The 72,089-nt window shown below is 46.9% G+C and overlaps 1 protein-coding gene across 1 annotated transcript; it reads left to right on the forward strand.

Moving 5' to 3' along the window:
- Positions 1 to 27,312: 27,312 nt before the first annotated feature.
- On the forward strand, positions 27,313 to 58,897 carry LOC112872950 (predicted GPI-anchored protein 58). The gene is made up of 3 exons (XM_025935985.1): positions 27,313 to 27,655; positions 35,494 to 36,143; positions 58,823 to 58,897. Exons 1-3 carry the CDS (start codon positions 27,313 to 27,315, stop codon positions 58,895 to 58,897), a joined length of 1,068 nt encoding a protein of 355 aa, XP_025791770.1.
- The last annotated feature ends 13,192 nt before the right edge of the window (positions 58,898 to 72,089 follow it).

The following is a 72,089-nucleotide window of genomic DNA, read 5'->3' on the forward strand; positions in this document are numbered from 1 at the left end:
TCGTCTTGTCCTAGGGGTCCACGACGTCCAGCAGTCCCTACTTTCGTTGGTCGCTCAACCGTTATCACCACAAATCGCCGCAAGAACTACTTCTTCGGCCATTCTCTAACCACTACAATCCCCGACGAACTTTTTCGTCAACCACGGAATCTCGTCATCGTCGAGCTCATCTTATCGTCGCCAATCCTATTCACCCCGGGAATTCACTTCCATTTGTTCTTCTCCACAACCAAGGTTTGCTCTGATTCTTTGAATCTTTCTAATGCCGGCGATTCCTTTGCCGGAATATCATCGTTAACTTCCTGTTATCTATTTTCCCGAACCAGGGACTTGATTGCTATATTTTAGAAAGTTCTAGGGTGTTCTTTATAAAATTTCCAAAACTTTCTGTATTTCAAATCGATGAACTTCTACATTTCATAGATTTTTGTAGGAATTTCATAAAAATGTAAAATCAGTCTTGTTTGAAACCCTAAGTCAAACTCTACAAGTTTTATGTTATGATCTTGAGTGAAAGTCTTTGATTTGTGATCTAGGTTGAATACTAGGAAATGAATGCTTTATTTGGGTCTTTTGTGATATGCATGTGTTGTAGCTGAGTATAGATTATAGGATATATGTTTCAGGTGGAGAAGTGTGATAAGTAGTTAATCCATCACACGAACGCTCATATCCCTGCCATCAAGACATTGTTCTCGTCTTGGTTGCAATCTCCTTAAGGCCTTTTTCGTATAAGGATTCCGGCTAGTCCATGTGTATCTGCTGCTTAACCACTACATCTCGGCAGCTGTGTTTCAGTGTCAGGCTATCAGCCCAGCCACTTAGCATCTATTTTCTTTAAGTCTATGATGTTTCTGCGTAACAGCTGTCAGTCGATACTTCTACCATCGGCTGATTAGCTGATACGATTGTTACCTTTCTAGTATCGGCTACTGCCGATACAATCCTTTTGTTCTGTCCTACATCGACTGCGCAGAGTCGTATCGGAAAGATACCCACGATCTTAGGGTTCTTGCCATCGGCCGAACCAAACCGATTCTAGTCGTTTACCATATCGGTTATGGCCGATCGATCCTTAGTTTTCCCATCTCCATATCCGCACACCTCTATCAGCCGATTTATCGACTGAGAGATCGGCTATATATCTATCGGCCATATACCCTTAACCACACTCCAATCGGCTATACGTCACTCAATTGTTGTGTTGACGTAATCGAGTAGTTACCTAGAATAACACTTAAGCACATCTCAGTTAAGACAACTGTTTTAGGAATCATCCTTCCGCCAGGGTAATCGATGCTTTTATCGATCACCTAGGAAATCGATGCACCTTTCCATCGGCTAAACCTCTGTTGTTTCCAATCGGCTCTGTTGTAACCCTCAACAAGTAGCCGATTCTAATTAGTTATCCTTCCAAAGCTCTATCTAAGTTTAGCTTCAAACCTTTTTGGCTGGTATGCGAATAGTGTGTTATATGAGTGCTGGATTGCAGCTTTGCTGTGAAATGAAATAATTTTGTGTGCACACCTTGATTGTAATGTCGCATTACATGTAGATACGACTATTTCGGCAATGGTACCTACGAGATCTCCCCGGAGTCTATGGCGGAGGTTCCTGAAGACCAAGTGAACGTCACCAAGAAATTAACTGAAGCCCCGAACCAAAGTTCGGAAGATGTTAACATTTCTGACTTCAGTCCCACCAGTAAAGGCAAGCCCCGGACATATCCCACTACTTTATTTACACTGCAATCTATGTCTATCTATATTATATCTTGCATTAAGTCTAGGAATTGAAGTGAAACCCTAGATGCATGAATCCTAGGAATCCAATGTAATGCTCCCGAGTCCTTATCGGATAGATGCTCCTCTAATAGGACCGGTAGAAGTCGAGTGATTTCCTGTCACTCGCGCGATATAAGAGTTGCATGTTTATTTACCTGCAACCACTATAAGGATGACGGACAGGGTCATGTGCTGTATCATGACCTGAAAGTTTACCCTGTCTGTTTTGATATAAGCTTTAAGGCCGAAATGTGTGGTAGTGGTGGCTAAGTTTTTGAAAGTACTAGCCACATGCCGCGAAATATGGTAAGCGGTAAGCCTAGTAACCAATCGGCCCGATAAGTGGACATACTCCCACCACTCGATCTCCATGTTATGTTCACACGCACCGACCTGTGGGAGTACGTTCTGCATGGCAGACAGGAATACGGGTTTTGTAGTCGCGCTACAGACGTATGTCCTGCACATATAGGGTGTGCGTACGGTCTTGCAAGTCGCTTGTGGTGGCCTGTCCACGAGTCGGAATGAAAGGTAAACGGTTGCTTCGGAACGATCATTGGATGTTCCAAGCGTGTGTGTTAGGTTTACCTTGCAAGGTTAAATTCGATTCGAATCGTCCGCCTCTCACGAAGATTGAGATTGCTTATCCCTTTTACCACATTGAGTAAGAAGTGGAACTAATGATGGATAATCTTGATGGATGATAATCACTACCTTGCTTGCTTAGTGTAGGTGCTAATCTAGAATAAGTACTCAATTAGAAGATGAAAGCTAAAACTTGAAAGTAGTTCATACTCTTTGTTGCTTTTCAGCTGAAAATAAACCCAGAGCCTTTACAATGCCTTCATGAGTCTAGCTATGGGCTAAAGTATACCCAATCCCGGGTAAGCCTTGCTGAGTATTAGTATACTCAGCCTTGCTAGTTTTATGTTTTACAGGTAAAGCCTTTGGAGACCTTACTCTTCCCTTGCCTTGGCCCTGTGCTCTCCCAGAAGGTTGGTCCGTGGAATGGAATCCGTCCCCGGCCAGCGCTGATGATATCGAGCGATGTCGTGCCCGGGCTTAGCATGACATCCGTCTTGATGACGTGTTGCAATCATCACGTATGTTTTCCGCTGCCAAAAGTCATAGCTCTAACAGTTTGTAGTGTTTTCTCTAGACTTAAAACTTCGTGCTTCTTTTGGAAAACTCTTATAATGTAATTCCTTATGATGTAAAATATGATGGTAATTGTATCTCTGGTCTCACCTTCGTGTGAGGTAACCTTATTTGATCCTGAGTATCGGTGGTTTATCGGGACGTTACCCGACAGGCCAAGGGATTATACCGTTTGAAGCACGTTGGAGCCCTCTGGAGTGGACTCGCGTACTTGAGCCGGTATAATTCAGGTTGGTTCTGCCACAAATGGATCCGTCAATGCACATGCGTGAAGGTAGCAATCCACCACCTGGTGAACTAGAAAGATGCCATCGAGTTCGCTGGTGGATCTTCGATGCGCTCCCCTACCTGGCGTGCCAGCTGTCGGGTTTTATCCGGTTGCCCACCGAGGGGTATACCCAAGGTGGTAGGTTTTGGGTTAGGATGCACTGAGATCAGGAACTTGAAGGTATCGACAACACAAGATTTAAACAGGTTCAGGCCGCAATATGCGTAATGCCCTACGTCCTGTATGATGGTTTGTATTGCCTTGATGTTGATCTGGTGATCTTGGTTTTGAGGGGGTCTCTGCCCGCCCTTATATATCCGGGGGGATAGGGTTACATGAATCCTAGCCTGATACTAGCTTAGGAATCATACTCAAGTACAACTCGAGTAGTTTCCTTCTGTATCAATTAGTTCTACTCCGCATGCGGGTAGAATATAACATAAATAAGGTACAGGACACGTTCTATCCCCTAGCCCAATATGGACTCCTTGATGTACACAGCCCTGTGACCCCGGGCCTGACAAGCAGGGCATGAAGCGTGTGCAAGACAATCAAACTTGAAGTATGTGATGAGGGAGCACCATTGAGTTTAATTTTGGTGATTAGCAATGAATTTCATTTAAACTCATGGATCAGGGAGATTTGAGGGGTCGAGTGCACAGACCGTCGTGGTAGGTCTAGGCCTTTTGTGTGATGGTTCTTTTAGCCTTGTGCACATGTCTGTGGGTGATCTCGAACATATGTGTGTCAAAACTCTAAGAGATCTCCCTCACACTTGTTCTTGTACCTAGTGCTTTATTCACAACAAAGTGGAAATAAAATAATGGCTCTGCCGGTTTTAAGAACTAGGGAGCCCAAAATTTTATTGGAACTCAAATATTTTTTTGATTTTTTGATTTTGTTTTATTTTATTTTCACCATGAGACTTAATCAAACAATGTTGAATTAAGATTGCATCAACATGAGCAAATGAGGATATACTCACAGTGGCCCCCTAAAGGGTGATATGTACCTCCTTTGTATGTTGTGCAACATGAATCTGATGCCTTGCTTACCTTCCCACTTGAAATCAGCTCAATGATTCACATGTTTAGATTTGAAGATGTTCCTACAGGGGTTAGTCTAAATATATGACCAATATCTATACAAGCATTGACTCTAAGGTTCATTAATCAAACTTGACACCATGTCTAATTTGATCAAAGAAGACTTTTTAACCTAAGCACCATGCTCAATTTAGAAAAGTCTATGAATGAATTCCGGACATACATTCAAACCAGAGCATATGAGCATAGAGAAAGGAAGCATGAAAGCATGATCAAGCTATAATCAAAGGGAGATATAAGCATGTGTATAGGATTGGTGTACCTCGGGCTACCTCCTGGATGGGCTTTGTTTAAAGTCAAAAGCAGGACATACACGAGGGTACTTGCCATGGTGTTTTGTTGATGGAGAATTCAGAACTGTCATCATGGTAACTCTTCTCTTTTTTTCTTTTCTTTTTATGGAGCAAGATGCAAGAACTAACACCATCTCCAAACAAAGATAAGAATTGGCACGAAAGGAACTTACTTGGGGTACTCACATGCCTCCCCCACAATTGAAGTTTGCATTGCTGAGCAACACAACTCAAGTGTTTGGAGTTTAAGCTTCCCTTCATAATCGTTCCATCACCAAAAATTACCATGGTGTTGCAGTTGGTGTAGCTCTCATGTTCTCAGGAGTCACCTATCCTTCGTTCTTTTTAATCTCCACCTGAAATGGCTAGTGACCAAAAATACCTGAAGGAGAGTTTTATCCTAGAGACATGATCTTGCTTTTATTCAAAGGGAAATGATAATCCGGGCTATCTTCCGGCAGTGCTTTGTTTATGGTCACAAGCTCGACCATGGGAACATCCTCTTGCAGCTATCATTGGTGATGTGTTCCCCTTTCACCACCAGTTGTTGATGTATTATTGATGCTTTAGCTGCAAGGTTAGTGCCACAAAGCATCCACGAAATTTGCAATGCTTATGATAAACATATGCATCTACAACTAACCTCATAAAGATTTTACAAGAGAGGACCTTAAGGTGGTTGTAGTCCTCGTGTGTGCACGGGGCACAAAGCATGCCTGACTCTGGAGAGGCATTAAACAAGCATGGTTCTTGTGTTATTTCAAGAATGAAGCTCACATGCTCATCTATGGAATCCTTTCCTTCAGACTCCAAAGTTAGTGCCTCACAAAAGTCCATTGCCCATGGATTCTCCATCTCAAGAGATTAATGGTTGGATCTCGATTGTGGTCGAGAACAGCGTACTCCAGGCCAGCGGGAAGAGGCTCAAACTCAATTGAGGGTGATAATGATTGTTCGTCTTCACAAAGGTGAAGGATTTCTTCTGAGTAGTAACGCTCAGATGGTACGAACGGAGATATATGGATCTTCTTATCGAGCGGGTTTTGCTTGGGAAGAGGCTTCATCATAGGATTTTCTAAACAAGAGGTGGCGGTGGTAGAAGCAGCTTCCCTAAGCTTTCCATCTAGGCTCCCATGAGATGCATTGAGAAGTTTTTCTAGAGGGTAGCCTAGGAGAAGATCAAAATCGATGATATTATAGATGTGGAAATCTAAGCGCACTTTGCAAACCCCCGACATTCAAAGAAGAGCCCCGAGGGACTTCTGAGGTACTTGTTGATCGGGAATATAGGCTTCTTACCCACAAGGGTGTCCTTAAGGTATTCAGATATGATACAAGCCTTGGGAGTAGGGTCATGAAGGGCTTCTATGGCATTTCCCTTCATGTTACAAGGGATAGTTGTGGAAGTTGAGCTAATCCAAATTGCTTTGGAGGTACGCTCCACCTCCTTACACCAATCCACTATGGTTGCATGGTGGAAAACTTCATCGAAGGTCTCATAAGGATACAACGATGCCGTATTCTTCTCATGCCTAAGATGATTTGAGGTGTTTCTAATGTTTCCCGAAGGATCATCCTCGAATCGGGAAGAGAACTCTGAAGGTTGAATTTCTTCTTCCTTTGGTGTTCGTGGTTTAGGAGAGGGCTCAACATTCGAATCTTGGTATATGAAAGGTGAATGCTCGGATTTGGCTGTTTAGAGACTCTCATGCCACGACTCGGATTCCTCTCGGCAGGGTTCGTTATGGTCGGTAGGGAAAGAAGAGTTTTCTAAGAGGTGATCTAGGATCTCTCTTCCTTTTGTCAGAGTTTTGTGTGCAAATAAACCTCCAGCGGTCATGTCGAGGTCTAGGGTAGATTTCATCTCTACACCCGAGCAAAAGATGTCCAATGATGTATGATCAGGTATAGACAAGTCTGGGATACATGCCAAAAGGTGTGAGGATCTTGCCCATGCTACACCAATGGACTTCTTCTCTAGTTGCTCAAAGCTGAGGACATCAATTGGTAGGGAGTCTATGTGTTCTGTAAGGGAGAATGAATAACAACAGTCAACTCGGAGTTCTTCCAAATCACCATTCATACTCCCTATCGTGTGGGTGTACCATTGCTCCACCCTCCCTATGAGCGAGAAAGGAAACAACTTCCATCGCAAGGTTTCCTGTGTCATGCCTGCAATTACCAAGCACAGACACAGTTCCTCGAACTCTTGCAAATGATTGTAGGGATCTTCATTAATTGCCCCAGAGAAGGGTCGATTTCGAACCATGGCTATAAAGCCGGGCCGGAGTTCATAGCTAGATGAGGAAGATGATGGTGGTCCATAGAACTCGCTCCTAGGGGTAGAGAGATGTTGAATGGATAGCTGCTCCATGGATAGCGGGGGTAGAGATAGAATCAAAGAAAATGAAAAAGACACGAGGGCAAACTAGGTCCGAAGAGAATATAGCAACCGTTCCCTGGCAACGGCGCTAGAAAGTTTGTTGGTACATTTTACGAACAAAAATAAATCTGCAAGTGTATAGATACCGTTGTAGCTTTCACCCAAGAGTATTATAGGGTATCATATCCACTAAGGAACATGTGTATATTCTCTAAGGTTCAGGTTCATCCAAGGACACCACACTAGCTAGAGGAAAGGGGTAGGGAGGATTCCTAAGGCTAAGATTCAAAGATAAGATAGAACTGTCCTAATTGTTTACTTTGGGCTACTGGCTTCTTCCGAATAAAACCTGGCTTGTTCCAGCAATACGGCACTGGGATATACCCAAACAGGGAGGGTTACGCTGGATAGACAGGGCTATCACCACCTGCTACCTACCTCATCTAACCATGGGATATACCACAACCAACAGGTAAAATCTGATCTAGACACCACGTCTATACCTCCTTTACTAACTCTAGGCTTAGCTTTAGACTAGAGCATCCACTAAACTAGTGAACTATTGATCCAGTAAACAACTAAGGAACTAGAACTAAAGCACAGAAGAAGTCACAAACACATACTTTGATTGATAAGCATCCGTCGAGATACAAGCTGGAGAGGAGAGCAGACAATCCCGGCACTTCCCCGACTTCCCCTCACTCTCTCCCTATCCTCTAACACCTCTAGGATGAGCCTAAAGCTCATCTTTGGAAGTGAGAGAGCAAGATCAGAGAAGGAAAAGGTGTTGTGTGTCTTAATTCTACCCGCCCTCCTGTCATATTCATACGTGTGTTACAGCAGCTCTCGGCAGGCAGTACAGCAGGTTGCACCTTGAACCGACATTGGGAGCCAATGAGGATATGCCACGTTGAAGCTTTAAGTCAGTGGAGCTTGGCCTGGTTCGGCCCAACCAGGTTGGGCTCCAACTGGCTCCATCTTCGGGCATGAGGCTGGTAGGTGGGCCCTCTAGTCCATGGCAGGTGAGTTGGCGCTGTCCTAAGTCGGTTGCTTGCTCTTGTGGGCCCTTTGATCCATGGTAAGCCGAATGGTGCATTCTGATTGGTCGGAGAGGTATTGCCTTGGATTGAGAGTGTGTTTAGGCTGGCATGTGGGTCCTTCAATCCTCGTGCTTGCTCATGATTGATCGGTGTTTTGTGTCTTGGATTCAAAGGTGTATTTTCCCTCCATTTCTACTCAAATTCCTGCATAGCACTATTTTCCAGGGGACATGTGAAATTGACATTATTTTGAATAAATATGGATGCAAGAAATATTAGTTCTCTCGATTTTCTGATCAAATTGACGGTTAAAATCGGTTTGTAATGACCGTCAACAACACCATGGTCAACAAGATCAAAATCTCCCATGTGAAGGCTATGATCAAGCAGTGGCTTATGAATTTCAAGAAGATAGGTCCTATTGAGTGCACCTCTTTGATTACTCACATCGCTTCGAGTATCGTGGTCTTATATGGGAATTTAATTCCTTTCATTGTGTGACAGTTCATGTACTTGTAAGCTAGGCACATTATTTGTTAGTATGAAGTATGTGCTTGTTAGTGTAAAACTTGTGTGTGTTTAAGTAAAGCTTTTAAAAATTTAAATGCACATAAAAAGGGTATTTTTATAATTATAGAAAAACCTAGGGTTGTTTTTGCAAAATGTTTCTGGATGGGAGGTAATTTCAAAATATGGATGTTTATATAATTTTACAAGAGTACAAGTCTTTTTATGCAAGTAGTTGAATTACAAAAGTAACTTCCAGAATTACTCGGGGCTAAAGTGTAAAAAGGTGCAAGTCATTATGACATGTCTATCCAGTCATTATGACGTGTCTATCCCGTCATCATGACATGTCATAAATGCTTGCATTTAAGTCCTAAATATTATGAAATTACACTCTTTAGGACAAAAGTAATTCAAATCCAACCTTTGTTCAAAATTTAACATGTAAAGATATAAGCTTTGGGTTTTTGAACTTGGGCCCTAAAGCAATGTTGTAGAGTTTGAAAAACTCTCCAACTTTCGTTTTGGGCATTTCTTCATTAGGGTTTTAGATTAATGAGAAATTTTACTTTACCCAGAGGTCCCTGCAATTTTCTAAATTTACGCACAAGTCCTTGGGAAATCCTATTTCTCCTTCCTCTCTGTTTTTTCCTCTCTCTGGCGCTCTTCTTGCTGCACCGGCGGCACCTCTTCCTGGGGGTCCTTTCCCCTGCCTCCCTCCCTCTGCGCGCTTCGGGCCGGCGTGGATCCTGGCGGGGCGCGCTGGCAGCGCTGGAGCGGAGCGCGGGATGAGCGGCGCTGAGCTTGGGCGGAGGCAGCGACGTCCGGGGCCTCCTCCCCCCGAGCGAGTGGCGGCGGCGCCCAGGGGTCTCCTCCCCCGCGTCCTCCTGCGCAGGCGAGCGGCTACGGCACCAGGGGCCTCCTTCCCCAAGCAACCGGCAGCGGCGCGCAGGCGCGCGTGCGCGGGAGGACCTGCGGCGCGGTGGCTCAGGGCGGACCCGCACGGAGGGCAGCGAGGCCACACATGGCGGTGGCCCGATGCCGACAGCCCTCGGTCCTCGCAGAGGCGAAGGGGGCGGTTATAGCGCGGTGAGCTCGGAAGGAGAAGCTGCGCAGCGGCACGAGGCGGTCGGGCGCGCGGAGCCTGGGGTGGGAGGTGGCTGAGCGGCACGGGGTGGCCGGGCACGACGAGCTTGGAGGAACCGCGGTGCAGCCAGGCACGATGAGCTCCCTCCACCCATGCGGAGGTCGGGGCAGGAGCAGCACGGCGCGGGTTCGACGCACAGCGCAGGACCGGCGGCCGGCCTGGCTTGATTCCGCGGGCGCGTGCGCGGGTGAGGCAACAAGCCACACGCAAGCAAGCTGGGGGCCAGTGGTGTGAGAGCAAAACGGGAGCGGCGCACGGGGGCTATGGCCAGGCACGGCGGTCCTGCGGGTGGCTGCGCAGGCATGCCGGCAGTGCACGCACAGGAGCAGTCAGGTTGAAGAGGGTTTCTTCTTGTGCGAGCAGGAGCGTTCTGCCGGCTGTGCTTCTGCAGCACTCGCGCATGAGCAAAGGAGGCTCAGCCCGTGAGTAGGAGGACCCTGTGGTTCGCGGAGGAGTCGGCATAGCGAACCAATCCGGCTCCATCGTCTCCTCCCATGAGTCCACGACATCCAGCAGCTCCTGCCCCTCACCGATCGCTTAAGCAAGACCACAACACCTCGAGGAAGTTCTTGGACACCCTCATCGAGCCTCTTCGACCCCCTGTATGCTGGAACATCGCCGCCATGGCAAAGCTGACCACCGTCACCACGGGTCACCGTGGGGACTACCCCTCCGGCCATTCTCCGCCCACTACAACCCCCTAGCAAGCTTCTTCGTCACCCGTCGAACCTCTTCAGTCCCACCTCGCCGCCCTTCCCGCACCGGAACCTCGCCACCGTCGAGCTTTTCTTGCCGCCGATCCTGTTCACTGCGGGAATTCACTTTCCACCCATTCTCCTCCACAACCAAGGCTACACCAAGGTTCGCCCTGACCCACTGAATCTTCCTAGCGCCAGCGACCCCTTTGTCGGAACATCGTCATCTTCTTTCTATCCTCTGTTTTCCCAGACTAGGGACTTAATTGCTTCAATTTAGAAGGTTCTAGGGTGTTCTCTGTAAAATTTCCAGAGCCTTCTTTATTTCAAATCAGTGAACTTCTACATTCCATAGAAATTTGTAAGAAATTCATAAAAATACAAAACCAGTTTTGTTTGAATCCTTAGGTCAAAATCTACAAGTTTTATGTCGTGATCTTGAGCTGAAGGTCTTTGAATTGTGGTCTAGGTTAAATATTAGGGAATGAGTGCTTTATTTGTACTTTATGTTATATGCCTATGTTGTAGCTGAAAGGTAAATCATAGGATGTATGTCTCAAGTAGAGATGTATGATATTTAGTTAATCCTTTCACACGAGTATTCATGCCTTTGCCCTTGTCTTGATTGCAATCTTGTTAGAGCCCTTTTCTATATAAAGATCCTGGTTATGGCTTGTGTATCGACTGCTTAATCAATACACCTTTGTAGCTAGGTTTCAGCATCGGCTATTAGCTCAGCCGCTAAGCATCCGTTTCAATTGAATCTATGATGTTTTATTGTAACGGCTATCAGCCAATGCAATTCATATGCTTCTACCATCGGCTGGTTAGCTGATACGGTTGTTATCTTTCTAATATCGGCTACTACCGATACAATTCTTTTGTTCTGTCCTACATCGGCTGCACATAGTCGATGTATCGGAGATGCACACACGATCTTAGGATTCTTGCTATCGGCTGATCTAAGCCAATTTTAGTTGTTTTCCATATCGGTCAAATATGGCCGATCAATCCCTAGTTTTCCCACCCTTATCCGCACACTTCTATCAGCCAATTTATCGGCTAGGAAATCGGCTATATACCTATCGGTCACATACCCTCAACCACACTCCAATCGGCTGAACACGCCGAGGCCCACACCGTACGGATCCATAGTTCGACTAGTCTACCAATACACCATCAGCTAGTTACTCGCACTAATCAACTAGCTATGCTAATACATCACTCGACTAGTTCTATCCAATGTGTAAATCGGTAATATGCCGATTCACCGATCGACTAGTACATGTACACAAATCGGCTATGCCGATGCGCACAATTGTCAGCTAGACATCCGATCTAGATGGCATATCGGCTGCATCTGCCGAAACGTATCACACAGCTCAGCAAGTTAGCACAGTAAGAGTCTCTGTTAGGCACGACCAATACAGCTTTAGCCAATCAACAAGCACCAGTAGACCTCCAATCAGCTAGACCTAATGCACATGAATCGGTTAAGGCCAAGACCAATGCACCAACCAATTAGATAGACCAGAAACATGCTGATAATCCAACCGGCAAGATCCTTCCTTATTCTATCCTTGGAGTACTGTATTTTCAACATTCCTCTCTATATCAGCCGATTTAACCTCGAATGAACCCAAATCGGCTAATCTTTTCTACTCATATACAGAGATTGTGTGATAGTTCAAGTTCCTATAAGCTAGACACATAATTGTTAGTGTGAAGTATGTGCTTGTTAGTGTAAAGCTTGTGTATGTTTATGTGAAGCTTTTGAAAATTTAAAGCGCAAGTAAAAGGGGTATTTTTGTAAATATGGAAAAACTAGGGTTATTTTTGCAAAATGTAATTGGATAGGAGGTAACTTCAAAATAAGTGAAGGGTGGTTTTGCAAACATATTTTTCTTACTTTATCCCCTGTAAAAAAAATATATATTTATCCAAAAGTTTCATTTGAAATGTATGTGTTGATTTGTGTAAAAATTTGAGTAAAGTTGTGGAAATAAGGGTATTTATGTAATTTTACAAAAGTAGAAGTCCTTTTATGCAAAATAGGTGATTTACAAAAGTAACTTTCCAAAATTACTAGAGGCCAAAGGGTAATAATGTAAGTAATCATGACTTACTTAGCAACTTGCAAATAGGCACAAGGTTATATGTAATTTACACTAATAAGGACAAAAACTTTATAAAATTCAAATTTAGTCCAAAGTCTTAAAATAAAACTTCATATTTTGAGTTTTGGAGTTAAAACCCTAAAACAAAGATGTAGAGCTTGAAAAGTGGTACAACTTTCATTTTGGTCACATTTTTTTGAGCTCTAGAACAGTGGTTAAATTCTTCTTTACACTTAGGTCCCTATTTTTTTTAAATTTGTGCACAGGTCCTTGGGAAAATTCCCTTTCTCTTCCTCCTTTGGCGCTCCTCTGTTCCTCTGCTCCGCAGCTCGCCGCTGTTTCTGACCGCCCTCGCCACCTCCTACTGCACGTCACCCACGCACGGCCATTAACTCCACCGTGGCCTTATCCTCTCTGAGCGCTGCTTACTTCCCCTCCCTTTCTTCCTCGTCCTGCTCAAGCCAAGCCGAGCAGACCACTTCCACCGTCGCTCCGGCCATCTCGGGCCGCCGCGCCTTGATTCCTTCCGCAGGCAGCTGTGCCGCCCCTCCATCGCCCCCATCCTCCACCTCCCAGTTCCATCGGATTCAGACGACACGCCGTCTCCTTCTAGTCCTTCCGCTTCCCCCGTCTGCGGCGACCTCCGGCTGCCTCCACCCCTGCCGGTCTCCACCGAGCCCTGTGCTTCCACCACTCCTGACTCCTCCTGACTCGCCTCGCCACGCTCGCCTGCATCCAGGTTTCCCAGTGCCACGCGGCCACCCTCCCTTAACTCCCGTCGTTCTGCCTGCTGGCCTGGTTGGGGTGCTGGGTGGATGCGCTGCTCGCCCGCTCCCGCCAGCTGTAGGGGTTGTGCCGCCTGTAACACCCTAAGGTAAAATTTCGAGATTTATAATGAATTTAATTGGGCTCCAGTAATTTTCTAAGGATTTATATTGCCTAGCTTGCATTTATTTATAATTTAATTCACAAGCAATAAAAATTTATTTTAGGTTCAACATGTGTGTGCATTCATGCTGGTGCATAAGTTTTATTTGGTTGAGTGCATAGGGGTTGAATTCAAATTTGAGTTGAATTCAAATAGATTTGAGTTGGTGCGGGAAAAGAAAAGGAAGGAAATAGGAAGGTAGGTCAGTCATTTCTTCTATTCTCAGTCATTCCTTCTATTCCCAGCCATTTCTTCTTTTCTCAGTCATTTCTTCTTTTCTCAGTCATTCCCGTTCTTTTCTCTGTCATTCTTTCTATTCTCAGTCATTCCCCCCAGCTCGACCCCACCTGTCGGTGACCATCTCTTTCTTTTCCTTCTTCTTCCTCGTGCCCGACCTCCTCTGTTCCTCCTCCACCATCCCGGCCGCTCCCTCGCTGCCCGTGGACCCGCTCCGCCCCAGTGCGCACGCTCGAGGCCCACTGACCAGCCTCGCTGGCGCCCTCACCTTCTAGAAGCCGAGCCCCAAAGCCGGGATTGCGCAAATCCGTTGCACGATCCGATTTCACCGCAGAGTCCACGGCACGCACGCCTAGGGCATCCCCGCCGCCTCTTAAGTTACCAGGCCGCCTCCCCTGTGGCTTCCCTAAACCGCGACCGCAACCCTAGCCACGCTAGCTCGCTCTCGCCGTCGAATTTCGCCGTCGAATTTCACCACGATCGCCATTGCCAGTGAGCTCGGCCGCTACCAAAATTGATCGCCGCCGGTGTGTTTCCGTACTCCCTAACTCCCGTGTTACCTTCACAGCACCACCCCGAGTTGATCCACGGTGACCAGAAGCACGGAGACCCCTGCATCGTCTTCCTCCACGAGCGCCGCCGTCCTCGCCGCTCGGCCCTTGCCGCCGACCACCCTGCGCTGTTTCACCGGCCAGTTCGAGCCCTCGGTGAGCAACAGCATGTTCCCCTGGTCCTTTTGCGCTAGATGTCGTGGACCTTAGCCCGTTTCCACCGCGGAAACCGATCTCCGGCGACACCCCCGCCGCCGGCCGCGTTCAATCAGATCGGACCGGTCCGATCCAGATCGGACCTGTCGGACCCCCGCCGTGCAGATCGGACCGTCCGAACTAGTTTGGGTCCGAACTGTTTGATCCAGATCCGACGGCCCAGATTAGAAGATACCTCTTCAGCCGTGGCAGTTTTGTTAAAGAGCCCCTGAGCTTCCTTGTAATCAACCCGCAGTCCACCTCCGTTCAAAGATAATTCCAGTTAAGCCCTGTTTTCACACTGAAGCCCCTGAGCTTTCCAGAAATAGGGTCCACCATCCCTGGAGCGTAGTTCTACATGTTAGGCCCTGTGTCTATAGCTTAATTACGTCTAGGTCCCTAGTTTTTGCCCAGAAACCCCCTGGAAGTTCTGTTTTCTCGTAGAAAAGCCCCTGGACCTTGTTTTAGCTCTAGATTCCGCGTCTTAGCTCCGTTTTAGGTGGTTTTTGAGCTCACGCGATCGTTGTAACGTGTAGAACAGTTCTATCATGGTTTTGTGTGCTGTTTTTATGTAATATTGTACTATTTCTTATCTTTTGTCTTTGTTTGCATGTATGTGTATGTGCTGGACCATGTTTTGGCGTTGCGATCGTGAGTAGACGCTGAGCCTTTGGATGAGTACCAGGAGCCCCTTTCTTCAGAGCCCTTTGAGCAGCAGCAGGAGAACTTTGAGGAAGGCAAGTATAACATGAATACCCTATCACTTTTAAATACAATTTCATACTGCATTTTAATTTTGTATGCCAATAAGGAGTTCCTAGCCACCTTTTATCCTTTATAAAAAATACCTTGGGTTGCATTTTGGTTAGTTGTGCTAGGTGCTGCGCTCTCACACACCTCGGTCCTTTTTAATTAATTTGATTAATGATTATATGCAACTTAATTCTGAGAGTGGCCCTCTGTGCTGTGTGCTTGAGCGGCTCACATCTCCTTAAAATATGTTTTTGTTAGAAACATGGTTTAGGGGGCTAGCACGTTGCTTAGTGCTTGGTTGGCTACTCTCCATAAGGACCGGTTCATAGAGCGACAACCTGGGACAACCGCGCAACCACAAGACTGGAATGGGACGGTCTTGACTTACTAATTAGGTCATTTTAGTTTGGGAGTAACTTACCTGCGGGGCAAGAGGGGTGGTAAGCTTCTATGGCCCTCGCGCTACGAGGCTTGGTCTGTGCTGTGTGTCTTGTACCCCCTCGAGGCTTGCTCCATAGTCGCTGATCCAGAATCCTTAGCGGTTACATCTTACCAACGTGTCCTTTGTAACGGTCTCGTAGTGTGCTTGCTAGTCATCTCACCTAAGAAAGTGTGATGGACAACTAGCGTGGCTCACAACTTGTGGGTAAAGTTGTGCAACCTCTCGAGAGTGTAAAACTGATATATCAGCTGTGCTCACAGTCATGAGCGGCCCAGATCCTCCGTCTGATTAGTGGGTTGTACCTTTGGTGGTTTGGCTTGGTTTCTCAGTAGTTTTATGCTCAAATCCTGATTAATTATTATGTAATTCGGGTCATGGTAATTCATCCACTGGTAGTAATTAGCTTTAGTAAAATTTGCCAAGATTAAAAGCTAATGCAGTTGAGTCAGCTAACCCTAGAGCCTCATAACTCGTGTTATACTTGTTGAGTACAAGTTGTGTACTCACACTTGCCTCTTCCTCTCTTCTATTCTCTTTGGGACATCTTCGACCGCTGCTCAGTGCCAGGCGACGTGGAGAACTACATCAGCGGACTCGACGATTTCTAGGCGTTGTCTCCTAGCCGACGTCCCTATGGCGCCCTGCTCTTCATGTATTTATTTTACGCTTCCGCATTCCTTGAACTGATTCTTGATTCAGTTGTAATAAAGATATTCATTCATAATTTATATGCTTTTATTTCGAGATACGTGTTGTGATATCTTGATTATTCTGTTGTATATATTCGTGACTTGATACTGGCGCATATATGATTGCTCGATTTATGTTCTTATAAATCGGATGTGATAGAATTGGTATCAGAGCCGTGTCGACTGTAGGACGAAGCCTAGATAGAAATGGTCGAGTTTAGGGATTTCCTCTCGCTTGCCTTGATTCCGCAAAACTCAAACATTCATTTCTACTTCTATTCCTTGAGCTCTAAACCTTGAGTTTGCTAATCCTCCCTGCATTTTCCGAGGATTAGTCTGATATGTTCCGTAGACGTTGGCCTGAAACCGTCTAACCCCATAAGTTTAGGCTATTCCGATGAAAGTGCGCTAGAACGATTGTGTTAGTCGAGTAGTTTGATAAACTCGGCTAAGATGTGAATATTGGATGTTTGTGATTGTGCAAATGTTTGATTTGGATTTTTGGTTGATTGCATAGTTTAGGGGTTAAACTTGTTCATGCAAAACGACTTTAATACAAACCTAAATTAAATAATCAAAATTGAGTTAGAATGTTGGGGGGTAAAACCGTACATTCTTTTTTCCCTATTTTATCGTGTCAGAGCTTTGTTTCCGGAGGTTATACAATATCTATCTCTTATAAATTTCGCTCTGCTGCAAACAGATGGTTAACACCAGGAGCACCAGCACCGGTTCTGGCCAGCAAGGGCAGAACAACCAGAGTACCGACTAGCCGCTGCCGATGCCTCCACCTCTGACTCCGGAACAGTTCTTCCAGCTCCAGATGCAGATGATGGCCACTCTGAACAACACTGTTCAGATGCTGCAGCAGATCCATGCTCAGTCGCCACCTCCTCCACCGCAGCAGCCCCGCGACAGGCGCGCGGACTTTTTGAGGGGACACCCGCCGACGTTCTCTCATGCGGCTGATCCACTCCAGGCTGATGACTGGCTTCATTCGGTGGAGCGCCAGTTGGATGTCGCTCAGTGCGACGACAGGGAGCGAGTCCTGTATGCAGCAGGGCAGCTGCGAGGCTCAGCTCTCGATTGGTGGGAGTCCTACCCGGCTCGGGACCGCGATGCCCTCACTTGGGTCCAGTTCCGGGAGCGTTTCAGGAACCACCACATCCCTGCTGGAGTGATGAAAATGAAGCACAAGGAGTTCCTTGCGCTTAAGCAGGTAAATTAGAGTTAAATCTTTCCACAAATTTCTTCTTGAGCTCGAACCCACCCTTGTTACAAGAAATGCGGAGTCATTTCCATTCTCTTGTTCCGGTGATTATTATTTCAGGGAGCTATGACGGTGACCGAGTACCGTGATCGATTCCTCCAGCTCGCTCATTATGCCCCCGCTGAGGTCGCCTATGATGGCGATAAGCAGGAGCGCTCCAGGGAGGGACTCGATGACCACCTGGAGTACGTGCTCATGAACCACCGCTTCGACAACTTCAACCAGCTGGTTGACGCTGCCCTCAACACCGAGCGCAAGCGCCGGGAGATTGAGGACAAAAAGAGGAAGATGGCTCCTACTGCGTCTCGTAGCAACACCCGGCCTTGGTACCAGTACCCGTAGCAGATGCAGCAGCAGCACCAGAGGCAGGTCCAGCAGTACCAGCAGCGCCAGCAGCAGTACCCGCCTCGTCCTCAGCAGCAGCAGCAGGCGGGACCGGGCCAGAGGCTTCTAGCGCCTCCGGCACGCTCTGCTCCACCGGCTCCACCAGCTCCGCGGTAGGGAGTGCTTACTCCTACTGCCGGGCAGCAGGCTCCAGCACTCCCACGAGTGTGCTTCCACTGCGACGAGCCGGGACAGTACGCCAACGTCTGTCCTCGGAAGGCGTAGTCTGGACAGCAGGGGCGTGAAGCTCAGCCCAAGGCGCCAGCTCAGGGCAGGGTGAACCACATGATGGCTGAGTCAGCGGCCGAGGCTCCCAACATGGTTATTGGTACGTTCATGGTCAATACTCACCCTGCTACAGTTCTTTTTGATACTGGTGCTACGCATTTGTTTATTACTCGGTCATTTGCTGAGAAACATCATATACCGGTATCCTGCATGAGGACTCCTATGGTAGTTACCACACCTGGAGGCAAGATCCATACCTGCTCTATCTGTTCCAGGATTAGTTTGATCATAAGGGGGGTAGAGTTTCGCACCGGGCTTATTGTCATCGACTCGGTGGGTATTGATGTGATCTTGGGAATGGAGACCCTTGTTAGATGGGGTGTCAAGATTGATTGTGCTCAGAGGACTGTCCATTTGTCAGCATCGGATGGATAGGAGGTCACAGTCAGTGCTTCGGAGCCTTCTGGAATTCTTTGTCAGATGGAGGCTAGACCCACGAATGGTATTCGCGTGGTGTCTGAATTCCCGGATGTCTTTTCGGATGATTTGCTAGGTATGCCGCCTGATCGCGACATTGAGTTTTCTATTGATCTCTTGCCTAGCACAGCTCCTATTGCTAAGCGGCCCTATCGTATGGCACCCGTTGAGCATGAGGAAGTTAAGAAGACTGTCGACGAGTTGCTAGCCAAGGGTTATATCCGTTGCAGTTTCTCTCCTTGGGCTTTTCCTGTACTGCTTGTAGAGAAGAAGGATGGAGCGAAGAGAATGTGCGTTGATTATCGGGATCTGAATGCAGTCACCATCAAGAACAAGAACCCATTGCCTCGTATTGAGGATCTCTTTGATCAGCTTCAGGGTGCTTGTGTATTCTTGAAGATTGATCTGTGTTCAGGTTATCACTAGCTGAAGATTCGTCCTGAGGATATTCTGAAGACGGCATTCACCTGCAAGTATGGGCTATACGAGTATACGGTCATGTCTTTTGGCTTGACCAATGCTTCGGCTTTCTTCATGCATCTGATGAACAAGGTTTTTATGGATTATCTGGACACCTTTGTGGTGATATTCATTGATGATATCCTGGTATATTCCAAGTTAGAAGCAGAGCATGAGAAACATCTGAGGCTTGTGTTGCAGAGGCTTAGAGAGCACAAGCTGTATGCCAAGCTCAGCAAATGCGAATTCTGGATTGACGAGGTCCCATTCCTCGGTCATGTCATCTCCAAGGGATGTATTGCTGTGGACCCCGGGAAGGTGAAGGACGTGCTTGACTGGGTGGTACCACAGACGGTGAAGGAAGTCCGCTCTTTTCTGGGCTTAGCAGGATATTATCGGAGGTTCATTGAGAATTTCTCCAAAATTGCGAAGCCTTTGACTTCCTTGCTAGAGAAGGGTGTGGATTTCTTGTGGACTAATGAGCGTCAGAATGCCTTCGAGGAGCTGAAGGAGAGGTTGACTACGGCGCCAGTCCTTACTCTGCCAGACCAGAGCAAGAGGTTCACAGTGTATTGTGATGCTTCGAGGGATGGTCTTGGTTGTGTTCTGATGCAGGAAGGCAGAGTGATAGCTTATGCCTCGCGGCAGTTGCGCCGGCACGAGCTGAATTATCCCACTCATGATCTGGAGTTAGCCGCAGTCGTGCATGCTCTGAAGATATAGAGGCATTACTTGTTTGGGCAAAGGTGTGACATTTACACGGATCACAAGAGCCTCAAGTATATTTTCACTCAGAGTGAGCTGAACATGCGGCAGAGAAGATGGCTAGAGTTGGTCAAGGATTATGATCTGGAGATTCACTATCATCCGGGCAAGGCCAATGTTGTAGCAGATGCTCTGAGCAGGAAGAGCTATGTTAACATGGCCGTGGCTTTTCAGATGCCTAAAGAGTTATGCGAGGAATTTGAGCAATTGAGTCTGGGTTTCTTGCATCACACCTCGGGTACATCATTCGAGGTGGAACCCACTCTAGAGGCGGAGATCAGGCAGCATCAGAAAGAAGATAAGAAGCTGCAGGAGATCCGTGAACTGCTCAAGGTTGGCAAGGCAACTCATTTCAGAGAGGATGATCAGGGTATCTTCTGGTACAAGGGTCGGATATGTGTGCCAGATGTAGAGGATCTCAGGAAGCTGATCTTGAGCGAGGCTCATGATACGGCATATTCCATTCATCCAGGCAGCACGAAGATGTATTGTGATCTCAAGGAACGATTCTGGTGGTATGGAATGAAGCGTTCCGTTGCGGAGTACGTGGCTATCTGTGACACATGTCAGCGTGTCAAAGCAGAGCATCAGAGGCCAGCAAGTCTATTGCAGCCATTGAAGATTCCAGAGTGGAAATGGGAGGAGATCACCATGGACTTCATTGTGGGATTGCCTCGTACTTAGAAAGGGTACAACTCCATATGGGTAGTAGTGGATCGGTTGACGAAGGTTGCCCACTTCATTCCGGTGAACACTACTTACTCTGGCGCTAGACTCGCAGAGTTGTACATCTCCAGGATCGTCTGTCTGCATGGTGTTCTGAAGAAGATCATATCTGACCGAGGATCTCAGTTCACTTCACGGTTCTGGGAGCAGTTGCATGATTCGTTGGATACGAAGCTGCGCTTCAGTACCGCTTATCATCCTCAGACAGATGGGCAGACAGAGAGAACCAACCAAGTGTTGGAGGATATGCTTCGAGCCTGCACTATTCAGTATGGTACCAGCTGGGATAAATGCCTGCCGTATGCAGAGTTCTTGTACAACAACAGCTATTAGGCCAGTCTGAAGAAATCTCCTTTCGAGGCCCTGTATGGTCGGAAGTGCAGGACTCCGCTATATTGGGATCAGATTGGCGAGAGGCAGGTATTTGGCCTAGATATTGTTGAGGAGGCAGAACAGCTGGTACAGCAGGTGCGAGAGAACCTGCAGACTCGTCAGAAGAGTTACGCGGATGTTCGTCGCCAAGATCTGACCTTTGCAGTGGGTGATCATGTGTATCTGAAGGTCTCGCCGATGAGGGGAATTCGCAGGTTTAATGTGAGAGGGAAGCTAGCCCCTCGATACATTGGTCCGTTCAAGGTGTTGGAACGAAAAGGTGAGGTGGCATACCGCTTGGAGTTGCCTCCCAACCTCTCAGGAGTGCACGATGTGTTTCATGTATCCCAGCTGAAGAAGTGCCTGAGAGTGCCGGAAGAGCAAGCACCATTGGAAGGGTTGGAAGTACAGGAGGATCTGACCTACACCGAGCATCTAGTGAAAATCCTGGAGACGTCTAAGAGAATTACCAGGAACAAAAAGATCAAGATGTGCCATGTTCAGTGGAGTCATCACACCGAGGAGGAGGCTACCTGGGAGCGAGAAGATGAGCTGAGGAAGACATATCCTGATCTCTTTGCTAGCTAGCCTATTCGAATCTCGGGACGAGATTCCTGTAAGGGGGGTAGGTTTGTAACACCCTAAGGTAAAATTTCGAGATTTATAATGAATTTAATTGGGCTCCAGTAATTTTCTAAGGATTTATTTTGCCTAGCTTGCATTTATTTATAACTTAATTCACAAGTAATAAAAATTTATTTTAGGTTCAACATGTGTGTGCATTCATGCTGGTGCATAAGTTTTATTTGGTTGAGTGCATAGGGGTTGAATTCAAATTTGAGTTGAATTCAAATAGATTTGAGTTGGTGCGGGAAAAGAAAAGGAAGAAAACAAGAAGGTAGGTCAGTCATTTCTTCTATTCTCAGTCATTCCTTCTATTCCCAGCCATTTCTTCTTTTCTCAGTCATTTCTTCTTTTCTCAGTCATTCCCGTTCTTTTCTCTGTCATTCTTTCTATTCTCAGTCATTCCCCCCAGCTCGACCCCACCTGTCGGTGACCATCTCTTTCTTTTCCTTCTTCTTCCTCGTGCCCGACCTCCTCTGTTCCTCCTCCACCATCCCGGCCGCTCCCTCGCTGCCCGTGGACCCGCTCCGCCCCACTGCACACGCTCGAGGCCCACTGACCAGCCTCGCTGGCGCCCTCACCTTCTAGAAGCCGAGCCCCAAAGCCGGGATTGCGCAAATCCGTTGCGCGATCCGATTTCACCGCAGAGTCCGTGGCACGCACGCCTAGGGCATCCCCACCGCCTCTTAAGCTACCAGGCCGCCTCCCCTGTGGCTTCCCTAAACCGCGACCGCAACCCTAGCCACGCTAGCTCGCTCTCGCTGTCGAATTGCACCGTCGAATTTCGCCACGATCGCCATTGCCGGTGAGCTCGGCCGCTACCAAAATTGATCGCCGCCGGCGTGTTTCCGTACTCCCTAACTCCCGTGTTACCTTCACAGCACCACCCCGAGTTGATCCACGGTGACCAGAAGCACGGAGGCCCCTGCATCGTCTTCCTCCGCGAGCACCGCCGTCCTCGCCGCTCGGCCCTCGCCGTCGACCACCCTGCGCTGTTTCACCGGCCAGTTCGAGCCCTCGGTGAGCAACAGCACGTTCCCCTGGTCCTTTTGCGCTAGATGTCGTGGACCTTAGCCCGTTTCCGTAGCCGGAATGCCGCACGCCGGCGAGCTCCGCCGCGCAAACCCGCTTCCGCCGCCGCGCGCGCAATTCCGAACAACCCCGAGGCCCACAAGTGCCTCAGGTGGATCACGCGTGTCACGCTGATCGCGACAGACCCAAGCCCCGTTCGATTTGACCCCCGGAGCATTGATTTCGACCAGCTCCGGTGGCGCGCCGCCGTGGAAACCGATCTCCGGTGACACCCCCGCCGCCGGCCACGTTCTATCAGATCGGACCTGTCCGGACCCCCGCCGTGCAGATCGGACCGTCCGAACTAGTTTGGGTCTGAACCGTTCGATCCAGATCCGACGGCCCAGATTAGAAGATACCCCTTCAGCCGTGGCAGTTTTGTTAAAGAGCCCCTGAGCTTCCTTGGAATCAACCCGCAGTCCACCTCCGTTGAAAGATAATTCCAGTTAAGCCCTATTTTTGCACCGAAGCCCCTGAGCTTTCCAGAAATAGGGTCCGCCATCCCTGGAGCGCAGTTCTACACGTTAGACCCTGTGTCTATAGCTTAATTACGTCTAGGTCCCTAGTTTTTGCCCAGAAACCCCCTGGAAGTTCTGTTTTCTCGCAGAAAAGCCCCTGGACCTTGTTTTAGCTCTAGATTCCGCGTCTTAGCTCCGTTTTAGGTGGTTTTTGCGCTCACGCGATCGTTGTAACGCGTAGAACAGTTCTATCATGGTTTTGTGTGCTGTTTTTATGTAATATTGTACTATTTCTTATCTTTTGTCTTTGTTTGCATGTATGTGTATGTGCTGGACCATGTTTTGGCGTTGCGATCGTGAGTAGACGTTGAGCCTTTGGACGAGTACCAGGAGCCCCTTTCTTCAGAGCCCTTTGAGCAGCAGCAGGAGAACTTTGAGGAAGGCAAGTATAACATAAATACCCTATCACTTTTAAATATAATTTTATGCTGCATTTTAATTTTGTATGCCTATAAGGAGTTCCTAGCCACCTTTTATCCTTTATAAAAAAATACCTTGGGTTGCATTTTGGTTAGTTGTGCTAGGTGCTGCGCTCTCACACACCTCGGTCCTTTTTAATTAATTTGATTAATGGTTATATGCAACTTAATTCTGAGAGTGGCCCTCTTAGCTGTGTGCTTGAGCGGCTCACATCTCCTTAAAATATGTTTTTGTTAGAATCATGGTTTAGGGGGCCAGCACGGTGCTTAGTGCTTGGTTGGCTACTCTCCATAAGGACCGGTTCATAGAGCGACAACCTGGGACAACCGCGCAACCACAAGACTGGAATGGGATGGTCTTGACTTACTAATTAGGTTATTTTGGTTTGGGAGTAACTTACCTGCGGGGCAAGAGGGGTGGTGAGCTTCTATGGCCCTCGCGCTACGAGGCTTGGTCTGTGCTGTGTGTCTTGTACCCCCTCGAGGCTTGCTCCATAGTCGCTGATCCAGAATCCTTAGCGGTTACATCTTACCAACGTGTCCTTTGTAACGGTCTCGTAGTGTGCTTGCTAGTTATCTCACCTAAGGAAGTGTGATGGACAACTAGCATGGCTCACGACTTGTGGGTAAAGTTGTGCAACCTCTCAAGAGTGTAAAACTGATATATCAGCTGTGCTCACAGTCATGAGCGGCCCAGATCCTCCGTCTGATTAGTGGGTTGTACCTTTGGTGGTTTGGCTTGGTTTCTCAGTAGTTTTATGCTCAAATCCTGATTAATTATTATGTAATTCGGGTCATGGTAATTCATCCACTGGTAGTAATTAGCTTTAATAAAATTTGCCAAGATTAAAAGCTAATGCAGTTGAGTCAGCTAACCCTAGTGCCTCATAACTCGTGTTATACTTGTTGAGTACAAGTTGTGTACTCACACTTGCCTCTTCCTCTCTTCTATTCTCTTTGGGACATCTTCGACTGCTGCTCAGTGCCAGGCGACGTGGAGAACTACATCAGCGGACTCGACGATTTCTAGGCGTTGTCTCCCAGCTGACGTCCCTGTGGTGCCCTGCTCTTCATGTATTTATTTTACGCTTCCGCATTCCTTGAACTGATTCTTGATTCAGTTGTAATAAAGATATTCATTCATAATTTATACGCTTTTATTTCGAGATACGTGTTGTGATATCTTGATGATTCTGTTGTATATATGCGTGACTTGATCCTGGCGCATATATGATTGCTCGATTTATGTTCTTATAAATCGGGTGTGACACCGCCGCACCTTGACACCAGCACAGCAGCACACCTCGGCGCCTCCATAGCTTCGCCCCAGCCGGCAGCCACCAGATGCCTCCTGCCCGGCCGGTCAGAGCAGCCTGCCCCACTGAGCTCCGCCCCCCAACGCTGATGTCCTCCTTTTAGCCCTCCTCCTCGCCTTTTGACCCCCAAAAAGGATTTCCGGTGTGGATAAGGATGGGAAAACTAAGGATTGATCGGTCATATTTGATTGATATGGAGAACAACTAGAATCGGCTTGAATCGGCCGATATTAAGAATCCTAAGGTTGTGTGTGCATCTCCGATGCATCGACTATGTGCAGCCGATGTAGGATAGAACAAAAGAATTGTATTGGCAGTAGCCGATATTAGAAAGATAACAACCGTATCAGCTAACCAGCCAATGGTAGAAGCATATCAAAAGGAGTGCATCAGCTAACAGCTGTTACATAGAAACATTATAGACTCAAAGGAACGGATGCTTAGCGGCTGAGCTGATAGCCGACGCTGAAGCATAGCTGCAGAGATGTATTGAATAAGCAGCAGATGCACATGGACTAACAAGGATCCTTATATGAAAAGAACCTTGAGGAAATGGCAATCAAAACAAGGACAAGTCTTGATAGCAGGGATATGAGCACTCGTGTGAAAGGATTAACTAGGTGTCATACATCTCTACTTAAGACATACATCCTATGATTTACCTTTCAGCTACAACACATGCTTAACACATAAAGTACAAACAAAGCATTTATTCCCTAACATTTAACCTAGACCACACTTCAAAGACTTTCAGTTCAAGATTACAACATAAAACTTGTAGAGTTTGACCTAAGGATTCAAACAAAACTAATTTTGTATTTTTATGAACTTCTTACGAAATTCTATGGAATGTAGAAGTTCACCGATTTGAAATAAAGAAAGCTCTAGAAATTTTGCAAAGAACACCCTAGAACTTTCTAAATCAAAGCAATTAAGTCCCTGGTCGGGGAAAACAGAGAATAGGAAGATAACAACAATATTCCAGCAAAGGGATCGCCGGCATTAGAAAGATTCAGTGAATCAGGGCAAACCTTGGGGTAGCCTTGGTTGTGAAGGAGAACGGGTGGAAAGCGAATTCCCGCGATGAACAGGATTGGCGATGAGAGGTACTTGACGGTGACGAGATTCCGTGGATAACGAAGAAGCTTGCTAGGGATTGTAGTGGGTGAAGAATGGCCGGAGGGATATTCCTCACGGTAACCTGTGGTAACAGTAGTTGACTTTGCCATGGCGATGATGTTTCGGCATCCAGGGATCGAAGAGGCTTGATGGGGGTCCAGGAGCTTCCTCGAGGTATCATGGTCTTGCTCGAACAATCGGCGAGGAATAGGAGCTGCTGGATGTCGTGAACTTATGGGACAAGACGATGGAGCCGGATGGGTTTGCTATGCCAACACCTCCGCGAACCTCAGGGTTTTCCTGCTCACGGGCTAAGCCTCCACTGCTCACGCGCGTGTGCTGCAGAAACACAGTCGGCACACTCGCGTAGCCTCCTGCAGGATTGCCGCGCCTGGTCGCAGCCCCTGCACACTGCTCCCGTATTGCTCTCACACCACTGGCTCTTAGCCCGCTCGCGCGTGGCCTGTTGCCTTGCACGCGCACTCGCCTGCGGAATCGAGCCGAGCCGGCCACTGGCAAAACAGTTCTGCTCGCACTCGCGAACGCGTCGGTTCAATTCCGCCCGGACCTTCGCCTTCGCTCCACCGCACCACACTCGCCGCCCTCTGCGTCCGCGAGGGCCATGGTCTGCTCGCACCTGGCCATCTCCAAATCCTCCACGAGTAGTTCTAGTGCCGCCTGATCTCGTCCGCTGCTTTCTCCTCAACGGCCTCCGACGTCCATCACGCGCGACTCTACTGCCCCCTGGGTGGGCCCACCCGAATCGTCGCGCTGCAGCACCTCCCGCACCGCGTGCGACCTTCCTGTACACGTACTCGGTCGCGGCCTGAGCTCGCCCAGTGGAGACACCGCCATGCGCTGCACATCGCCGCCCTTCACGTCGTTGCTCTGCACGTCGTTGCCCTGCACAGTTACTCCTCCTTCTCCTGTTGCCGGACCCGCGCTCGCCTCGGCCTTGCCGCGTCGCAGGTCCCTCCGCGGCCGCCCTCGCCAAGCTACCGCCGTGCTCCGCCTCGCTGCCCTCCGTGCGGGTCTGCCCCGAGCCGCCACGCCTCAGCTCCATCCGCGCACGCCCGAGCCGCGCGCGTCCTTGGCCCACATCGCGCTGCTGCTCCACCCGCGCACTCCAGCGCTGCGCCGCATCCGCGTGCCGCAGCCGCCGACGCGCCTCGCTGCCTCCGGCGCCTGCTCGCCTGCACGCCGCCTCCGGCCTTGTGCCACGCTGCCGCACCGCGCTCCGCTCCTGGGCTCGCACGCCTGCGCTGCGAGCCATGCCGCTACGTGGAGCCGCGCCCGCCACTTGCTCGGCGCCAGCCGCCGTGAGCTGCCGCACGTGCTCACCTGCGCCAGCTCCCGCAGCCGCCCGAGCCGCGCCCACGCGCGCCGCTCCAGCACGCCCCGCTCTGGCGCCGCATCAGCCCAGCGCCTCGGCCCCGCTCCGCTCGCCGCCAGCGCCTGCGCCGCTTGCGCTCTGCGCCCGCGAGCTGCTCGGCTCCGCCACCGTCAGCCGCGCCGAGCCGCCCTTCCTGCTGCGGCCACCGCTCGCGCTCGGGCCGCCCGTGCCAGAGCGCCTGGCCTGCCGCGCCGCGCCGCCTTGGGCCCTATCGGCCGGAAGTACACAGAGGGAGAGAGAGACAGGGGAAAAGGAGCGCCGCCGGTGGAAGAAGAAAAGAAAGAGACGCCAGGGAGAAAAGAAATAGAGGAGAAAGAGAAAAGAGACTTCCCCAGGACTTATGCATAAATTTAGAAAACTGCAGGGACCTTTCTGTAAAGCATAATTTCTCATTAATATAAAGCCCTAATGAAGAAATGCCCAAAACGAAAGTTGGAGAGTTTTTCAAACTCTACAACATTGCTTTAGGGCCCAAGTTCAAAAACTCAAAACTTATACCTTTACGCGTGAAAGTTTGAACAAAAGTTGGATTTAAATTACTTTTGTCCTAAAGAGTATAACTTTATAAAATTTAGGACCTAAATGCAAGCATTTATGACACGTCATGATGACGGGATAGACACGTCATAATAATTGGATAGACATATCATGATGACTTGCACCTTTTACACTTTAGTCCTAAGTAACTTTGAGAATTACTTTTGTAAATCAAATATTTGCATAAAAGGACTTATACTTTTATAAAATTACATAAATACCCTTATTTTCACCACTTAACCCAAATTTTTATACAAATCAACACATGCATTTCTAATGCAACTTTTTGGATAAATATATATTTTTATGAGATATAAAGTAAGAAAAACATATTTGCAAAACTACCCTTCACTTATTTTGAGATTACCTCCCATCCAAATACATTTTGCAAAAATAACCCTAGATTTTTCTGTAATTACAAAAATACCCTTTTTACTTGCACTTTAAATTTTCAAAAAGCTTCACATAAACATAAACATATATGAGCTTTACACTAACAAGCATATACTTCACAATAACAAAATATATGTCTAGCTTACAAGTACATGACTGTCACAGCCTTCCCCCCTAAAAAGAATCTCGTCCCGAGATTCTGGACGAAAGACTCTTAATGGGAGAAAAGCAGATCACCCATCAAAAGTGACAAGAAGCAATCACACCAGAGAAGATTGATGTTAATGGTAAAAGCCGTTGGAATATGACGAGATGAGTATGACGAAAGCATGGATAGCTTGTACATGGATGAGTATAACAAGATAAGAGAGAGAAAGGTGATCAAGTTCTCATAGAGCTAAGATCACAACATGAGGATGATAAATGTCGGTGACATTCATCATAAAATTCATGGATAGCAAGTGAGGATAACACAAGAGATTGATAAGTGATGTTTGAAACATTCCTGCTCAGTGTTTATTACCTGAATGATTTAGATGATGTTGATTGCAAAACATGCCTATTCATACCGATGCAATCAAGGAGTAATGATAAAATGCTCCAACTCAGAGTGCAATGCTCGATATATAACCATGAACATGATGCTCTGTTGAGATATATGATTCCAATGATGGTGCATCACGAGGATGGAGGATTTCATGCACGACCAAAATGGTGCACATGACATAATGCAATTACCATGATGCTGAAAATGATGCATACACCATGATGCAAGGATGACGATGCTTGCAATGTATGCATGTAAGAAATGCATAAAGTATGATGCATACCGTCATGAGTTGATGATGCACATGACTCGCACTCTACAACGGTTCTCTCGTAACTAACACCTGGTTAGTTCTATATCCTTGAGCGAAGATCAAAAGTTAGGACACTAGTAAGGTTGCATAAAAAGAGATTGCAGTGGGTTACGTCACATATACCTAGTCACCAGTGCGCTCCTAATGGCTCAATCATGTGGCTGCAGCGCACATGAGGCCTTAGGTTCCGACACGGCAACATGGTCATGTGATTAAACGCCACCACAAAAGAGGAGTAACAACCCCGTAGTGCCAACAGCAACAAGATAGATTCAGGAAACGAAAGACAACCCAAAGTTGTACTGGAGGCACACCCGTTAGTCAGTCTACGGATTTTTGATGATGATGCAACACCATGCACTGACCAAAAATGGTATGTGTTATGATGTATGACTTTTGCCGGGAGAATTGTATTCAAAAAGTAATTATTGTCATAAATCTTTTTAATTTATCCAAAATCATCTGAGCAAAAATTGAAGGTGCAACTTTCAGATGTTGTAACCCGAATAGCCAACAATATAAGGTACATCATCGAGAGAGGACAGATGAATCACTGAATGATGGATTCAAGGGTTTGCTGACAACTATCAAGGTTTAACCATCAAAGAAAAAGCTCAGTGCTTTGGCTGAAACAGATTCAAAGCAAGATCATGGGTTTGATTTAGCTGTCAAGCTAAGATTGGCGATAAGGTCCAAACATGACCCAACCCACTTGATTCACAAAAGACCTTCTCATTCCAAGTTAGCCTAGCAGATTACGTTGGCTCCTACAACACAAAGTCTAGGCAGGCATTCAGATACAAGCACACCTTTTAGTACTATAACATAACAAGCAAGGCAATCAAATCAATCCAAGATAACATGATGCATGCACATTCTACACGTCCTCACAAACAAAAATAACTGCCAAGTAACCTTGGGCTTACGTGGTTAGTTACGGTGGCACAATATAAATGCGTCTCTCCCTGTAATAGCTAGTCGATAATCCTAACCGTTCAAACCTATCGAATCATGGTTAGCATACCTGCAGAAAATCATAAGATATATATACCGAACCTTTCATGCCAGCATGTCATGAAAGCGTCCCCAATCATTACTGTTCACTATAGAAACAGCATCTGTACGATTACCGCCGTACAGACAACGTTAACATACGTTATCGAGATAACGTATTCACGGGGGTACCGCAAAAATGCGGGGGTATGAACTGCGATCGCTATACCCTGCGCCGAACCATATACTCCCAATGTAGTCAACTGAAGTTGGTACATTGGCAGCATCTCAAGTAGGCCACTGCTTGAGAAACAGCGTTCGGTTCGCATCACCGACGGGAAGGCTAACTCCCTAGTTAGCTGAGGATCCTTACCTTCTTACCTCATCGTCGAAGGTGTCGTTACAGAATATAAGGTTGGGTTGTGCATGAATTTAAGTTTTGACAGAAAAGTAATACTGGTAGTTAGGGTTATATATGTATATATACTATAGCCACCTCTATTTCCCTCATAAGCATTACCCTAGGGCTTTACGTACTAAACACGATCCTTAACGAATCCAACGCGGCTTTGCCAAATATTTTGTTGGTCAAATTTTTATACTGAAGGCATTTTTAAGGTAAAATGTATCTCCAGAGTAACCTTATAGCTCTGATACCAGCTGTGGCAGAACCAACCTGAATTATACCGGCTCAAGTACGCGAGTCCACTTCCGAGGGCTCCAACATGCTTCAAACGGTATAATCCCTTGGCCTGTCGGGTAACGTCCCGATAAACCACCGAATACAGGATCAATAAGGTTACCTCACACGAAGATGAGTCCAGAGACACAGTCACCATCATATTTTACATCACAGGAAATTACAATACAAGGGTTTCCAACAGTAGTATGAAGTTCCAAATTTAGAGAAAACATTACAAACTGATAAAGTTATGGTTTTTGGCAGCGGAAAAACATACGCGATGATTTATAACACGTCGTCAAGACGGACGTCATGCTAAGCCCGGGCACGACATCACTCGGTATCATCCATGTTGGCTGGGGATGGATCCCATTTCGTGGACCAACCATCTGGAAGAGCACAAGGCCAAGATAGGGGAAGAGTAGGGTCTTCAAAGGTTTTACCTGAAAAACATATAACTAGCAAGACTGAGTATACTAATACTCAGCAAGGCTTACCCGGGTTTGGGTATACTTTAGCCCATAACTAGACTCATGCAGGCATGTAAAGGCTTTGGGTTTATTTTTAGCTGAAAAGCAACAAAGAGTAGATCCTTAATGTTAGCTTTTAGCTTTCAAGTTCTATGTGATTATTTATTCTAGGTAAGCACCTATAATTAAGCAAGCATGGTATAATTTTTAGCCAAGCATCATCTTTGATAACCGTAAAGTTGCTCTTGTTACTCTATGTGACAAAGGGATCAAGCAGTCTCAATCTCCGCGAGAAACGGACGATTCTGAATCGAATTTCAAACCTTGCAAGGATAAACCTAACTCACACGCTTGGAACACCAAAGGGTTGTTCCGAAGCAACCGTTTGCCTTTCATTCCGACTCCTGGATCAAATCCACCACAAGCGACTGCAGGACCATACGCACTTCCAAAGTGCAGGACATACGCCTGTAGCACGACTACATGTCCGTACTCCTGGTTTCCCTTGCAACACGTATTCCTACACGTCGAATCAAGTAACCAGAAGAAGCAAATACGAGTGGTGGGAGGTATGTCCACTCCTCGGGCCGATTGGTTACTAGGCTTGCCGCTTACCCAAAACTCACGGCATGTGGTTAGTACTTTCAAACGCTTAACCCTGATCACCACACACTGCGACCTTATCAAATTCAACAACACAGATGGGGTATCATCTCAACCATGATACTTCACATACTTCCCGTCCGTCATCCTTATAGTGACTGTAGGAATATAAACATTACAACTCCTATAAAGCTCGCGAGTGACAGGCAATCACTCGACTTCTACCGGTCCTATTAGTGTAGCAGCTATTCGGACTCAAGTTCTAGTGTTCAGTACATCGGTTCCTGGAATTATGCAACTAGGGTTCCAAGCAATTCCTAAGAACTTAATGCATAGGATTACACAAATAGATATAGATTGCAGTGTATTTAAAATAGTGGGTTATGTCCGGAGCTTGCCTTTATTGGTGGGGCTGAAGTTAGGGATGTTAGTATTGTTGTCTTCCGAACTTTGGTTCGGGGCTTCAGATAATCCTTTGGTGACGTTCACTTGGTCTTCAGAAACATCCTCTGCAGACTCTTGGGAGATCTTGTAGGTACCGTTTGCGGAAGTAGTCGTATCTACATGCAATGCAACATTACATTCAAAGTGTGCACATAAAACTATCTTAATTCACGATAAAGTTGCAATCCAACACTCATTTAATATATTACTCATATAACAACCCAAAAAGATCTGAAACTAAACTTAGACAAAGCTTTAGGAGGACAACAAATTAGAACTGGCTACTTGTTGAAGATTACAACAGAGCCGATTGGAACAACAGGGGTTTAGCCGATAGAATTGGCAAAGGAGGGAACCATCTACACAGCATTAGGAAATCTGCTGATTTCTATTCGGAAGAGAATCAGCATGAGTAGTTCCTGGATATGAGCAGAAGAGATTAGCCGATTTGAGTTCACCTGGGGTCAAATCAGCTAACATGGAGAGGAACGTTGAAGATACAGTACTTCAAGTACAGAAAAAGGAAGGATCTTGCCGATTGGATTATCAGCATGTCTTTGGTCTATCTAATTGGTTGGTGTATTGGTCTTGGCCTTAACCGATGAGGATGCATCAGGTTTGGCCGATTGATGTGCTTTGGTCATGCCTAACAGAGACATGTCTAATGTGTTAGCTTACTGATCTAGGGTTGTGTACTTTGGCCTGTATAGCCGATTGATAGGTGCATCGTGTTCCTAAATGATCGATGAAAGCATCGATTACTTTAGTGGAGGGATGATTCCTAAAGCAGCTGTGTCTTAACTGAGATGTGCTTAAGTGTTATTCTAGGTAACTAGGTGTGGTTGTATCGGCTCGATTACGTCAGCACAACAATTGAGTGACGTATAGCCGATTGGAGTGTGGTTGAGGGTATGTGACCGATAGATATATAGCCGATCTCTCAGCCGATGAATCGGCTGATAGAAGTGTGTGGATAAGGATGGGAAAACTAAGGATTGATCGGTCATATTTGATTGATATGGAGAACAACTAGAATCGGCTTGAATCGGCCGATATTAAGAATCCTAAGGTTGTGTGTGCATCTCCGATGCATCGACTATGTGCAGCCGATATAGGACAGAACAAAAGAATTGTATCGGCAGTAGCCGATATTAGAAAGATAACAACCGTATCAGCTAACCAGCCGATGGTAGAAGCATATCAAAAGGAGTGCATCGGCTGACAGCTGTTACACAGAAACATTATAGACTCAAAGGAACGGATGCTTAGCGGCTAAGCTGATAGCCGACGCTGAAGCATAGCTGCAGAGATGTATTGAATAAGCAGCAGATGCACACGGACTAACAAGGATCCTTATATGAAAAGAACCTTAAGGAAATGACAATCAAAACAAGGACAAGTCTTGATAGCAGGGATATGAGCACTCGTGTGAAAGGATTAACTAGGTGTCATACATCTCTACTTAAGACATACATCCTATGATTTACCTTTCAGCTACAACACATGCTTAACACATAAGGTACAAACAAAGCATTCATTCCCTAACATTTAACCTAGACCACACTTCAAAGACTTTCAGTTCAAGATTACAACATAAAACTTGTAGAGTTTGACCTAAGGATTCAAACAAAACTGATTTTGTATTTTTATGAACTTCTTACGAAATTATATGGAATGTAGAAGTTCACCGATTTGAAATAAAGAAAGCTCTGGAAATTTTACAAAGAACACCCTAGAACTTTCTAAATCAAAGCAATTAAGTCCCTTGTCGCGGAAAACAGAGAACAGGAAGATAACGACGATATTCCAGCAAAGGGATCGCCGGCATTAGAAAGATTCAGTGAATCAGGGCAAACTTTGGGGTAGCCTTGGTTGTGAAGGAGGACGGGTGGAAAGCGAATTCCCGCGATGAACAGGATTGGCGATGAGAGGTACTTGACGGTGACGAGATTCTGTGGATAACGAAGAAGCTTGCCAAGGGATTGTAGTGGGTGAAGAATGGCCGGAGGGATATTCCTCACGGTAACCTGTGGTGACAGTAGTCGACTTTGCCATGGCGATGATGTTTCGGCATCCAGGGATCGAAGAGGCTCGATGGGGGTCCAGGAGCTTCCTCGAGGTGTCGTGGTCTTGCTCGAACAATCGGCGAGGAATAGGAGCTGCTGGATGTCGTGAACTTATGGGACGAGATGATGGAGCCGGATGGGTTCGCTATGCCAACACCTCCGCGAACCTCAGGGTTTTCCTGCTCACGGGCTAAGCCTCCACTGCTCACGCGCGTGTGCTGCAGAAACACAGTCGGCACACCCGCGTAGCCTCCTGCAGGATCGCCGCGCCTGGTCGCAGCCCCTGCACACTGCTCCCGTACTGCTCTCACACCACTGGCTCTTAGCCCGCTCGCGCGTGGCCTGTTGCCTTGCATGCGCACTCGCCTGCGGAATCGAGCCGAGCCGGCCACTAGCAAAACACTTCCGCTCGCACTCGTGAACGCGTCGGTTCAATTCCGCCCGGACCTTCGGCTTTGCTCCGCCGCGCCACACTCGCCCCCCTCTGCCTCCGCGAGGGCCATGGTCTGCTCGCACCTGGCCATCTCCAAATCCTCCACGAGTAGTTCGTAGTGCTGCCTGATCTCGTCCGCTGCTTTCTCCTCAACGGCCTCCGACGTCCATCACGCGCGACTCTACTGCCCCCTGGGCAGGTCCGCCCCGAATCGTCGCGCTGCAGCACCTCCCGCACCGCGTGCGACCTTCCTGTACACCAACTCGGTCGCGGCCTGAGCTCACCCAGTGGAGACACTGCCATGCGCTGCACGTCGCCGCTCTGCACGTCGTCGCTCTGCACGTCGTTGCCTTGCACAGTTACTCCTCCTTCTCCTGTTGCCGGACCCGCGCTCGCCCCGGCCTTGCCGTGTCGGAGGTCCCTCCGCGGCCGCCCTCGCCAAGCTACCGCCATGCTCGGCCTCGCTGCCCTCCGTGCGGGTCTGCCCCGAGCCGCCACGCCTCAGCTCCATCCGCGCACGCCCGAGCCGCACGCGTCCTTGGCCCGCATCGTGCTGCTGCTCCACCCGCGCACTCCAGCGCTGCGCCGCATCCGCGTGCCGCAGCCGCCCCCGCGCCCCGCTGCCTGCGGCGCCTGCTCGCCTGCATGCCGCCTCCGGCCTTGCGCCACGCTGCCGCACCGCGCTCCGCTCCTGGGCTCGCACGCCTGCGCTGCGAGCCGTGCCGCTGCCTGGAGCCGCGCCCGCCACTTGCTCGGCGCCAACCGCCGCGAGCTGCCGCGCGCGCTCGCCTGCCGCCTGCGCCCCTCCGGTCCCGAGCGCCAGAGCACCGCCACCAGCCGCTCGCCTGCACCAGCTCCCGCAGCCGCCCGATCCGCGCCCACGCGCGCCGCTCCAGCGCGCCCTGCTCTGGCGCCGCATCAGCCCAGCGCCTCGGCCCCGCTCCACTCGCCGCCAGCGCCTGCGCCGCTTGCACTCTGCGCCCGCGAGCCGCTCGGCTCCGCCGCCGTCAGCCGCGCCGAGCCACCCTTCCTGCTGCGGCCGCCGCTCACGCTCGGGCCGCTCGTGCCAGAGCGCCTGGCCTGCCGCGCCGCCTTGGGCCCTGTCGGCCGGAAGTACATAGAGGGAGAGAGAGACAGGGGAAAAGGAGCACCGCCGGTGGAAGAAGAAAAGAAAGAGACGCCAGGGAGAAAAGAATTAAGAGAAAAGAGACTTCCCCAGGACTTATGCGTAAATTTAGAAAACTGTAGGGACCTTTCTGTAAAGCATAATTTCTCATTAATATAAAGCCCTAATGAAGAAATGCCCAAAACGAAAGTTGGAGAGTTTTTCAAACTATACAACATTGCTTTAGGGCCCAAGTTCAAAAACTCAAAACTTATACCTTTACACGTGAAATTTTGAACAAAAGTTGGATTTGAATTACTTTTGTCCTAAAGAGTATAACTTTATAAAATTTAGGACCTAAATGCAAGTATTTATGACACATCATGATGACGGGATAGACACGTCATAATGATTGGATAGACATGTCATGATAACTTGCACCTTTTACACTTTAGTCTTAAGCAACTTTGAGAATTACTTTTGTAAATAAAATATTTGCATAAAAGGACTTATACTTTTATAAAATTACATAAATACCCTTATTTTCACCACTTAAACAAATTTTTATACAAATAAACACATGCAATTCTAATGCAACTTTTTGGATAAATATATATTTTTACGAGACATAAAGTAAGAAAAACATATTTGCAAAACTACCCTTCACTTATTTTGAGATTACCTCCCATCCAAATACATTTTGCAAAAACAACCCTAGGTTTTTCTGTAATTACAAAAATACCCTTTTTACTTGCACTTTAAATTTTCAAAAAGCTTCACATAAACATAAACATACATGAGCTTTACACTAGCAAGCATATACTTCACACTAATAAAATATATGTCTAGCTTACAAGTACATGACTGTCACAGGTCGAACCCTAGGTAAGGCCTCCCTCATCGCTCTTTCACCCAGTACCTGGTGAGTTTATCCTCAGAATATTCCCTAGGGCCTCGGGGTGGATTGACCAGATTTTGACTGGCATGTGGGCCCGCAATCCTTGTGCTTTCGCAGGATGTGATCTTGTTTGCATTCTTTTGCATTTTGTGGTGTTTGTCCTTGGCATTTATTCATGGGCACCTGCATACCAAGACTCACTAAAGCTTGTGCAAATAGTTAAGAGTTAAATCCCTATCTCTAGGTTTGGTGGTTATTTAGCATTGAATGATGCAGAGGTTGAGGGTTGGACTTAGCAATTAAGGACTGTCAACAACACTCCCACACTTAGCCCTTTTCTCATCCTTGAGTAAAGGTTAAGGACTAAGGTGGAACATTTCCTCAACTGGTATGATGCCTGCATATAAATTATTCCAGGCCTCACCTTTTCTTATGAACTTTTGTAGTTTCTACCATGTCATCTTGGGTAGTTGAGGAATGGAATGGATTAGAGTCAAGTCTTCCTTACTTCTCTTACTCATATAACTTGGGTTTTGAAAGATTTTCAAAACAAACTCAGACTTGCTCCTCGAATGATTCTCTCATATCGCTCAATGTGTATGGTTCCTTACCAAGGCATCAGTTTGCCACTTTTCTCTCTACTTCTAGTAAGGCCTTTGTGGAGCTCAGAGTAGGGAATAAAAAGGAAGCCTACTTGCATTGCATATGTTGCTGGGTCAAAAACCGGATCAGAGGAGAAGCAAGTCATGCAATCTGATCAAGATGTGCAAGTATGTGGAATTTTTGCAAAACTTAGACTCCCTTTGTATGACTCTATGCTTTATTTCTCCCTTTTTTGGATATGGGCTATCTTTTCTTTCTTTCTTTCTTTTCTTTCTTTTTTCTCATGATTTTGAGCATGTACTTATTTTCTTTTCTTCTTTTTGCATAGCCCATATCTTTTTTGCAAAGGTGATTGGAGAGAGTCATAACACACATGGAGCATTCATTTGATGGACGGATGACATATTTTTGCGTAACTTCTAGTGTAAAAGTCAGCATATGAAGGTGGAGTGTGCATGATCTTGATCATGAAGGTATGAAGAGTTTCTCACAAGGGTCACAACAATTTGAAAAGGTTCAATGTAAAAGCAAGTAGCATATGTATAAGGTTTCCAAAGATATCAATAAAAGGCTTTGGTAGGAATTCAGCATCATGGAGGAGACAAACTTTTTTTTAAAGATAAATATCCCAAGTACTTTACAAAGAGAAGCAAGGTTCCTTTTATCATACCGTATCTTATTCGTCAACTACTTAGATGACATGCTTTCCCTATGATAGATTGTTCACAAGTAAAAGGAATATAAGCTAGGAATAAAGTATATGAAAGCCAACCATAGGAAAGGCATGTTAACATGAGGAGATTGGCAAGGTTCATTGAGTTTAATTTTAGTGATCAGTATGAAATTTGTTTAAACTCAATAATCAGGGAGCTAGAGGGTTATGTTGCACAAACCATCGTTGAAGAGGAAGAAGAGGAAACTGAGGGGTGTCAGAGGTGGTTTGGTCGAACCAGAGGTTTGGCCATCCCTCTCTAGATCCCATCTGTTCTGTTCTTCGGTGCGCTGGACCATCTGATGTTGCACAACAAGTTGGTGGGAGATCTCGAATGAGTTTGCACCTGGTGAGTTTCAGAGATCTCCCCCACACTCATCCTTATACCTATTTTTAGTTGACAAACAAAACAAAAAGTGGTGGAAACAAAAAGTCTACAGGTTTGAATACCGGGGACTTCAAATGTTTATTAACTCAAGGCTCATGCAAAGAGTGTGGCGCCTCAGATTTCTTTTTGTTATTATTTTCATTATTTTATTTATTTTTTTCTTTTGTCATGGCAAACTAGGCATCAGGGGTAACTCAAAGCCATGCTTAAGGGAAATCAAGTTCAAAGATTCAATTAGCATCGGGCCCAAATTGCTTGCAATTATTTTTTCATCATCATTTTCTTAGTAAAGGTTAAGACTAAGGTGGAACATCTCCCCAACTGGTATGGTGCCTACATATAAATTATTGCAAGCCTCACCTTTTCTTATGAACTTTTAAAGTGTCTACCATGTCATCTTGGGTAGTTGAGGAATGGAATGGATTAGAGTCAAGTCTTCCTTACTTCTCCTGCTCAAATAACCTAGGCTTTGAAAGATTTTCAAAACAAACTCAGACTTGCTTCTCGAATGATTCACTCATATCCCTTAATTTGTATGGTTCCTTACCAACGCATCAGCTTGCCCCTTTTCTTCCTACTTCTAATAAGGAGCAGAAAGTTTTTGGATAGAAAGGTGCTCCATGGTAAGAAAAGGGTAAAAGAAAGAGAAAGATAAAAGAAAAGGTACACCCGCAACTAAGTTCGAAGACAACTACACAACCGTTCCCCGGCAACAGCGCCAAAAATGCTTGTTGGTATTTCTTAACGTTCATGAATAGAATCCGCAAGCGCGTGGATATACCGCTGTAGCACTTCACCCGGAGAGTATTCAGGGTATCATAGGTTTCTCAGGGAACAGAGGTGTAACGGTTAGCTAGCTAGTTTACCCTTGGAAAAGAGAAGATAGGATGGTTCTAGGTAGTGTGGTTGACTAAGGATAGAGATACTTAGGAACGATAAGCTAAGCTATTACTTGCTTGCTTTGGGCATCGGCTTACTCCTGGTCTACCAAGAATGTCCGGCTATTAGCTCTATGTGACAGTTCATGTATTTGTAATGCTAGGAATATATTTTGTTAGTGTGAAATATGTGTTCGTTAAGTGTAAAGCTTGTGTATGTCTATGTGAAACTTTTGAAAATTTAAAAGTGCAAGTAAAAAGGGCATTTTTGTAATTACAGAAAAATCTAGGGTTGTTTTTGCAAAATGTAATTGGATTAGAGTAATTTCAAAATAAGTGAAAAGTGGTTTTGTAAACATGTTTTTCTTATTTTATCCCTTGTGAAAATATATATTTATTTATTCAAAAGTTTCATTGGAAATGTGTATGTTGAAGTGTGTAAAATTTTTGGGTAAAATGGTAAAAACAAGGATGTTTGTGTAATTTTATAAAAGTGCAAGCCCTTTTATGCAAATGTTTGATTTACAAAAGTAACTTTTAAATTTACTCAGGACTAAAGTGTAAAAAGTGCAAGTCATCATGACATGTCTATCCAACCATTATGACGAGTCTATCCCGTCATTATGACGTGTCATAAATACTTGCATTTAAGTCCTGAAATTTATAAAATTACATTTTTAGGACAAAAGCAATTCAAATCCAACTTTTATTCAAAACTTCACGTGTAAAAATATAAATTTTGAGTTTTTGAACTTGAGCCCTAAAGCAATGTTGTAGAGTTTGAAAAACTCTCCAACTTTCATTTTGGGCATTTCTTCATTTGGGCTTTGGGTTGACGGGAAATTTTGTTTTACAAATAAGCCCCTGCAATTCTCTGATTTTGCGTATACGCCCTTGGAGAAAACCATTCCTCTTTCCTTTCTGTTCTCTCTCTGACTTATCCTCCCCTGGCGTCTGTCTTATCTTCTCCACCGGCAGTGCTTATCTCTGTCTCTCTCTTCCATCTACCCTTCCTCCACCTCTCTTTCTCCTCTTCCTCTGGCTCGGACAGCTCACGGCAGCGGCGGGCCAGCGGGGCCCAGGCGGCGCGCGCAGGCGGCGGCCCCACGCGGGGCGCTGCGCGGCCGGGGCTGCGGCTCGGCGCGCGGTAGGCGCGCGGCGCTGGGCCGGCGCTGGGGCAGCGCGCGACCCAGGCGGCAGCAGGCGCTAGGCGGGCCCAGGCGGAGTGCGCGCAAGCGCGCGGAGCGGCTCGGCGCGCGGGGGCAGGCGGCCGAGCGGAGGCGGGCGGCGCGGCTCGGGGCCGGCGCGGGCTGGCGGCTGGCGGCGCGCTGGGCGAGCAGGCGCGGCTGGGGCGGCCGGCTCGGCGCGGTGGTGGGGCGGCAGCGTGCGCGGGGCTGGGCGGCGTGCGGCCGGCAAGGCGAGCGCGCGCGGAAGCTGGCAGCGGGCGCCGGGCGGCTCGGCCCGAGCGGGGCGCGAGCGCGGCCTAGGAGGTGGCGCAAGCGGGGGAAGAAGCGCGCAGCGTGGAGGTGAATGCAGGTGTGGCAGTGCAGGTCAGGCGTCGAGCTGGGCAAGTGACTGGCGACCCCAGGCGAGCTGGTGCAGGCGCTCAGGATCGGGCGAGCACGGTAGCCCGAGTGACGGTTGTGGCGCGTGAGATGGAGCGGAGCGGCTCGGGTGGCGTGAGCCGGAGCGGCGCGTGGACGTGGGGCGCTGGAGAGCTGGCGGCTGCAGGCGCCAGTGCGCGGTGGCGCGTAGGCGAGTGGGCGCTGGAGCGGGTCGCGGGCGGTGCTGGAACGGCAGGAACGTGAGCGACGCCGAGCGGGTGGCGCGAGCGTGCAAGCGATGGCGTACGGAAGTGGGAGGTGTGGATAGGTGTTGAGCGGAGCGCGCACGGAGGCGTGATTGGCGCGCGCGTGTGAGTGGCTTGGCAGAGGCAGGAGTAGGCCCAGGTGGCGCAAACACGCGTGTGTGAGCACAGGAGTGATGCGGCAAGGCCGGGCGAACACAGGTTAGGCAGGTGGAAGCGGGGGAGCAGCTGCACAGCGTGCAGGGCGGATTCGCACGGGAACAGCAGGGCCGTGTTTGGAGGATGTCGGAAGCCGTTGAGGAGAAGACAACGAAAGGCGCGGCCCTGATGCGGACAGACCTCGATCTTTGTGAAAGCGGAAGAACAGTTATGGCACGGCGAGCCGGAGGAAAGGTGGCAAAGCGAAGACGAAGGTCCGAACGGATTTGGACTAGCACATCCGTGGATGCGAGCGAGAGTGTTCTACCGGTGACCGGCTCGGCTCGATTCCGTAAGCGTGAGCGCGTGCAAGATGACAGGCCACGCGCGAGCAGAGCAAGAGCTAAGAGTATGTGAACAGAGGAAGTTCAGTCCGGGGACAAGGAAACTCTGAGGTTCGCGGAAGAGATGGTATAACGAACCAATCCGGCTCTGTCATTTCGTCCCAGGGATTCACGACATCCAGCAGCTTCTAATCTTCGTCATCGCCGAGCTCATCTTATCGTCGCCAATCCTATTCACCGATCCCGTTCACCGCGAGAATTCACGTTCCGCGTGTTCCTCTTCATAACCAAGGCTACCGCAAGGTTTGCCCTTATTCACTGAATCTTCTTAATGCCAGCGATTCCTTTGCTGGAATATCGTCATTATTTTCCTGTTATCTATTTTCCCGGACCAGGGACTTGATTGCTACGTTTTAGAAAGTTCTAGGATGTTCCTTGTAAAATTTCCAAAGCTTTCTGTATTTCAAATCGATGAACTTCTACATTTCATAGATTTCCATAAGAAGTTCATAAAAATGTAAAATCAGTTTCGTTTGAAACCCTAAGTCAAAACCTATAAGTTTTATGTTGTGATCTTGAGTGAAAGTCTTTAATGAGTGGTTTAGGTCAAATGTTAGAGAATGAATGTTTTATTGTGCCTTATATTGTATGCTTGTGTTATAGCTAGAAGATAAATTATAGGGTGTATGTTTTAAGTGGAGAAGTGTGATAGTTAGTTAATCCTATCACCCTAGAGCTCATATCCCTACCATCAAGCCATTGTCCTCGTCTTGATTGCCGTTTATTTAAGTTCTTTGTCGTAAAAGGATCCCTGTTAGTTTGTGTAGGTCTGCTGCTTAGCCAAAACATCTCTACGGTTATGCCTCAGCATCAGCTTTTGGTTCAGCCGCTAAGCATCAATTTTCTTGAGTCTATGGTGTTTCTATGTAACAGCTGTCAGTCGATGCTTCTACCATTGACTGGTTAGCTGATACGATTGTTACCTTTCTAGTATCGGCTACTGCCGATACAGTTCTTTTGTTCTGTTCTACATCGGCTACACATAGCCGATATATCAGAGACACCCACGATCTTAAGGTTCTTACCATCGGCCGACCCAAGCCGATTCTAGTCGTTTTCCGTATCGGTCAAACACGGCCGATCGATCCTTAGTTTTCCCACCCTTATCTATACACTTCTATCAGTCGATTCATCAACTGAGAAATCGGCTATATATCTATCGGTTCTATACCCTTAACCATACCCCATCGGCTGTACGTCACTCAATAGTTGTGCTGACGTAATCGAGTCGATACAACCACACTTAGTTACCTAAATAACACCTAAGCACATCTCAGTTAAGACAACTACTTTAGGAATCATCCTTCTGCCAAGGTAATCGATGATTTCATCGATCACCTAGGAAACCGATGCACTCATCAATCAGCTAAACCCTCGTTGTTTCCAATCAGCTCTGTGGTAACCCTCAGCAAGTAGCTGATTCTAAATAGTTGTTTCCCTATAGCTCTATCCAAGTTTAGTTGCAAGTCTTTTGTTTGTTATGTAAATAATATGTTAAAGGAGTGTTGAATTGCAATTTTGTTGTGAGGTGAAATAGCTTCACGTGCATGCTTTGAATGTGATGTCGCATTGCATGTAGATACGACTACTTCCGCACGCAGTTCCTACAAGATCTTCCAGAAGTCTACGGCGGATGTTCCTGAAGATCAAGTAAATGTCACCAAGGGAATATCTGAAGCCCCGAACCAAAGTTCGGAAGATGTTAACATTTCTGACTTCAGACCCACCAGTAAAGGCAAGCCCCGGACATAACCTACTATTTTATTACACTGCAATCTATATCTATTTACGTATTCTATGCATTAAGTTCTTAGGAATTGCTTGAAACCCTAGATGCATAAATCCTAGGAACCAATGTATTGCACTTGAGGTCATATCGACTAGATGCTCTGCTAATAGGGCCGGTAGAAGTCGGGTGATTTCCTGTCACTCGCGCGATATAGGAATTGTAATGTTTACATTCCTGTTACCACTATAAGGATGCCGGACGGGAGTTTTGTGCGGTATCATGATTGAGGTGATACCCCGTCTGTGTTGATAAATCTGTTAAGGTCGCAGCGTGTGGAAGTGCGGGTTAAGTGTTTGAAAGTACTAGCCACATGCCGTGAGTTATGGGTAAGCGGTAAGCCTAGTAGCCAATCGGCCCGAGGAGTGGACATACCTCCCACCACTCGATTTGCTTCTTTTGGTTACTTGGTTCGACTGGGGAAATACGTGTTGCAAGGGCAACCAGGAATACGGGTTTTGTAGTCGCGCTACAGACGTATGTCCTGCACGAGTGATGTGCATATGTTCCTGCAGTCGCTTGTGGTGGACCTGTCCACGAGTCGGAATGAAAGGCAAACGGTTGCTTCGGAACTATCGTTGGATGTTCCAAGCGTGTGAGTTAGGTTTACCTTGCAAGGTTAAATTCGATTCAGAATCGTCCGCTTCTCACGAAGATTGAGACTGCTTGATCCCTTTTCCACATAGAGTAACAAGAGCAATATTATGGTTATCAAAGATGACGTTTGACCAAAGATTATACCATGCTTGCTTAGATATAGGTGCTTACTTAGAATGGATAATTAACTAGAATCTGAAAGCTAAAACTTGAAATTAAGGATCTACTCTTTGTTGCTTTTCAGCTGAAACTAAACCCAGAACCTTTATAAGCTCTCATAAGTCTAGTTATGGGCTAAGTATACCCAGTCCCGGGTAAGCCTTGCTGAGTATTAGTATACTCAGCCTTGCTAGTTATATGTTTTGCAGGAAAAGCCCTTGAAGACCCTACTCTTTCCCTGTCATGGCCCTATGCTCTTCCAGAAGATTGGTCCGTGGAATGGGATCTGTCCTCGGCCAATACTGATGATCTTGAGTGATGTCGTGCCCGGGCTTAGCATGGCATCCGTCTTGACGACGTATTGTAAATCATCGCGTATGTTTTCCGCTGCCAAAAGCCAAAACTTCAACAGTTGTACTGTTTTCTCTAAGTTTGAAACTTTGTACTACTTTTATAAACTCTTGTAATGTAATTCCCTATTATGTAACTTGTGATGGTGATTGTATCTCTGGACTCACCTTCGTGTGAGGTAACCTTATTGATCCTGTGTATCGGTGGTTTATCGGGACGTTACCCGACAGGCCAAGGGATTATACCGTTTGAAGCACGTTGGAGCCCTCGGAATTGGACTCGCGTACTTGAGCCGGTATAATTCAGGTTGGTTCTGCCACAGCTGGTATCAGAGCTATAAGGTTACCCTGGAGATACATTTTACCTTAAAAATACTTTCAGTATAAAAGTTTAACCAACAATATGTTTGGCAAAACTACGTTGGATTCGTTAAGGATTATCTATAGTACGTAAGCCCTAGGGTAATGTTATTATGGGAGTTAGAGGTGGCTATAATATATATATAACCCTAACTACCAGCATTACTTTTCTGTCAAAACTTAAATTCCTGCACAACTCAACTTTACTTTCAGTAACGACATCTTTGATGGTGAGGTAAGAAGGTAAGGATCCTCAGCCAACTGAGGAGCTTGGCCTTCCCGTCGGTGATGCGAACCGAACGCTGTTTCTCAAGCAGTGGCCTACTTGAGATGCTGCCAATGTACCAACTTCGGTTGACTACATTGGGAGTATATAGTTAGGTAAGGGGGTATGAACAGCAACATCCCCGCATTTTGCGGTACCCCCGTGAATACGTTATCTCGATAACGTATGTTAACGTTGTCTGTACGACGGTAATTGTACAGATGCTGTTTCTATAATGAACAGTAATGATTGGGGACGCTTTCATGACATGCTGGCATGAAAGGTTCAATATATCCATATTGTGATTTTCTGCAGGTACACTAACCCCGTTACGTAAGCTTGAACGTAAGAACGACTAGTATATATAGGGAGAGACGTATTATTATGATGCCACCGTACTTAACCACGTAAGACCAGGACTACTTGGCAGTTATTTTTGTTTGTGAGGACGATAGAACGTGCATGCATCATGTTATCTTGGATTGACTTGATTGTCTTGTTTGTTACGTTGTTGTACTGAAATATGTGCTTGTATCTGAATGCCTGTTTGACTTTGTGTGGTAAGAGCCAACATAAACCGCTAGGCTAACCTAGAGTGAGAAGGTCTTTTGTGAATCAAGTGAATTGGGTTATGTTTGAACCCTATCACCGATCTTAGCTTGACAGCTAAATCAAACCCTTAATCTTGCTTTTCCTTAAGGGTTAAATCTTGATAGTTGTCAGCAAACCCTTGGATCCATTATTTAGTGAATCATCTGTCCTCTCTCGATGTTGTACCATATCTTATTGCCTATTCTGGTTACAACATCTGAAAGTTGCACCTTCGATTTTTGCTCAGATGATTTTGGATAAATTAAAAAGATGTATGACAATAATTACTTTTTGCATACAATTCTCCCGGCAAAAAAGTCATGCATCATAACATATACCATTTTGGTCAATGCATGGTGTTGCATCATCATCGAAAGCCCGTAGACTAACTATCGAGTGTGCCTCTTGTATAGCTTTAGGTTGTCTTCGGCTTCTTAAGACCTATCTTGCTGCTGTTGGCACTATAGGGTTGCTATTCCTCTTTTGTGGTGGTGTTTAATCACATGATCATGTTGCCGTGTCGGAACCTAAGGCCTCATGTGTGCTGCAGCCATATGATTGAGCCATTAGGGGCGCACTGGTGACTAGGTATATGTGACATAACCCCACTGCAATCTCTCTTTTTGCAACCTTACTAGTGTCCTAACTTCTAATCTTTGTCTAAGGATATAGGACTACCCAGGTGTTAGTTACGAAAGAACGGTTGTAGGATGCGAGTCATATGCATCATTAACTCATAAGGGTATGCATCATACTTCATGCATTTCATATGTGCATGCATTGCAAGTATCATCATCCTTGCATCATGGTGTCTGCATCATTTGGTCAGCATCATGATAATTGCCTTGTGGCATATGCACCATTTCAGTCGTGCATGGAATCCTCCATTCTCGTGTTGCACCATTATTGTAATCATAAAACTCAAACAATGCATCACGATCATGGATGGAGCATTTTGTCATTATTCCTTGATTGCATCGGTCTCAATAGGCATGTTTTGCAATAACATCATCTAAAATTATTTAAGTAATACACTCTGAGCAAGAATATTTCAAACATCACTTTGTCAATCCCTTGTACTATCCTCACTTGTGAATCATAAGTTCTGTAATGAATGTCATTGACATTTATCGTTTTCATGATTGATCTCAATTCTATGAGAATTTGATCACCTTTCTTTCTCTTTTCTTGTCAAACTCATCCATATCTATCCATGCTCTCGTTATACTCATCTTGCTACACTTCAACGGTTTCTACCATCAGCATCAACCTTCTCTGGTGTGATTGTTTTCTGCTGTTTTTGCTGGGTGATTTGCTTCTCTTCCCTTAAGAGTCTTTCGTTCGAATCTCGGGACGAGATTCTTTTTAGGGGGGAGGGCTGTGACAGTTCATGTATTTGTAATGCTAGGAATATATTTTGTTAGTGTGAAATATGTGTTCGTTAAGTGTAAAGCTTGTGTATGTCTATGTGAAACTTTTGAAAATTTAAAAGTGCAAGTAAAAAGGGCATTTTTGTAATTACAGAAAAATCTAGGGTTGTTTTTGCAAAATGTAATTGGATTAGAGTAATTTCAAAATAAGTGAAAAGTGGTTTTGTAAACATGTTTTTCTTATTTTATCCCTTGTAAAAATATATATTTATTTATTCAAAAGTTTCATTGGAAATGTGTATGTTGAAGTGTGTAAAATTTTTGGGTAAAATGGTAAAAACAAGGATGTTTGTGTAATTTTATAAAAGTGCAAGCCCTTTTATGCAAATGTTTGATTTACAAAAGTAACTTTTAAATTTACTCAGGACTAAAGTGTAAAAAGTGCAAGTCATCATGACATGTCTATCCAACCATTATGACGAGTCTATCCCGTCATTATGACGTGTCATAAATACTTGCATTTAAGTCCTGAAATTTATAAAATTACATTTTTAGGACAAAAGCAATTCAAATCCAACTTTTATTCAAAACTTCACGTGTAAAAATATAAATTTTGAGTTTTTGAACTTGAGCCCTAAAGCAATGTTGTAGAGTTTGAAAAACTCTCCAACTTTCATTTTGGGCATTTCTTCATTTGGGCTTTGGGTTGACGGGAAATTTTGTTTTACAAATAAGCCCCTGCAATTCTCTGATTTTGCGTATACGCCCTTGGAGAAAACCATTCCTCTTTCCTTTCTGTTCTCTCTCTGACTTATCCTCCCCTGGCGTCTGTCTTATCTTCTCCACCGGCAGTGCTTATCTCTGTCTCTCTCTTCCATCTACCCTTCCTCCACCTCTCTTTCTCCTCTTCCTCTGGCTCGGACAGCTCACGGCAGCAGCGGGCCAGCGGGGCCCAGGCGGCGCGCGCAGGCGGCGGCCCCACGCGGGGCGCTGCGCGGCCGGGGCTGCGGCTCGGCGCGCGGTAGGCGCGCGGCGCTGGGCCGGCGCTGGGGCAGCGCGCGACCCAGGCGGCAGCAGGCGCTAGGCGGGCCCAGGCGGAGTGCGCGCAAGCGCGCGGAGCGGCTCGGCGCGCGGGGGCAGGCGGCCGAGCGGAGGCGGGCGGCGCGGCTCGGGGCCGGCGCGGGCTGGCGGCTGGCGGCGCGCTGGGCGAGCAGGCGCGGCTGGGGCGGCCGGCTCGGCGCGGTGGTGGGGCGGCAGCGTGCGCGGGGCTGGGCGGCGTGCGGCCGGCAAGGCGAGCGCGCGCGGAAGCTGGCAGCGGGCGCCGGGCGGCTCGGCCCGAGCGGGGCGCGAGCGCGGCCTAGGAGGTGGCGCAAGCGGGGGAAGAAGCGCGCAGCGTGGAGGTGAATGCAGGTGTGGCAGTGCAGGTCAGGCGTCGAGCTGGGCAAGTGACTGGCGACCCCAGGCGAGCTGGTGCAGGCGCTCAGGATCGGGCGAGCACGGTAGCCCGAGTGACGGTTGTGGCGCGTGAGATGGAGCGGAGCGGCTCGGGTGGCGTGAGCCGGAGCGGCGCGTGGACGTGGGGCGCTGGAGAGCTGGCGGCTGCAGGCGCCAGTGCGCGGTGGCGCGTAGGCGAGTGGGCGCTGGAGCGGGTCGCGGGCGGTGCTGGAACGGCAGGAACGTGAGCGACGCCGAGCGGGTGGCGCGAGCGTGCAAGCGATGGCGTACGGAAGTGGGAGGTGTGGATAGGTGTTGAGCGGAGCGCGCACGGAGGCGTGATTGGCGCGCGCGTGTGAGTGGCTTGGCAGAGGCAGGAGTAGGCCCAGGTGGCGCAAACACGCGTGTGTGAGCACAGGAGTGATGCGGCAAGGCCGGGCGAACACAGGTTAGGCAGGTGGAAGCGGGGGAGCAGCTGCACAGCGTGCAGGGCGGATTCGCACGGGAACAGCAGGGCCGTGTTTGGAGGATGTCGGAAGCCGTTGAGGAGAAGACAACGAAAGGCGCGGCCCTGATGCGGACAGACCTCGATCTTTGTGAAAGCGGAAGAACAGTTATGGCACGGCGAGCCGGAGGAAAGGTGGCAAAGCGAAGACGAAGGTCCGAACGGATTTGGACTAGCACATCCGTGGATGCGAGCGAGAGTGTTCTACCGGTGACCGGCTCGGCTCGATTCCGTAAGCGTGAGCGCGTGCAAGATGACAGGCCACGCGCGAGCAGAGCAAGAGCTAAGAGTATGTGAACAGAGGAAGTTCAGTCCGGGGACAAGGAAACTCTGAGGTTCGCGGAAGAGATGGTATAACGAACCAATCCGGCTCTGTCATTTCGTCCCAGGGATTCACGACATCCAGCAGCTTCTAATCTTCGTCATCGCCGAGCTCATCTTATCGTCGCCAATCCTATTCACCGATCCCGTTCACCGCGAGAATTCACGTTCCGCGTGTTCCTCTTCATAACCAAGGCTACCGCAAGGTTTGCCCTTATTCACTGAATCTTCTTAATGCCAGCGATTCCTTTGCTGGAATATCGTCATTATTTTCCTGTTATCTATTTTCCCGGACCAGGGACTTGATTGCTACGTTTTAGAAAGTTCTAGGATGTTCCTTGTAAAATTTCCAAAGCTTTCTGTATTTCAAATCGATGAACTTCTACATTTCATAGATTTCCATAAGAAGTTCATAAAAATGTAAAATCAGTTTCGTTTGAAACCCTAAGTCAAAACCTATAAGTTTTATGTTGTGATCTTGAGTGAAAGTCTTTAATGAGTGGTTTAGGTCAAATGTTAGAGAATGAATGTTTTATTGTGCCTTATATTGTATGCTTGTGTTATAGCTAGAAGATAAATTATAGGGTGTATGTTTTAAGTGGAGAAGTGTGATAGTTAGTTAATCCTATCACCCTAGAGCTCATATCCCTACCATCAAGCCATTGTCCTCGTCTTGATTGCCGTTTATTTAAGTTCTTTGTCGTAAAAGGATCCCTGTTAGTTTGTGTAGGTCTGCTGCTTAGCCAAAACATCTCTACGGTTATGCCTCAGCATCAGCTTTTGGTTCAGCCGCTAAGCATCAATTTTCTTGAGTCTATGGTGTTTCTATGTAACAGCTGTCAGTCGATGCTTCTACCATTGACTGGTTAGCTGATACGATTGTTACCTTTCTAGTATCGGCTACTGCCGATACAGTTCTTTTGTTCTGTTCTACATCGGCTACACATAGCCGATATATCAGAGACACCCACGATCTTAAGGTTCTTACCATCGGCCGACCCAAGCCGATTCTAGTCGTTTTCCGTATCGGTCAAACACGGCCGATCGATCCTTAGTTTTCCCACCCTTATCTATACACTTCTATCAGTCGATTCATCAACTGAGAAATCGGCTATATATCTATCGGTTCTATACCCTTAACCATACCCCATCGGCTGTACGTCACTCAATAGTTGTGCTGACGTAATCGAGTCGATACAACCACACTTAGTTACCTAAATAACACCTAAGCACATCTCAGTTAAGACAACTACTTTAGGAATCATCCTTCTGCCAAGGTAATCGATGATTTCATCGATCACCTAGGAAACCGATGCACTCATCAATCAGCTAAACCCTCGTTGTTTCCAATCAGCTCTGTGGTAACCCTCAGCAAGTAGCTGATTCTAAATAGTTGTTTCCCTATAGCTCTATCCAAGTTTAGTTGCAAGTCTTTTGTTTGTTATGTAAATAATATGTTAAAGGAGTGTTGAATTGCAATTTTGTTGTGAGGTGAAATAGCTTCACGTGCATGCTTTGAATGTGATGTCGCATTGCATGTAGATACGACTACTTCCGCACGCAGTTCCTACAAGATCTTCCAGAAGTCTACGGCGGATGTTCCTGAAGATCAAGTAAATGTCACCAAGGGAATATCTGAAGCCCCGAACCAAAGTTCGGAAGATGTTAACATTTCTGACTTCAGACCCACCAGTAAAGGCAAGCCCCGGACATAACCTACTATTTTATTACACTGCAATCTATATCTATTTACGTATTCTATGCATTAAGTTCTTAGGAATTGCTTGAAACCCTAGATGCATAAATCCTAGGAACCAATGTATTGCACTTGAGGTCATATCGACTAGATGCTCTGCTAATAGGGCCGGTAGAAGTCGGGTGATTTCCTGTCACTCGCGCGATATAGGAATTGTAATGTTTACATTCCTGTTACCACTATAAGGATGCCGGACGGGAGTTTTGTGCGGTATCATGATTGAGGTGATACCCCGTCTGTGTTGATAAATCTGTTAAGGTCGCAGCGTGTGGAAGTGCGGGTTAAGTGTTTGAAAGTACTAGCCACATGCCGTGAGTTATGGGTAAGCGGTAAGCCTAGTAGCCAATCGGCCCGAGGAGTGGACATACCTCCCACCACTCGATTTGCTTCTTTTGGTTACTTGGTTCGACTGGGGAAATACGTGTTGCAAGGGCAACCAGGAATACGGGTTTTGTAGTCGCGCTACAGACGTATGTCCTGCACGAGTGATGTGCGTATGTTCCTGCAGTCGCTTGTGGTGGACCTGTCCACGAGTCGGAATGAAAGGCAAACGGTTGCTTCGGAACTATCGTTGGATGTTCCAAGCGTGTGAGTTAGGTTTACCTTGCAAGGTTAAATTCGATTCAGAATCGTCCGCTTCTCACGAAGATTGAGACTGCTTGATCCCTTTTCCACATAGAGTAACAAGAGCAATATTATGGTTATCAAAGATGACGTTTGACCAAAGATTATACCATGCTTGCTTAGATATAGGTGCTTACTTAGAATGGATAATTAACTAGAATCTGAAAGCTAAAACTTGAAATTAAGGATCTACTCTTTGTTGCTTTTCAGCTGAAACTAAACCCAGAACCTTTATAAGCTCTCATAAGTCTAGTTATGGGCTAAGTATACCCAGTCCCGGGTAAGCCTTGCTGAGTATTAGTATACTCAGCCTTGCTAGTTATATGTTTTGCAGGAAAAGCCCTTGAAGACCCTACTCTTTCCCTGTCATGGCCCTATGCTCTTCCAGAAGATTGGTCCGTGGAATGGGATCTGTCCTCGGCCAATACTGATGATCTTGAGTGATGTCGTGCCCGGGCTTAGCATGGCATCCGTCTTGACGACGTATTGTAAATCATCGCGTATGTTTTCCGCTGCCAAAAGCCAAAACTTCAACAGTTGTACTGTTTTCTCTAAGTTTGAAACTTTGTACTACTTTTATAAACTCTTGTAATGTAATTCCCTATTATGTAACTTGTGATGGTGATTGTATCTCTGGACTCACCTTCGTGTGAGGTAACCTTATTGATCCTGTGTATCGGTGGTTTATCGGGACGTTACCCGACAGGCCAAGGGATTATACCGTTTGAAGCACGTTGGAGCCCTCGGAATTGGACTCGCGTACTTGAGCCGGTATAATTCAGGTTGGTTCTGCCACACTCTACACCCAACCCAAACGTGGGGGACTATGAAGGATGGACAGGGCTGTCATCACCTGCCGCCTACCCTGACAGACCGTGGGGAAATGTAGCAACAAAAGGTAACTTCAAGCCTAGACACCATGTCTACGCTATTGATTACTGCTTCTAACCCTAGCCAGACTCTGTCTTAAGACTCAAGTCCTTAGGCTAGAAACAACCTTTCAAGAACGAATGATGATCTCATGAGCGAATGATAACAAAGACTTTAACTTCAATAAGAACTCACTAGTGTAGACGAACCCGAATACTTACTCAAAAGAGGTTTGTATCCGCCGAGGTACAAGTAGAGGGAGCCCGACAACTCCGGCTCTCCTCTTTAACTTCTCCTCCACACACTCCGTAACCTACTCTACAAAGTAGCTCTAAAAGTTGGAATCCCCCTCTCCTCTTCTTCTCCAAATTGTTGTGTGTTGTGTGAGAGGTGAGCTCCTCCTTTTATACTACTCCAAGGGCGGTTCCTGGGTGAATTATACAAGGAAACATTGATAACCGATGTCCTAAAGGTGGTAGAGTCCTTCCTTCCAAACTTGACAGCGCTAGGATCCCATCCAGGTTCGGTCGACCCCTAAGTGGTCCCTTTTGGCACCGCCTTTGGTTGATGGTGTAACATCCCAGGTTTTACCTAGAATGTTAATGTTGCAAAAATTGTGAATTTTAAAAACTTTTTGTGTAAGCGCTCTTAGTTAGGATCAAATGCAAGGATATTCTCTCCTACTCAAATTCCTAGAAAATTTTACCGAAATTAAACTAAGGACGATATTGTTAGTGTGTAACTTTGGAGTCTTTTGGATTTATTGCAATCTACCTTGTTGAAATTATTGTTGGATCTTATTTGAGTTGCTTCCAATTTGTTTGATTCAATTGAGTAGAATTTGAATTTGAATGGGCCATTCAAATTCAAATTAATTTGCTAACTACCCTAAGCCTACTTGGTCCTCTAACCCAAAACGTGCCCAGCAGGGACAGCCCGGTCCAGCACCTTTCCCCCTTCCCCCACGAGCATGGCCCACACAGACACAACCCACTTCCAGCCCAGCCCGCCAGCCGTACCACCGCTCCCCTATACCTCCCACCCGGGCAGCTGACAAGCGGGGCCCGCTTGTCAGCATTCCCTTCCACCTCCAGCTGCGCCCCCGCGACGCTTTCGCTTCCGCCCCATGACAAGGCAGCGAAACCGCTGCGCCCTTCGCCTGCGTCACCACCGCGCCCCCGCCTATGTCACCCCACACCCGCGCCTCACCTATCCTCACTCCACGACACGGGAGTGAAACCGCCACGCCTCCCGTGTTGGCCACCGAGCCCGCACCACAAACCCTAGTCTGCGCCATGCCGTGCGATGGCGCCACGCGTCTCCATACCGTGGCCGTCCCATCTCCATCCTTGACGTCCGGGCCCGCGCTGTGAACCCTAGCACAACCTCCTTAAGAACGCTGCAAGGCCACCACCAAAAGCCCTAGCTGCCTCGGTGTTTCCCTCTTCCACTGCTGCCGCAACTGAGAGGGAGGAGAAGGAAGGAGGGAGAAGGAAGGAGAAGGAGGGCATGGGGAGAAGGATGACGCCACCGTCGCAGGAGCACCTTCACCGAGCCAGCGCCCCGATTGACCACATCGACGACCCCGTGCTCCCCGGCACTCCTCCGCCTTGCCACGGCCTCACCTCTCCGCTGCCCCGAGCACCGTCTTCCCCAGCCTCAACCGATGAGCTTCGCCACTGCTCCTCATCTCCCTTGTGCTGTCGGCACCGCTGATGAGCCTTCCCTAGCTCAGCTCTAGGACCCCCAACACCCTGTCCCAGCCTTCATGCCGCCCTTGTTGTAGAGCCCATCACACCGCCGTTCTCCCCGCAACTGCAGTCGCCTCTCCGCCGTCGCGTCGTGCCGTGGGCTCGGAATGCTGGTACCCCACGCTCGGCACGGCCACGCTGCGGTCCTAGGATGCCAAGACTCGTGCGCGTGCATACACACCCAAGCCGTCAACCAATCCCCAGCCTTGGCCTTGAACCGCTGCCATGCTGCCTCGCCGGCGATGAGCCGTGACCCTGGGAGACTAGGACGCCACGGGCACACACATGCGCACATCCAACACCGACCCATGCTGATCCTTGCCACCAGCCGTTTCCTTTTGCCATGCCGCCGCCACCATCGTCATGCCACGGCCACGGTGACCGCGCACGCCCCTGAGACGTTGCGGCCTGGCGCATGTGGGGGCCTCTACAGCATATCGCCGAGCACCTCATGTGCGTCTGCACACACACTCGTCGCACACCTATCTGCCGTACCGGGTCCAGGTGCTGCCGCACCGGATCCTACCGAGGCCGACGCGTGGGGCCGCCCAGTCAGCAAGAGGAGGAGAAGGAGGAAGGGAAGCGGCCTAGCCCAACACGACCCACAGTGCTACTGGGCCTGAAGACAAGTCAGCCCACAATGAAGCCGAAGCCAGCAGATAAACCTCGAGCTAGCCCGCCTATTCGTAACCGAGCTGACCTGCGAGCCGAGGCGAGTTGATGGGCCAGATTGAGCCCGCCCATCACTTTCAGCCCAAAAATGGAGCCGAGCCCCCTTTTCCCTTTTTCCTTTTTCCAACCTGACCAGTGGACCCTGCCTGTCAGCCTCGAGGTGAGACTGACTAGTGGGTCCCACTGACCGCTGACCCCATTCACCACTGACCGGTCAGCGCAAGCCGGTCAACGTTGACGTCAGCAGGGCCCACCCTGCTGATGTCAGCATACCACATGGCACGCTCTGGTACTGCCATGTGTCACTGCTGAGTGATTTTCTTTTCTAAAATTCTTTTATTAATTTCAAAAATAGGTTTTTCCTTAGAAAATTCGTAATAAATTAACCGAAACTCCAAAAATTATGAAACCAGTTCTATAATTCTTCTAAAATCATGAACTACCATTAGAGTAGGTTTTGTGGTAATTTGGGTCTTATTTGGCATCTTTTGTGCACTTTTACACTTTGGTCCTTCCCCTTACTCATATTTACGAATCGGACTCAACTATGAGGAGCTGATCGACGGCCAGGACCACCCGGAAGCCCAGGAGGACTTCAAAGAACCACCAGGTTCACGCCCATCTATGATCTGATTATCTATTAGGCATTGCTTGCTAGATGTGCTACTGCTTCATGATGTGTTACTATGAGATGAGCCTGCATAGCCTATTTATTTACCTGTACTCCTTGCAATCCTATCACACTTGAATATTATATGAAATGCCTTGCTATGCTTTGCATGTGTATGTGTGGGAATGGATGAATAGTCTTGGCGTGAGTGGAGATCACTTTTGAGGAGTTGGTGGATAGGGCTTTTAGCCAGGAGCGGGCGAACTCAACTCGATCGTGGATCGAGGGCTTGGGGTGTGTATCTTGGCACACTCTATGGAGTACCTGTGGCGGGTACAATTTGTTGGATACTTGGTTGAGGTGTTGGGGGCACCCATAATGGGTGCAGTTGCAGACCATTGCGGTGGAGACGCATATGATGAAGATGCCTGCTTCGGCAACTAAAGACCAGGTGAGAGTAACTATAACTAGTTGGACTATATTAAGCGTGCACACCACTTACCCATTATGAGGGCGGGCCCGGTCTGGGGCTAGCAAGTGCGGTACCAAGCCGGTAGCAAGATCGAGTATCAATGCAGGGGAAGAAGGTGCTGACCTCACGTTCCCCTCGACGCAAGGGAGGCTTCACAGTCCCGGGGCGACCTCTTGCTTGAGGATGCGCCCAAGACCCAGGAAAGTTGGATGGTGCCCTGGCTCCTAGTCTTGTTTCAGTAGACCAGTGTCTCGTAGCTCAGTTGGCTGATCCCCGGCTGTCAGACCCAGGCACACGGGACTGTCCACGTGGCACACTTCTCCTAGGATACGGGATGGGATATGGCCCATGCTCTACATCTGTTGTAACTACTCGTAATACGGTAGGATTACTCGTATAGTAGTGAAACTAGTCGGATATGGTAGGAAACTATTTGAGAAGTAATCGGGTAGGACTCCTGGATTTGTACCCGACTAGGACTTCCATATAAACCTATCCCCCTAGACTATATAAGGGCGGGCAGGGATCCCCTCAGGGACGACCATCATCAAAGGCAATACAAACCACATAGGACGTAAGGTATTACGCTCTCGATGGCCTGAACCTGTCTAAACCATGGGTTCCTTTGTACCTTCGAGTTCCTAATCTCTGATGAGGACATGACATGCTTAGATATGACCATTCAAGCACTATCGACTCTGAGGATGGCTTTTCACCAAGAGGGGAAGGATGGTGAGAACATGACACTCTTGGATACAACCATTCATTGCAAAGATAAGGTGAGCTCGTTCCAATGTATTCTTTAGGTAGATCGGGCACCCTAGTTCCCATCAATCTTGGCGACATGCTACCTACAAACACCGATAAAACACCGATAGCTGGCACGCTAGGTAGGGGTGTTCATCGAGCATCCACCGGAGAATTCGATGGCATCTTTCAGCTTCACCAGTGCTATGCTTGATGAGGGCACAACTTTCATCTTCAGCTCCTGGACCTGCGTCGCCAACGGTTTGGGTGGATTCAACAGCCACCTAGCCAACTCCAAGGTGCCGGAGGCCTCTTCATCAACTCCAAGCAGCGATCTCGATGAGTTCATCGACAACCTCGACGATCTGTTGCTTCCCGATCTGGCCCAGTAGATCGAAAAGATATCCGTTTTCAATGCAACTTCCACTCGTGACGCACCAGATCTAGTCGGGTTGGATCCAAACTGATTTGAAAGGACCACACGATCTAACTTCCTCTCCAACTTGGAGGAGGATTTGGATCTGCTGATCAAGATCAAGGATGTGGACTCCACCGCTTGCCGGGGGGCCCCATTTTCAACATCTACTTGGACTCCAATGAAGAGTACTCCCGCACAGTACTACTCCTTCATGCCAGTTTTGAGAAGGACTCGAAGTTGAGGGAGCCACCGTTCATCGGGCGGCCCCCGCCCTTAAAAACCACTCGCAACCCGACGGCCACACTGAATCTTTTTCGGGCAGCCTTCTAGGTTTAACGATACCGGCTGGCGTCGATTCATGGACAACCCTACTCTTCTGTTGCTCTTATTAGTTAGTGATACTCATGATTTCTACCTCCCTCTAGAGATGACTTCCTACCTAGGATAGTTGAGATGTGAGGAGAGGGAGTCCTCGTATCGACTTGGTGATTTTGGAAGGTGTGTGTTGGACCGGGAGTCCGGAATGCTGGAAGGGCCCGAGTCCAAAGTTGGAAGAAGTTATATATATATATGTTGTTGTGCATGCATAGAAAACCCTAGCTTGATCCCTTGAACTTTTGTTATACCCTTAGTATAGTCCACTTTAAAGCTTGCATTCGGATGGTGATATGAACCTATCCCATACCTTAGGGATAGCCTAATACTGCAGGATCCGATCCGGAGTTTGACCCCAACAATGATGGTTGGTACGATTGAAGCCTGTGCTGCACTCAAGTTGCTTGTGGAGGAGGTTCCAAAAGATGAAGGACAGCTAGAGGCCTAGCTACCACTTTCCGTTTTCTGCTTGTTTGCTCTAGCCGAAAGGCTTGTAATGAATTTTGTACTACAACTCCTATGGATTTATGTAATAATTAAACCCGTGATTGACCTTATGAGAAGTATGACTATGATATTATAATTGGAATGATTTCAGTATATGATAGCACTTGATCCAGGTACTATCACAATGATACAGGGAGTCGGATACGCGATTTGGGAATCCGGTTCATTTCAGGTGGCATGGCAGGTCGGTCTAGAGCCTGACCCTTGGTGTTTTTCCTTTGGATACATCGGTTTGCCATGATAGGTGGGAGCTTCTTCCTTGGGGTGACACAGGACATGATCTTCTGCGTATTTCTCTGTGTTCTTGTGTGTATTTCTCTCTTGTAATTTCTCATGGGTGCCTACATAACATAATTCACCAAAGCTTGTGGAAATAGTTAGGTTGAAACTCCTATTATCTAATTTGGTGATTATTATTGTGCTAAATGATGCAGGAGTTGATGGTTAGTTTGGTGATAAGGATCATCAACAACAGCCCCACACTTAGCCATTTGCTCATCCTCGAGTAAAGGTTGAGGACTGAGGTGGATGTAGCCACTTGAAGATAAACCTGCATACAAGTTATTCCAAGACTCCTCCAATTCTTGTGAACTTTTTGACTAGCTACCATGCTTACTTAGGTAAATGAAGGATGGAACAGTCCAGACTTCAGGTTCCTAGCTCTTCTTGATTAGAAACTTGGGTTTTTGTTTTGAGACAAAAGAACAATCTTGCTCCTCAAATTATTTCTCTCGAATCACTCTTTTTGGAATTGCTTTTGACACCTAGGAAAAGTTGCTACCTTCTTTTCTCCTATCATCTTCTCAGGCTTTATGTGGAGCTCAAGGTAGGAGTAAATAGGCAAGCTTGCTTTGCTTATGTTGCTAAGTTAACATCGAGATCCATGAAGAAACTAGTCATACTCTTTGATCAAAATGTGTACGTGTGTGGCCAAAGTGTATGAACTTCTTTTTGTGGTTGACTCTCTCTTTCGCTTTTGACATGTGGGCTATCTTTCTTCTTCTTTTTTCTCTTGGACATGTATGATTTCAAACCATGCTTTTGAGCATGCTTTTATTTCTTTTCTTTTTCTTCTTTTTGCATAGCCCACATGTTTTTGCTAAAATAATTGTAGAGATTTACCTCAAATGGAGTTTTATTTGAATGATGGGTGTATGGATGGCATGCTGGTGCGCAGTTTCTGATGTGGAAATTGGCATGTATATGTGGAGTGTATGTGGTTTTGATCATGTGAGTATGAAAAGTTCCTAACACGGGTCATAGAATTTGACAAAGCTCAAAGAAAAACCAAGCTGCAAGATCAAAAGGTTTTTGCAAGATGCTCAAACTTTGGCTCTGGTAGGAATTTAAATTAATTTGAGGACACAAGCTATTGCATTTTTATTTTTATGAAAAAGAAATCCCAAGTACTTTGCAAAGAAGATCAAGGTCCCATTCATCCAAACATATCACATTAGTCAATTACTTGGATAACATGGGGTCCCTAAGAAAAAATATTTGTTCATAAGAGCTAGGAGAGAATGCTAGGAATAAATAGTATGCAAATCTATTCATGGTAGCACAAGGAGTGAAGGAGCCCTCTTTATTGAATTTGAATTTGTTTCATAGCTTAAAATTATTTCCTGGCTGTATTGTACTGAGTGCAAGAAACATTGATTGAGATCAATATAGGTCATGTTGTGGTTTATAAAACAACTTCTAGTGTTCAAGAATGTTTATGCTGAAATTAGTACTCACATAAATACTCTCAGCCATCTCATTTGACCATTTTCCTTGCTTAGTGTGTGTAGTCCTCCAAAGTTCCAAAACACCTGGCTCAGCACCAGTTTCTGGATCTCTCTGCGATTCAGATATTATAAGTCATTAGTACATACGTTATTGTTTACTGTATTGGAATTCGAGAATAATGTAAGAAATTTTTACCGTTTCCCAACTATAATGAGAGAAAGGTTTGGAACCCATGGAATGGTTGGTTTTCATTTGCTGACGATTCGAAGAGTTCTGGCTGCTAATATTCTGCACGGAGTGAACAAGTTATGTTTATCCATGGAAAATAGTTCTCATGCTTGTGTTCTTAAATCTGCAAAATAGTGCGTACCTTGAACTTTTTACATCCAAAGTATGTGATCAAATAGTGCCACTCCACAATATCTAAGTCTTCAGACTTCTACTTCATTCTCTCATCATAGCTGTCGTATGCCTTGTATGTAGCACTAAATGTGGATCACCATCCTTTGTAGTGTTCTTTGGCAATCTTCCATATGTTGTTCTTGGAATCACCGGTGTCCTTAATGTCCCATACATTCTGTTGGAAAGAGAACATACAAAATTATTGTGAACTTGTTATGTATGCTACATTCAGCATTTTCAACCAAGAAAATAGAGGGAACACTAGCTACCTGTTCAAAGAGATAAGACATATTCCCACCAAATCATTAACTCACTACTTCTATATAACTTTAAGATGAATGAAGATGGGTCAGTAACATACCATTACAGATTCTGCGATATCATTCTTCACTTGTTCATTCACATCATTCCAATGTTTAACTCCAATTAGTGAAGTCCTCAACCTTGTAAACATAATAACTTCATCGACAAATGTACGCCTATATGGTCCACACGGACCAGCCAGGGTTGCAGAAAATTCGATTTTTAGTTTCTGGAAGCGAGACTTCAATCTCTTGGCCATTGCAGCTATCCCTTTCAAGCTACCACGGCCAACTCTTTTGCCATCTACTTTGAACACATAACAGAAGGTACCATAGACTTACTGCTGAGCAATAAATTGAAGAGTGAACTATCAAAATGCATGAAGATTTTAAAACCTGTTGTCTGCTTTGGTTTCCTAGCATGAGGTGGCCATTCTTCTGGTGGCGTCGCGCTACTAGCATTGCTCTCATCATGTACTGGTGTAGGCTGATCTTTACCTTTATAAGACACTGAAAAAATGAAAAACACGTGCACTTAGTAGTTTCACAATTTTCATGACAAATAACAGTACCAAAGGAAAAAAGAATTACTAATTTGTTTCAGATGTCCTTGCTCCCTTAACCATTCAGTGTATATTTTTATTGTTACATCCCTATAGTCATCTCGTAGATCTGCAAGCTACAAACTATATTAAGTGAGTAAAGAAAACAGTAATAGGTACACGTGGATAGTGCAGGAAAAAAATCGTTTATACCAGTACCAGAGCCTTCCTCTTTAAGCCAATCTTTGTATGCATCTACTGATTCATCACTACCAAGAGTATCATCATCAACACTGTCATCATCAGGCTCATACTCCCTCGGTCGTTTCAGGGGTGTAATGTTGACATGTCGTTCTTGTTCTTGGTTTCTTGACATCAACAACCTGAGTTTCTTTTTTGAAGCCACGTGCTCAAGCATCATCTCTACATCTTTGTTGTAATCAATTGCCTCAAGAGTTGCTACATCTGTTCCGCATCTTTGAAACCCAAGCTGATCTTTGAAACTAAACAAGTTGGAAAATGTTATGTGAGCCTTATCAAGAGTTGCATTGACGATGCGCTCTTCTCCTTCTACTAGCCCCTTGCACTGGACGACCACACACCTATCAATGGGGCTCTATATGTGTACATAAATATCAATATAATTATTCATTGACCAACGCACAAAATATCAAAAGACAAAAACTAATCGGTGCACTTGTATACTCATCAATGTAATTGTTCATGGACAAACATAACTGAAAGTAATGGACACACACGTGTCCTGAACCTCAAGGAGTGATCGAACATGTAGTGGAATAATTACTTGAGAGTCATAGAATTGGTAGAACATGTTAAAGAGATGCACGAGGGCATGATTCTTGCATCTAGCATCGCCTATGCATGCGCCAATGAAAGAGCAAAACCCTAGGGGTACATGATCCTGGACAACATGCATGTCGTCCTATAAACCTACGGATAAGTATACACGAGGACCTTGGACTGGAGGCAACATCAAATTGATTGCACACTATCGAGTTGCAGAAAACCTACATGGCGTTACAGGAGGTTACACACCTTTGAGCAGGTGGATCAGCAATAGCATCGTCCTCTTGTTCTCATCAACGAAGTCAGCATCAAGGATTGATACCCCACATTGTGAGGCTTGTGCATTGCCGGATCCGGACTTGGAAGGTGTCATCATGGTTGGATTATTTGGGCAGAGTCCCCATCGCCCCACACACTCATCTACCACCCCTCCCCCCTCCCGCTCGTCTCCTACGCCGCCTCACAAAATTTGGAAACAACGGTCGCAACCGTCGCAGGATTTTAGGGAAAGTGGGGAACGGCCGAGATATTTGAGGGTTTAGACAAAAATTATGGAGGAAAAAATGCTCTAGCAATTATTTTAAAAGCAAATCCTTAAGGGGTTGGGTCCCACCTATAGTAGACTAAGGAGATTACATTTTCATAGAGAGAAGACATAAATTGCTAATCTTTTCAAATGCATGGAGTTTTGAACTCATGATTGAAATCCAAGTGTTGGTTCTTTTGAACTAGTGATTGGTTTTTCTAGTGTTCCTTTTGAATTTGAACAACCAATCTAAAATTTTTAAATGATGGAGTGGATTTGTCCATGAATGCTTTTGAAAGATGACTACTACATGACCGATGCCAAAAGGTTCTTCAAGTCGAATTCATGGCGAGATGAACATGTCCAAGTCTTGGTTGTTTTAAAAATTCCATATTAAATTCTATATGCTGATGGCTGTAAGGTGTGCTCAGAAACCATAAGGCATAGCCAGAATACAAGTTCTTCGAGTAACACTATGAAATTGAATCCCTCTAATAGATAAACTTTTTATAAGAGGTTAGAAAAAACCACCAGATTTGGACAATATATGTGAAATCTATACATGTTTGAAGTTTTCATTAAGAATAAAAATACAACATAAGAAGATCCATGAAGAACTAAGGAACAACTGATGAACATCCAGGCGGCGACAGGTGGGACCTGCATGTCAATCGCAGAAGTGAAAGTGCATGCGAGGAATATGCCTCCTCATTGGCGCGTGGCGTGCGATGTGGCCTAGGCTGTTTCGGAGATTCGGCACACTAAGGTAGGCGCGCGGCATGTGGGGAACATAGAGCATTATAATCCCACCTCAGCTTCCTAAAGAGAGAAGTACCTACTTAAATACTTGGTCTCTGGTTGTGCTCTCGAACTCACGTAAATCCTCCTCTGTATCCCCTTGTGGCTTGGGTCGTAATGTCTCGTGCCTACTGCGCCTGGCCCATGGGCCATGCTGCTCCCAGTGCTTCTGCGCTCACAGCTAGGCCCTTGATATGTGATGCTGTAGATACCACGAGATCGTGTGCGAGGCCAAATATTTTTTCCTATTGACTTATCTAGGTCCCACTTGTTGGAGACACGCTACAAACGTCTGCCATCCCAAAGATTTTCCTCTTGTGAGCATAGTGGGTCCCACCTATAGGTGTCACATGAGATTACGTTTTCTCCTTGTGACTTCGGTGGGACCCACCTGTCAGAGGCACATGAGATTTTGCTTTGATATAGAGAAGACATAAATCGCTAGTCTTTTCAAATACGTAGAGTTTTGAACTCATGATTGAAATCCAAGTGTTGGTTCTTTTGAACTAATGATTGGTTTTCATAGTGTTCATTTTGAATTCGAACAACCAATCCGAACAACCAATCTACAATTTTTTAAATGATGGATTGAATTTATTCATGAATGTGTTGAAAGATGACTACTACATGAACGACGCCACATGGTTCTTCAAGTCAAATTCAAGGCAAGATGAACATTTACAAGTCTTGGTTCTTTGAAAAATTCCATTTCTATATGCTGGTGGGTGTAAGGTGTGCTTAGCCACCAAAACTCATAGCCAGCATACAAGTTCTTTTGAGAGTTAGAAATTAGTGATGGAAATGAGAAAATGTTTTGCCCAAAAGGAAAAAGGATCAAACTCGAGTAACACTATGAAATTGAATCCATCTGATAGATAAACTTTTTATAAGAGGTTAGAAAAAAACCACCAGATTTGGACAATATATGTGAAATCTATACATGTTTGAAGTTTTCATAAGAATCAAAATACAACATACAATGATCCATGAAAAACTGAGGAACAACTGATGAACATCCAGGCACCGACAGGTGGGACCTGCATGTCAATCAAAGAAATGAAAGTGCACGCGAGGAATATGCCTCCTCATTGGCGCGTGGCGTGTGATGTGGCCTGGGCCGTTTCGAAGATTCGGCACACTAAGGTAGGCGTGCGGCATGTGGGGAACATATAGCGTCATAATCCCACCTCGGCTTCCTAAAGAGAGAAGTACCTACATAAATACTTGGTCTCTTGTTGCGCTCTCGAACACACGTACATCCTCCTCTGTATGCCCTCGTGGCTTGGGTCGTAACGTCTCGTGCCTACTGCGATTGGCCCATGGGCCATGCTGCTCGGAGTGCTTCTGTGCTCACAGCTAGGCCCTTGATATGTGACGCTGTAGATACCGCGAGATCGTGTGCGAGGCCAAATTTTTTTCCTATTGACTTATCTAGGTCCCACTTGTCGGAGACACGCTACAAACATCTGCCATCCCAAAGATTTTCTTCTTGTGAGCACAGTGGGTCCCACCTGTAGGTGTCACATGAGATTACGTTTTCTCCTTGTGATTTGGGTGGGAACCACCTGTGAGAGGCACATGAGATTTTGTTTTGATATAGAGAAGATGTAAATCGCTAGTCTTTTCAAATACGTGGAGTTTTGAACTCGTGATTGAAATCCAAGTGTTGGTTCTTTTGAACTAATGATTGGTTTTCATAGTGTTCATTTTGAATTCGGACAACCAATCTGAACAACCAATCTACAATTTTTTAAATGATGGATTGAATTTGTTCATGAATGCGTTGGAAGATGACTACTACATGAACGACGCCACATGGTTCTTCAAGTCAAATTCAAGGTGAGATGAACATATGAACGACGCCATATGGTTCTTCAAGTCAAATTCAAGGTGAGATGAACATTTACAAGTCTTGGTTCTTTGAAAGATTCCATTTCTATATGCTGGTGGGTGTAAGATGTGCGTAGCCACCAAAACTCATAGCCAGAATACAAGTTCTTTTGAGAGTTAGAAATTAGTGATGGAAATGAGAAAATGTTTTTCCCAAAAGGAAAAAGGATCAAACTCAAGTAACACTATGCAATTGAATCCATCTGATAGATATACTTTTTATAAGAGATTAGAAAAAAAACCACCAGATTTGGATAATATATGTGAAATCTATACATGTTTGAAGTTTTCATTAAGAATCAATATACAACATACGAAGATCCATGAAAAACTGAGGAACAACTGATGAACATCCAGGCGCCGATAGGTGGGACCCGCATGTCAATCGCAGAACTGAAAGTGCACGCGAGGAATATGCCTCCTCATTGGCGCGTGGAGTGCAATGTGGCCTGGGTTACTTCAAAGATTTGGCCCACTAAGGTAGGCGCGCGGCATTTGGGGAACATATAGCGTGATAATCCCACCCCGGCTTTCTAAAGAGAGAAGTACCTACTTAAATACTTGGTCTCCGGTTGCATTCTCGAACTCATGTACATCCTCCTCTGTATCCCCTTGTGGCTTGGGCCGTAACGTCTCATGCCTACTGCGACTGGCCCATGGGCCATGCTGCTCGGAGTGCTTCTGCGCTCGTAGCTAGGCCCTTGATATGTGGTGCTGTAGATTTGGAAGTGCCCGAATAGGAGGAGCCCGAATAGCCTGAGGACTTGCCCAAGCTCGTGATAGTCGAAGACGACGATGACGACTACTACGGCCACTATGAAGGAGGCTGGATGGACACTGACATTGAGGAGGAGCTCATGGAGCTGCCTGAGGACCACCCTGACGCCACAAGCGATAGCAGTGAGGATGCTGCAGGAGGAGATGGTGCTGATCCAGGTGTCGCAGGAGGAGACAATGCTGAAGATGGTGATGATGACCCAGCTGCACCCAATGGTGGTGACGAGGACCCAGATGATGATCCAGAGCCAGCCGATGCAGCAGATTGTAACACCCTAATGTAATTTTCCCTAATTTTAATGAATTTATTTTGGCTCAAATGAAATTTCCAGGTTTCTCTTTAATTTTTGTGGCATTTAAAGCAATTTATAACACAAGAAAATAAAATTAATCATAGGGTCCTTGCTTGTGCATTCATGCTGGTGCATTGTTGTATTTGTGTTGGGTTTGAATTCAAATTTGTTTGAATTCAAATAATTGTGTTTGAATGTTTGAGTATAGAAAAGAAAAGAAAAAGAAGAGGGCGAGAAAACAACCCAAACCCTTGGCCCAGCCCAGCTCTCTTTTCCCTCTCTTTCTCCCGCATGGGCCACGGCGGCCCAGCTTCCCCTCCTCCCCCTCGGGCCTCTCTCTCCTCTCCTCCTTTCCCCGCATGGGCCACGCCGGCCCATTTCCCTCCCCCACGCCCGAACTCTCCACGTCGGCCCAGCCTCCCCCTGCTCCTCAGCCCGAGCGCCCCCTCTCTCTCCCTTTTCTCTCTGGCAGCTGGGGCCCGCGTGTCAGCGCCTTCTCTTCCCCCTCCTTCTTCCTCCCCAGCGCGCAACGGCCCCGAGATCGCCGGCGACCTCCTCTCCCCGGGCCCGCACGCCAGTGTGGCTCCGCCGCCCTACAAAGAGCAGCCCCAACCATCTGAACACTAACCCTAACCCCGCAGCCACCACCGGCGCCACAGCACCGCAGCTGCTTGGCCGCCGCACCACCTCCTCTGCGCCTCCGTGGGCACGCCGTTCCACCGCGCCACGGCCCGCGAGAGCTTGCACATCAGCACCGCCTCACCACCCAGGAGCTCCAGCGCCCTTCACCCGCGACCTCGGCCCGTTCCTCGGTCCGAATTTCTCCCGGAACACCGCCGTGGGTAAGTCCACCGCCACCGAAATTGCTCGCCGCCGGTGAGCCCCACGCCTCCCTGACCCCTCTGCCAGCTTCGCAGGTCAACCCCGAGCCCGACCGTGGGATCCAGACGCCTGGGGTACCCTGGCATCACCTTCCTCCGCGAGAGCCGAGCCCTTCCGCCGCCGGTCGTCGTCGTTCTCCTCCATCCGCCGCAGCTCCGACCTCCACAACCCCTAGGTGAGCACCACGCATCCCCCCTGGTCACGATGCGCCTGATGTCATGGATCATAGGCACCACCCGAGGCCGGAACGGGCGCACGCCGGTGATGTCCGTTGCCTGAGCCGCCTCTCCCCGCGAGCCTTTCCCTCCGGCCGATGTCGCCCCTTCCTGAGCCCACCAGTGGATTACCCATTCCGCGCTCGTGCTCTACAGCCAAACCGCAGGCCAAAAGACCCACTGACGGCCCAGATCGCTTGCTCCGACGAAGCGCCGGCGAGGCACCACCACGGGAGCTGAGCTCCGGCGAGGAATCGCCGCCAGCCCGCGCCTCTTTTGTTCCTGGCCGCCCGATCCGTGATGGACGTGCCTGATTAGAAGTCGCGTACCCCCTTTGCACCGCACCACTGGATCCAGATCCAACAACTCCAAACAGAGCGTACCGGTTCGGCATGGTGATCTTTCTAAAGAGTCCCTGCACTTTTCAAGAATCAACCCGCACTCCTGTGTAGTTCAAAGATATTTACAATCAGGCCCTGTTTTACTCGTTTAGACCCCTGAGCTTTCCAGTTTTTGAACCCGCCGTCCATGCCGTGAGTTTTAGCATGTTAGACCCCGAGTCTATGCTTTAATTACGTTTAGGTCCCTAGTTTTCGCACAGAACCCCCTGGAAGTTCTATTTTTCTCACAAATAGGTCCCTGGATCATGTTTCAAGCGTAGTTTTCGCGTCTTAGCTCCGTTTTAGGTGTTCTTTATATCCACGCGATCGTTGTAACACGTAGAGTAGTTCTAGCATAGTTTTGTGTGCTATTTCTATGTAATGTTGTACTGTTTCTTATAGTTGCTATTGTTTGTGCATGTGTGTATGTCTGGACCATGCTTGATGATCGTGAGTAGACGCGGAGCCTTTGGACTACTACCAGGAGCACCCATCTTCTGAGCAATTTGAGCAGCAGCAGGAGAGTTTCGAGGAAGGCAAGTATAACATGAACCCCTATCACCTTTTTAATAATTTCATACTGCATTTTAATTCTGTACGCCTATAAGGATTTCCTAACCACTTTAGATCCTTTATATATATCCTTTGGATTGCATTTTGGTTAGTTGGGCTAGGTTGCTGCGCTATAACATATCTTGGTCCTTTTTAATTAATTTGATTAATGGTCTTATGCAACTTAATTCTGGAGCCGACCCTCTGTGCTGTGTGCTTGAGTGGTTTGCGCGTCCTTAAAATATGTTTTTGTTAGAAACTTGGTTTAGGGGGCCAGCACGGTGCTTAGTGCTTGGTTGGCCACTCTCCATAAGGACCGGTTCATAGAGCGACAACCTGGGACAACCGCGCAACCACAAGACGGGAATAGGACGGTCTTGACTTACTAATTAGGTCGTGTTGATTCGGGAGTAATTTACCTGCTTGGGCAAGAGGGGTGGTAAGCTTCAATGGTCCCTGCTCCTCCGGCTTGGTCTGTGCTGTGTGTTCTTGTACCCCCGGAGGTGGGCCCCATCGTTGCTGATCCAGAATCCTTAGCGGTTACACCTTACCAACGTGATTCTTTGTAACGGTCTCGTAGTGTGCTTGCTAGCCATCTCACCTAAGGAAGTGTGATGAACCACTAGCGTAGCTCACGACTTGTGGGTAAAGTTGTGCAACCTCTCGAGAGTGTAAAACTGATATATCAGCTGTGCTCACAGTCATGAGCGGCCCAGATCCTCCGTCTGATTAGTGGGGTTATCAACCTTTGGTTAGGGAGATTCCCCGGGTGGTTTTGGTTTGGATGGTTCTCAGTAGTTCTTAATTAATATTGATTAATTTCTTATGCAATTTGGGTTTATGGTAATTCATCTGCTTACAGTAAATAGTTTTAATAAAATTTGCCAAGACTAAAAGCAAATGCAGTTGAGTCAGCTAACCTTAGAGCCTCATACTCGTGTTATACTTGTTGAGGACTAGTTTGTACTCACACTTGCCTCTCCACTCTTCTGTTCTATTTCGGATATCTTCGACTGCTGCTCAGTGCCCAGCAACGTGGAGGACTACGTCAGCGGCTTCGACGACTTCTAGGCGTTTGTCTCCCAGTCGACGTCCCTGTGGTGCCCAGCTCTTCATGTATCTCTTTTACGCTTCCGCAACTCTTGAACCGACTCTTGATTCGGTTGTAATAAAATAATTCAGTTACGATTTGTTTACGATTTATATTATTGTTATTCGTGATATGTGTTGTGATATCTTGATGATTCTGTTATATATATGCGTGACTTGATCCTGGCGCATATATGATTGCTCGATTTATGTTCTTTATAAATCGGGTGTGACACAGATCCACCACCACCTGAGCCCCACTACGAGAAGTAGACACATCGCCTGGACCTTGCTGAAGGTCCATTCCCAGCACTTCTCTGGAGGGCCATGCAGAGAATTGGCTTCCCACTAATGCCACGATATGAAGCCTGCTTGTACAAGAATGCTCAGTAGCAGGAGTGGTTAGTGGTAGTAGTGATTCGCATTACGGATGAGAAGTATGGCAGCCGGATGGAGTACTACAAGCACTTCGATGACGTGCCCAGGAGGACTTTGGATGCAGGGACTAGTGAAGTTGCCAGAAGAGCGCTCTACTATCTCTATCACACTTATCAGGATGAGCTCCAGGGCATCGAGTTTCAGCAGTTCCCACGGTGCATGAAGGGTGCCACTAGTGCGCAGATTCCTACCCCGCCCCCTGGGGAAGGAAGTTGTCTCATGGATACCATGCAGGAGTTGGTCGCCGCTCTCAGCACAGACTTGGATGCTGCTGGAGTAGAGATCTAGGAGGTCAAGAGGAAGCTGAGGAAGATGATTGGGGAGAAGGCAATTCTGGAAGCTCAGCTGAGGGGAGATCAGGAGTTACCCTTGGAGTACCACAGCGATGAGTCCATCGAGTACCTGCTAGAGTCACCATCCCGCAAGCGTGTTCACTACGGAGAGCCCAGCTACCACACCCACTACTGTTAGAGATGCTAGATCTAGAAGTATAAGTTAGGAGTGTCTTTAAGAGTCTTTATGTAATCGCTAGTTCGAACGGTCTTTATAGTTTGTTTAATTTAGTTAATGTGCTTATGTGCTTGGTTTTGTGAGCACAATTTGATTTGAATCTTTGTAATGATTGTGATAAATTATGGAGTGATGACCACAATTATATCAAGTTTATAATAAAGATAGATAGTTTAGTAAAGTTTGGGGTTGTCTACTTTCTTTACTATCTTTATCTTATCCTTGCTCCTATCCTTTTTCCATGAATAATTTCATGAGTCTCACTTTTCTAACCAATCAGATGGTGAACACTAGGTCTAGGTCAGGAGTTGATCAGCCTGCAGTGCCACAACAGGAAACAAGCAACAATACCAACCCCGATCCTCAACAGAGTCAACAGCACCAGGCACCACTAGCAGGGATGGAGCAGTTTCTCGCCACCCAGACTCAGCTGCTAACCAACATGGTGAACACTATTGCCAACATACAGGCTCAGATGAACCAAGCTCCACCACCGCCACCACCGCCAGCTAGAGACAGGCATAGGGAATTCATGAGCCACAAACCTCCCTCATTTTCTGACTCACCTGATTCTCTGCAAGCTGATGACTGGATCATGACGATGGAGAAGATGTTGAACATCATTCAGTGTACTGACAGGGAGAAGGTCCTTTATGCTTCAGGCCAAATGGAAGGAACTGCCGCAGATTGGTAGGATGCTTACACCGCAGCTCATGACACCCCCAACACCATCACCTATCAGGAGTTCAGGAACAAGTTCAGGGAGTAACACATCCCCAAAGGTTTGATGAAGCTTAAGAAGTAAGAGTTCCCTGCGCTGAAATAGGGAGCCATGTCTGTGAGTGAGTACCGGGACAAGTTCATCCAGCTATCTCGCTAAGCTCCCACAGATGTAGTAGATGACGCAGTGAAGCAGGATCACTTCAGGGATGGTCTGATTGGTCCTATCAAGTATCAGCTGATGGGGCATACTTTTGAAAACTTCCAGAAGATGGTGGACAATGCCATCATGGTGGAGCATGCTCGCAACGAGATAGGTGAGCAGAAGAGGAAGTTTGAGTTGTCAGGGCAGTTTAGCAACAACTCACGCCCTCGTTTCTTTCCCCTGTAGGGAACACCTTTTCACACTGGAGGACAGGGTGTCAACTACGGGCAGAATCAATACCAGCACCCCAACCGAAAGAACCAGCCGCAGCAAGCTCAGCGTGGTGGTCAATCAATGCAGCATCCCAACTTTCCGCAGAATCGCCAAAACACCCCTGAACACCTATGAGGAACAATACCCCTGCTCCCACCGGTGGTAATACGTGCTTCAGATGTGGTAAGGTGGGACACTATGCCAGTGGTTGTCCCAAGAGGAACGCCTAGAACACTCCAGGCCAGTTCAACAATGGTGGACAGAGGCAGACTCCACAGCAGCAACAGCCGAGAAACAATAATCAGACACCGCAGAGCAATAAGGGTCAGCAGAATTACGTCCACAGGTATGTGAATCATGTGGCCATGGAGACCGCTCAGTAGGCTCAGGATGTTGTGTTCAGTATGTTCCTAGTCAACTCAGCTCCTGCAT

The sequence above is a fragment of the Panicum hallii genome, chromosome 9, assembly GCF_002211085.1.
Source record: "Panicum hallii strain FIL2 chromosome 9, PHallii_v3.1, whole genome shotgun sequence".
Classification (NCBI taxonomy): Eukaryota; Viridiplantae; Streptophyta; class Magnoliopsida; order Poales; family Poaceae; genus Panicum; species Panicum hallii.

Coding starts and splice junctions, on each gene's coding strand:
- LOC112872950 (XM_025935985.1), top strand. CDS start 27,313: ATGCCGCTACGTGGAGCCGCGCCCGCCACTTGCTCGGCGCCAGCCGCC. Junction 27,656..35,493: donor TTGGGCCCTATCGGCCGGAA/GTACACAGAGGG, acceptor CGCGCACTCCAG/CGCTGCGCCGCATCCGCGTG. Junction 36,144..58,822: donor GACTTCCCCAGGACTTATGC/GTAAATTTAGAA, acceptor TAAATGATGCAG/GAGTTGATGGTTAGTTTGGT.